The sequence below is a fragment of the Passer domesticus genome, chromosome 2, assembly GCF_036417665.1.
Source record: "Passer domesticus isolate bPasDom1 chromosome 2, bPasDom1.hap1, whole genome shotgun sequence".
In the NCBI taxonomy this organism is placed as follows: Eukaryota; Metazoa; Chordata; class Aves; order Passeriformes; family Passeridae; genus Passer; species Passer domesticus.
Genome location: NC_087475.1, coordinates 1715150 through 1785745, shown reverse-complemented (window position 1 = coordinate 1785745; position 70596 = coordinate 1715150). Strand labels below are relative to the sequence as shown.

Genomic DNA, 70596 nt, shown 5'->3' with positions numbered 1-70596 from the left:
TTTATCTCCTGCAGGGCAGGGCTGCTGTGACCTTAAACCAGGGCCTGGGCTGGGATCCCACCTGCAGAAATGAGGAAACCTTTCCTCCCTCACATTTTCAACCTTGGGCAGGTTTATCCTGGCCATGGATGATCTCCTAACAGCCCACAATTCCATTTTTAACTCTTCCCGTTCTGTTTTGGTTTCTGGGATTTGATATTCTTGCTATCATGCAGTGTTGGAGTCAATCTCCTGCCATTATTTTATTTCAGGTTTCATGATTTGTGTGCTCAATAAAATTCTCAGCTGGAAATTGCCCTTTGAATGCTCTGGCCACGTCCAGGATTTAAAAAAGTTGGATATTTATGGGATATTTTTAACACATTATTTATATTATGGGATTTTTTAAACATTTTATTTATGGGATATTTATGGCATTTAAATTATTTATGTTACGTGATATATATTACTTATTTATGGGATATTATTTATGTTATGGGATATTTTTAACATTATTTATGTTATGGGATATTTTTAACATATTTATTTATTTATGGGATATTTATGACTTTAAGTTATTTATGTTATGGGATGTTTATTACTTATTTATGGGATATTATTTATGTTATGGGATATTTTTAACATTATTTATGTTATGGGATATTTTTAACATATTTATTTATTTATGGGATATTTATGACTTTAAGTTATTTATGTTATGGGATGTTTATTATTTATTTATGGGATATTATTTATGTTACGGGATATTTCTGACACATTATTTTTAGCATATTATTGATGTTGGATTTTTATGGGCTCTCTCCCTCAGCCCTTTTTTTAGGTACTGAGCAGTGCTCACAGTTCCAGGGGGTGACATCCACCTGGAAATTCTAATTCTCTCTAGACAACAGAGAGGACAGTGAGGCTGAAGCTTTAATTTCATAGAATTATGGAATGGTTTGGGTTGGAAAGGACCCTAAAACTCACCCAGTGCCACCCTGCCATGGCAGGGACACCTCCCACTGTGCCAGGCTGCTCCAGCCCAGTGCCCAGCCTGGCCTTGGGCACTGCCAGGGATCCAGGGGCAGCCCCAGATTTTTGGGAATTCCATCCCAGCCCTGCCCACCCTGCCAGGGCAGGATTTTCCCTCTGGATCCAGCTCCCTCTCCCCTGTGTGCCTCAGGACAGAGAAAGGCTCTTTTCTCCTCTCCCTGATTTATTTGCTGCCCATGGGCTGCTGGGAAAGTAATTACTGCAGAAATTAACTGAATTACTCTGTAAGTCATTACATGATTTTGATGCAGAGGGAGAAATTCTCCTTCACTAAGAAGCAACTTTATGGCACTAAACTTTTTACCTGTGGCCAGTTGCTTTATAAATAATGAGAAACAAAAGGTCCAAACTCAGTCCTGCTACTTAAATCAAATGCCCATTTCAATTGGATTTTGATGTTAAAACCTGCCCATTATTTCTACACCCTTCCAGTTCTGATAAAGGTGATAAATAAATGAACTATTAAATGAGAATTCTGCAAAGTGAGCAAAAACCGAGGGAGTGCAGGTGAAAATTAAAATGTGAGATGTCTTTTATTGCATTATTAGAGGCTGTGGTTTACTAATATTCACCTTATTTACAATTAAGAAATTAAAGATTAAGTTTATGTGTGAAGGCACTCTTTACAAAAGAGGAAAATGAACAAATTCTGTGATTTTACCCAGAATTTGATTTTTTTCTGGTGTTGCCTTGGGCCAGGCCCCTCATGGTGTCACAGGAATTTCCAGCCACAGCCATGGCTCTCTACAGGTCTTTAAAAAAAAAAATCCCTAAAATCCAATGAAATTACAAAGGCAAAATGCAAATTGCAGCTTTCTTTTCTCAGATGTGTCTCCCTACACCAGATCTGCATTTAAAAACACTACAATAGCTACAGGATTTAGCAGAGCATGGGAAAATTAAATGGGAAATTAAATTGTGGACTGAAAGTCTGAAAAACTTGAGCTGCACTTCAGCAGAGTTGGAATTAATCTTGCCCAGTTTGGGAGCATCCTTCTCCTACAGGAGTAATTGCCATTTTGCAATTTTGGTTTGCATTTTGAGTTGTCCTTGGTTTGTGTCTCGCTCAGACCAGATTGGAGTCACCACCATTTGGGTTTTTTTTTATTATCAGCAGATGATGATCATTAATTTTTGTCTTCTTTTAGGAGGGAATTCCTCCCTGTGAGGGTGGGGAGGCTGCCCCATCCCTGGGAGCATCCACAGCCTGCTCTGATCACTCCCTTCAATCCTTCCCCAGCCTAATTTCAATTTTCAAGTTTATTTTCCATCCTTTGCAGCAGTGGAAGAAAACCCAGAACCCTTTAAGCAAAGCCAGGCGCAATCAGTTCCAGCTCAGTGGTTTGGATCTGCCAGCAGCAATTCCCAACTCCCTGTGCTGGGAATTCTGCAGGGCCCTCTTTGTGGCCAGGTGTTTGTTCTCCAAACCATGGAATAAAACCAGAAAAAAAATTCCAGGTGATCCCTTCCTGACAAAAAACAACATTCCCAGGTCACAAGCACAGCCCAAAGGCTCTTAACCCTTTATCCTGCCCCAGAATTCGGGCTCACCCCTCCCTGCTGCTCCTAATCCCAGCTCAGCCTGGGGACAAAAGCACCTCACATCCCTGGGGAATTCTGGCAGGGAATTACTGCAACAAAAGGGGTTTGTGTTCCTGATCGTGGCGCTGGGGAAAAGGGATTACAGGGGATTTCTGTGGGACATCCTGCTCTGCGCTGCATTTACACCGACCCCGCAGCGCAGACATACAAAAACTGCGTTAAAAATTATATAAAAACTACCTGTATAAGTCTAAATTAATAAAAACGATAAATTATATTTATAAATTGATATGCATATCAATTTCATATGTGTATAAATTATGTGTAAAAAATTATATGTAATAAATTCGGTAAAAACTGAAGTTATAAATTATATGTAAAATAATATATAAATAGTATATATATAAACTATAAATTATGTAATTATATATGCATGTATATATAAAAGAAAAATTATATTTCTAAATTGATATTCATATCAATTTTATGTGTAAAAGTTATATGTAATAAATTCAGTAAAAAATGAAATTATAAAATATGTGTAATATAATAATACATATAAATAGCATGTATATAAACTATAAATTACATATAATTATATATACTATATATAATTATATAAACTATAAATTATATTTATAAATTTATATGCATATCGATTTCCTATGTGTATAAATCATGTGTAAGAAATTATATGTAATAAATTCAGTAAAAATTGTAATGATAAATTCTATGTAATATAATAATTAATACATATAAATAGTATGTATATAAACTATAAATTATATTTCTAAATTGATATGCATATCAATTTTATGTGTATAAATTATGGGTAAGAAATTATATGTAATAAATTTGATAAAAACTGAAATTATAAATTCTATGTAATATAATAATATATATAAATAGTATGTTTATAAAATATAAATTATGTAATTATATATGTATAAAATGAAAATTATATTTCTACATTGATATGCATATCAATTTTATATATATCTATATAAACTCTATGTAAGAAATTATATGTAATAAATTCAGTAAAAACTGAAATTATAAATTCTATGTAAAATAACAATATCTAGTATGTATATAAACTCTAAATTATGTAATTATATGTGTATGTATATGTAAAATAAAAATTATATTTCTAAATTGATATGCATCTTAATTTTATATGTGTATAAATTATGTGTAAGAAATTATATGTAATAAATTCAGTAAAAAATGACATTATAAATTCTATGTAAAATAATAATTTATATAAATAGTATGTATATATACTATAAATTATATGTCTGAATTGATATGCATATCAATTTTATATATATATGTATAAATTCAATGCAAGAATCTATATGTAATAAATTCAGTCAAAGCTGAAACTATAAATTCTATGTAATATAATAATTAATACATATAAATAGTATGTATGTAAACTATATATGTGTATGTATATATAAACTATAATTTATATTTCTAAATTTATATGCATATCAATTGTATATGTGTATAAATTCTATGTAATAGATTCAGTCAAAGCTGAAATTATAAATTATGTAATATAATAATTAATACATATAAATAGTATCTGTATTCTAACAAATTACTGAAATAACTAATTTTTAATATTAAATTATTTATAAATTATATGTAATGTAAATTAATACATATAAATGGTATACAATACATACAAAACAATATATATAAATTATATGTATAAAATTGTGTGATTTGTACTGGAAACCAATAAGTAAATAAATAAGGAATAGTAAGAATACTTAAAGAATACTAAGAAATACTGAACATAAAGAAGCCCTTTTGTGCATCTTTGGGTAGAAAATACTTGGCCAAAGATATTCCTAATTTAAATCAAGATGTAAAAGTGAAATATTGAAAGGGTTGGGGAGCTTTTTCACCACAAATAAAATGTGATGTTTTGGTCCACAGAGAAAGAATAAAATAGAAATAATAGAAATAGAATAGAATGTGATGTTTTGGTCCACACAGAAAGAATAAATGAAATGTAATAGAAATAGAATAGAATGTGATGTTTTGGTCCACACAGAGAGAATAAAGTATAATAGAAATAGAAAAATTTGTGATGTTTTGCTCCACATAGAAAGAATGAAATAGAAGGAATAGAAATAGAATAAAATGTGATGTTTTGATCCACGTAGAAAGAATGAAATAAACCCTGTCAGCTGCAGTGGGAAGGTGTCCTCCAAGAACATTTAAAAATGGAATAAAAGTGAATTTCCATTCCCAGTGGAAGTTCCAATTCCTGTTCTCCATCCTGCTCTTCCCAGCACCTCAGTTCTGTGGGAAATGAGGAGAAACACAGCTCTGCTAATTAAAACAGGGGTTTTAATGATACTCTGCAGGAATGAAATGTAAGCCCCACTGATCTCCCTCGACACCAGGAGCGATCCCAGATCCTGGGGAATCCCTTGGAGCTCCTGGCAGAGGGAGCTGGGGTTCTGCTCAGGGCTTGGTGGGCTGTTTTGGGGTTTTTGGGGGGTTTTTTGTTTTGTTTTTTGTGTTTTTTTTGGTTTGGTTTTTTTTGTTTGTTTTTTTGGGTTTTTTTGGTTTGGTTTGGTTTGGTTTGGTTTTTTTTACCACGGGTTTGAAATTGTTGAAGAATTTTGGGTATATTTGGAGCTTGTTTTGAGTTTCATCTGCCCCATTATGAAAAAAACTTTTTTTTTTTGTATTTATAAAATGCTCCTCTTCTCTAAGAGCTTTTAAAACTCATTTCTAAAACAGCCACCAGGGCAATGTCAATGATTCACCAAAACACAAATGGGAATTGTTCTGAAATCTCAGTCAATATTTAACTCGTTTGTAGCTCAGGGAATGCTTCACTTTCACTGCTCCCATTCTGCTTTTTGGCTCTGGTCTCTGACAACTCCACTTATGAATATTTGCAATATTCTTACCTGTGCTCAAATGTCAGCATATGGAGAGAAATGAAACAAAAAGGGAAATTCCACCTTTGTCCTTGTGCCTGCACCAGCAGTGCCAGGCTGTGGAGCTGTTTTCTTGGAGAACTCAGTATTTTTAGGAAGGAATTAAAACTCTCAGTACTGAGACAGTGCTGTCATTGAGAGCAATGGAACAGAGTCACTTGAACTGAGTTTTTATCTGGAAATGGAAATGCACACAGAGCCTTATCACAGGGGACGTTTTATCATCTCAGCAAGGAGGTTTGGGTCACCTTCCCAGGGTGTTCACTTGGGCAGGCTCAGGGGGACAAGCAATTAATTTTCAAATAATCAGGGAATTTCCTGAGCTGAAGGGACCCCCAGGGATCTCCCAGTGCCACCCCTGCCCTGCCCAGAGCCCCCAAATCCCACCCTGGGCATCCCTGGCAGCGCTGGCCAAAGGTTCCTGGCCAGTGCCCCAAAACCCTCAGGGGAAGAAAATTAAGCTGTAGGACCTCTCCAGGGAAAAAACAGGGAACAAACTCAGTGATGGCACAGGTGGGAGTCTCCACGCTTCGCTTCTCCTTCCAGAAACTCTAGTTTTTCCTTTCTCTGCCTGATTCCCTTTCCCAGCTCTGAAGGAGAGGGGTTATTTGTTGGATTATGGTTTTTTCTGACCCAGAGATGGAGTCAGAAAATTTTTTTTAAAATAACAAGTTTAAAAATAAAAGTTTAAAAATTTTCTACAAATCAGTTTCCCACAGTCTCTCTCTGGTTAAAAACCATAAAACTGCAATTCCAGGTGGCATCACCAGGAATAAGATCCTGAAAAATCCTGGGTATACTGAGAACTTCCATTATCACTTCTGCTTGACAGAATTTAAACCAAGAAAGAGTCATAAAGATGGATTTGCATGGAAAGGTCTCACATTGGTATTTCCATAAAAATTGCACTGTTGGAACCAGAGAATGGTTTGGGTTGGAAGGATCTTAAAGATCACCTCACCCATGGGCAGGGACACCTTCTACTACACATTTTTATTTAAAGCATTCCCTTCCCAAAGCTTCACCTGATGTTTTTAATAATTTAATTTCACTATAGTTGTATTTTCGAAGTAATTGGTCAAATCACTTTCCAGAAAATCACTCCCCACTCTCTGATGTTTTATATTTGTGAATGCCAGGAGTTCTCTAGACTGGTTTGTTACTCCTCTACAGAAAACATCAATAAGGCCTCAAAAAAATTGAATATTTTTTGGCAGAGTGAGAACTCCCTGGCAGAGCTGCAGGATGATTCCCTGATCCCAAAATGGTGACATTTGGAAGAACCCTTCCAGCTCCCCCAGTCCCACCATGACCACCTCTGAACCATGTCCCACACCCAGAGGAACACTCCCAGGGAGGCTCCTGAGCAAGGCTGAGGCTCTCCCACAGGATTTAGGGGCTGAAGTAACTGGAATTACTTGAAAATGACTTGACAATTACTGGGAAAACTTGGCTGGGATTTCAGCCCAGCAGGGGCTGAGGGCAGAGAGCAGCCAAGGAGAACTTGCATCCTCGGCCTCTCCGTGCTGCTCACAGGCCAGAACAACTCGTACAAAGAGAAAATCCAGGAGCAGAGGCCCCAGGGGTGGAATTTGGGCAGCTGGCTGATCTCCTCAGGAGACTCTGCTGGTTCCAGCCAGCACAAAATCCAGGCTGTGCCCTGGGCCTGGATCAGGAAGGGGCTCCCTGGTTAATGAGGGGCTTACACAGCACGTGACTCTAAGCTTGTGCTTAAAGCAGAACACATGGTGTGGAGCTTTACTGCAGCAGTCAGCTGGGAGGAAGTAAAAATAGGAATAGGGCCAGGAACCTTTGAAGACCTTGACTTTCCTTCTTTTTTTTTTCTTTTTGCCTAAAACCAACCTTAAAACCACAGAGATGGGCCCTAGGGATGAGCAGGGGCCTGAGGCCTGAACAGTCCTGGGGGCACACAGATTATTTAACACTTCCAAAGAACAGGCAAAGGATGATTCCAGGAAATATTTACCCAAAGAAGTTGTGGTTCCCTTATCCCTGTAAGTGTCCAGGGCCAGGTTGGACAGGGCTTGGAGCAGCCTGGTACAGTGGAAGGCGTCCCTGCCATGGCAGGGGTGGCACTGGATGGGCTGTGAGGCCCTTTCCAACCCAAACCAGTCTGGGATTCTGACTAAAACATACAAAAATACTTTAGATGCAACTTCATATTTCTGATCACTCATTTCTATCTGTGGTTTATGTCAGTCTGGAAAAGGATGTTGGTCTGTCAGTTGTCCAAATCCCAGAATCATCAAAGTGGGAAGAGCCCTTCAGGATCACCCAGTGCCACCCCAGCCCCACCAGCATCACCCCAAACCCTGTCCCCAAGGCCACATCCAGACTCCTCTGGGACAATCCCAGTGACTCCAAACCTCCCTGGGCAGCTCATCCCAAGGCCTGACCACTTCCAGAGGGAAAAATCTTGTTCTAATCTCCAATGTGAGCCTCCCCTGGTGCAATTTAGGGCCATTTCCTCTTGGGACATGGCAGCAGAGCCCGACCCCACCTCACTGCCTCCTGTCAGGGAATTGTAGAAGGTCCTCCTGAGCCTCCTTTTCTCCACGCTGAGCCCCTTCCCAGCTCCCTCAGCCATTCCTGGAATCACAGAACCACAGAAAGGTTTGGGCTGGGAGGGACCTTGCAGCCCATCTCATTCCCAGCCCCAGAGAAGCTGCTGCTCATGTAGCCCTCAGCACATCCAGCAACAACCCGGCGAGTTATGTACGGAATTTGTAATGCCAGATCCTCTAAGCTGCTTTAGGGAACCTGCAATTCCCATGTTCCAGCTGAAAAAAAACATTCAAAGGGAGCTGTGAGAGGGCAAATACCCATGGGAAGGGAGCCAGCTTCCTGCTCTGGCTTGGGGGAAACGCTGCTCTGGTGCTTTTTGTGCAGCCCAAGAGCCCAGAGCAGCGCAGCCAGCCCTGCAGCAGCAGCTCTGGGGCTCTGCTGCTCCTGCTGGGCAGCCCCACAGGGCTCAGGGCTCAGCAGCCCTGCCTGGAGCCGCTCTGGCCACCTCCGGCCTCACGCCTGCTCCTGGCCTGATCCAGGATTTGGTTTTCTTTCTTCTGGGATAACTCTCACAGAATCCCAACATCCCTAGGCTGGAAAATGTGGGATTCACATTCTCTGGAAAAATCCCTTCGCCCAGGATTTTTTCTCCTGGGAAGCTGAGAAGCCCCTGAGAAAAAGGAAAACAATTTTATCTGATTTGCTTCTCCTGTGTTTTACTCCTTTGGAATGTGTTTGGAGATTGTTTACCCACAGGTGATTGTTTCATTGGGTTCTGTTGTAAATTATTTTGACTCACTGGCCAACCAGTGCAAGCTGTGCCAGGACTCTGGAGAGAGTCACAAGTTTTCATTATTATCTTTTTAGCATTCTGTAAGTATCCTTTTTGTATTCTTTACTTTAGTATTCTTTAATATAATATAGTATCATAAATAATAAATTAGCCTTCTGAGAACATGGAGTCAGATTCATCATTCCTCCCTTCATCTGCGGGAAACCCAAATACAACAGGAAAAGCCCTCCCAGCCCATGGAGTCCCAGCTGTGCCCCATGCCCACCTTGTCCCCAGCCCAACGCTTTCATAACTCCTCATTAAAAAAGCAAAAGTCTCACTTAAAAATACAAATTAAAATATCCAAAGGAATAGTGGAGGGAAGCAACTTAAAAAAAAAAAAAAAAAAACCAAGATTTTAAATGGCAGGATTTTTTAAAGCTAAGAATTAACTTTTTTTCAAGTGGCAGTGATGTGGCACCTGAGACAAGCTCCAAGGAGTGGAGCTCAGGAAGGATAAAAAGAGGGAGTGAGGAGAAGGCAGCAGAAGGCAGTGTGTGGAGCTGGTGGAACAAATGGGAACAGAGCCCCCATTGCCATTCCAGCTGGGCACACTGACCCTGCAGGCAGGGATGCAGTTGTTCCCATTTCTCTATTCCCAGCAAAGCTTCTCCTTTCTCATTTTCCAGCCCTTTCTGTAACTCTGCACAAGGTACAGAAGTGTAAAGTCACTCAAGGGTATCTCAGGAGCGGGGCAGGGAAACTCTGCTGCAGACAAGGGTTCTGCACACAGAAATCTTTCATTTCCCTTATTGAGATCACTGAAATACTGAGCTCCTGCGGTGAATCTGCACTAAGAAGGGCCCTAAAGAGCTGCCCACCTGGATTTGGACACAGCACAACAATTACTGGCTGTGAACCACGCTCACCTCAGCCAGTTACACCCTGACTGAGGAGGAAAAATCAAGATTTTCAGCACCAGCACCTCCTCAGTGGTGACAATTCCAATGTTTACTCCAAGCACCAGGTGCAGCCCAGACTCCACTGAAAAGGCATCCAGGTGTTCAGGGAGCTGAGCTCCTGCTGCCCACGGATTCCTTACCTACAGCACCCAAAATTCAGTTGCTACTTCATAATCTCAGTTCTATTTAAGGCCCAGGTTCATCACATGAGAGAAAATAATTTTTTTTTGTAGGAAACCCCCATTTCCATTCCAGCTGGGCACACTGACCCTGCAGGCAGGGATGCAGTTGTTCCCATTCCTGTACTCCCAGCAAAGCTTCTCCTTTCTCATTTTCCAGCCCTTCCTGTAACTCTGCCCTGCTCTGTGCAAAGTCACTCAAGTGTATCTCAGGGAAATTCTGCTGCAGCCAAATAAGCTCTGTCTCTGATGGGAATGAAATCATCCTCTGAATGGAGAGAAAAGATTTAGAGACCAAGAATGTCACCAAAGTGGATAAATCCCCCTGCTTTTCCTTGGATAAAATCTATTGCCTTGTGCTCATGGCCAGCTTTGACTAAAATCCATTTAACCCTGAAACTGAGGGAGATGAGCAAGGCCTTGTGCTCCAGCTGGGTTGTTTGGCCAAGTGTTTGTGGTACAGAGAAATCCTTAGGAATCTTTGGAATTCAGAACTCTGCAGCTGTGATTCTGTTGAGTTTTCCGTCTATAAATAATTAGACAGCAATTTCAATTTAGAAATAAGCTCTTAAGTCTTCAATAAATGTTCTATTGCTTAAAAATCAATGGAGTGAATTTTAGTGGGAGTTCAAGTATATTTAAATGGTAAAAAAAAATCTGACATTTACAGAAGTTTTCTGATCAATAAAGAGCTTTTGCTACAGAAGGAAAAAGCCTTTAAAGAGCAGAGAGCACAAGGTACCAGGGACACTGAATTCCCAAGGAAAGGATATCTGGGTGACCTTGGGGAACATTTGCCTTTGGAACACCTGGGATAAAGGGAATTGTTATCTAAAGGAAATAAATTACATTGTTCCATGGGCAAATGGAAATCAGGGAGCACCCAGTGAAAGGCTCCTGGGAATTCTGGTGTTCTGTTCTTCCAGGGGGTTTTCCTGAGGCTGATGTTTCTCAGAACATTTTCACTGCCACAGGATTTTAATGTGGGCCTGGCCTGGGATAATCTGCCCTAGCAGGGGAACTGCCAGGATTATTCCAGCTCTGTTCCTGGGCTGTTTTCTTGTGCATTTTCTCCCATTTTGGGATTTATTTTTACATTTCTCTGTATTTCTATTGTGCTATCAAACCATGGCATGGCCATTTTGGTGCCTGAACTCTCCAGTTGGATTTTTTTCTCCTTTTCCTGGAGAAACTCATGCCAACCTCTGACTAAAACTAATCCAACCCCAACTACAAAAATCCAGTTCCAGGTGAGGTAAAACATTCAAGCTTTGTAACACAGAAATAATTAGAAAAGCAGCTGGATTGTTTTCTAGGCATTCTTAAATTACCAACATTAAGCCCATCACAAAATTCTCCTCCCTTCTCCTTCTGCCTTTATGAATTCACAAAGATTTTCAAAGCCCAACTTTAATCCTAATATTTGGGGACCACAGAGTCACAACAAATGCTCTTGTTCTCTAGGCTGCTCTCTCATTTTGGCCATGTTTTCCTCCCATAAGGTGGAAGGCAATAAGTTTTAATTTTAATTTTAATTTTAATTTTAATTTTAATTTTAATTTTAATTTTAATGTGTTTTAGTGTGAATTCTGACTGGCTGAAGCAGCCTCAGCCAGCTCAGGAGGTACAGGATGGGATGGTTTGTGGAGGAGAAGGTCCCAAATGCCTTCTGCTTCCCCAGGTTTATTTCTTTATCTTTATGTTTATCCCACCCTGCTCTGCATTTTAGTCCAGAGGGGTCAGAGAAGAGGGAAGAAATCACCTCCAGATGCTTCCTACACACCAAAAATCCCCATCTCTAAAGACTCCATGGATGGCTGCTGTTCCCGTGCCAAATCCCAGGGATTTTGGTGGGATTCCAGGCACAGGATAGAAAGGTCTAAAGCTCTACTCAATAAAATATCAGAAATTGGTTTTAGTTTTTCCCTCTTTTTTCTTTTTTTTTTTTTTTTCCAATTTCCCTGTAACCCAAACCTTCCCTTCAAACAAACACGAACTGGACAATTCCAAGGGATGCTCTTTACCGACTGTGAATTCAGCCTTGCCAAAATTTGGGACAATTCTCTAAACACCACCCATAACTGGTGTTAGAAAAATCCCACATCACATTGAAATGACATTTCCCAGGTTCTTCCCTCTCAGCCCCTATGATGAGAACCCCTCTCCCTGCACTCTGGAGATCTGAAAACCCACTGAGAGCTCCTCACGCCAGCGATTCCTGGGCGTTAATAACTAAAACCACCTTGGCCAGGCTGGCCCTTCATCTGCCACGTTTAAATTCCTCCCCACAGGGTCCTGGAAGGGGAAATTCCCAGCGGAGATTCCCCGCAGCCCCTCACCCCTACCTTAACGAAGAGGGAGATGTCGTGGTCCTGCTTCTCCTCCTCCTCCTCCGGGGCGCCCGGCGAGCCCGTCCCGTCCTCCCGGTGCCGCTCCCGGTGCCGCTCCCCGTTCAGGCTCCGATCCCAGCCGCTCTCGGGCCCCGGGGCTGCTGTCCCCGCCGGGGCTGGCGGTCCCCGCTCCGCCTCCGCCTCGCCACCGGGGCCGCCCGGGGACCGGGGACCGCCAGCCGGGAGCCCCTGGGAGGGCAAGGGCACCTGAGCTGCTCCGCGGAGCTCGGCAGGCTCCGCAGGGACTGTCCCTGCCGGGGGGACTGTCACACCATCCGGGGCTGCCTCCTGCATCCCATCCTTGGGGATTGTCACATCACCCGGGGCTGCCTCCTGCATCCCATCCTTGGGGATTGTCACACCATCCGGGGCTGTCTTCTGTACCTCGTCTTCGGGAATTGTCACATCATCCGGGGCTGCTTTCTGCACCGCATCCTTGGGGATTGTCACATCACCCGGGGCTGTCTTCTGTACCGCATCCTCGGGGATTGTCACATCACCCGGGGCTGCCTCCTGCATCCCATCCTTGGAGATTGTCACATCACCCGGGGCTGCCTCCTGCATCCCATCCTCTGGGATTGTCACATCACCCGGGGCTGCCTCCTGCACCGCATCCTCGGGGATTGTCCCAGCCGGGGTCGCATCCTCAGGGACTGTCCCCAGCACCTCCTCGGGGACTGTCCCTGCTGGAGCTCCCTCCTGCGCCGCATCCTCGGGGATTGTCACATCACCCGGGGCTGCCTTCTGCACCTCATCCTCTGGGATTGTCACATCATCCGGGGCTGTCTCCTGCATCGCATCCTTGGGAATTGTCCCCAGCACCTCCTCGGTGACTGTCCCTGCCGGGGCTGCCTCCTGCACCTCATCCTTAGGGACGGTCCCTGCTGGAGCTCCCTCCTGCACCGCATCCTTGGGGACTGTCCCCAGCGGGGCCGCCCCCTCCTCGGGAACTGTCCCAGCCGGAACTGCTTCCTGCAGCTCATCCTTAGGGACTGTCCCCAACGCCTCTTCGGGGACTGTCACAGCAACCGGGGCTGGCTCCTGCACCTCATCCTCGGGGTCTGTCCCCACCGGGGCCACCCTCTCCTCAGGGACTGCCACATCAGCCGGGGCTGGCTCCTGCACTGCATCCTCGGGGGCTGTCCCCGCTGGAGCTGTCACTGCGGCCCCCTCGGGCTCTGTCCCCGTCGGGGCTGCCTCTTGCACGGCATCTTCAGGGACTGTCCCCGGCGGGGCTTCCTCCCTCAGAGCTTCCTCGGGATCTGTCCCGATCGGGGCTGTCGCGACAGCCTCCTCGGGCTCTGCTCCCTCTGTCCCCGCCTGTCCTAGCGCCACTCCGGGCTCTGTCCTCGATGGTGCTGTCCCCTCTGCTTCCCCGGGCTCTGTCCCCACCGGGATTGTCGCCTGTTCTTCTCCGGGCTCTGTCCTCGATGGTGCTGTCCTCTCTGCTTCTCCGAGCTCTGTCCCCACCGGGATTGTCGCCTCTGCTTCCCCGGGCTCTGTCCCCGCCGGGGCTGTCGCCTGTTCTTCCCCGGGCTCTGTCCCCACCGGGATTGTCGCCTGTTCTTCCCCGGGCTCTGTCACCACCTGGATTGTCGCTTGTGCTTCCCCGGGCTCTGTCCCCGCCGGGATTGTCGCCTCTGCTTCCCCGGGCTCTGTCCCCGCCGGGATTGTCGCCTCTGCTTCCCCGGGCTCTGTCCCCACCGGGGTTGTCGCCTGTGCTTCTCCGGGCTCTGTCCCGCCTGGGATTGTCGCCTGTGCTTCCCCGGGCTCTGTCCCCGCCGGGGCAGTCGCCGCAGCCTCCTCAGGCTCTGCTTCTGCCGGGACAGTCGTGGCCGGCTCCTGGGGCTCTCTCTCCCTCACCGCCTCTCTCACCTGGGGCTCCGTCCCCGCCGGTGCCACCGCCTCTCCCTCAGGCTCCGTCCCGGCCGGAGCTGCTTTTTCGGGCTCCGTCCCCGCCGGTGCCACCGCCTCTCCCTCGGGCTCCGTCCCGGCCGGTGCTGCTTTTTCTGGCTCCGTCCCCGTCGGAGCAGCCCCTGCGCCCTCGGGCTCCGTCCCTGCCGGGGCCGCGGCGCCATCCTCGGGCTCTGTGGCTGCCGGAGCTGCCTCTTCCTGCGCCATCCCCGTCGGAACCGCGGCCGTGTCCCCGGGCTCCCTCCCCGCCGGGCTCTCAGCCGTGTCCCGGGGCTCCATCCCCGCCGGGCTCTCAGCCGTGTCCCCGGGCTCCCTCCCCGCCGGGCTCTCAGCCGTGTCCCGGGGCTCCATCCCCGCCGGGCTCTCAGCCGTGTCCCCGGGCTCCCTCCCCGCCGGGCTCTCAGCCGTGTCCCCGGGCTCCATCCCCGCCGGGCTCTCAGCCGTGTCCCCGGGCTCCATCGCCCCCGGGGCTGCCCCTTCAGGCTCCGTCCCCGCCTCTCCCTCAGGCTCGGCCCTGGCCACCGCGGAGCCCTCGGGCCCGTCCATCACCCCCGGCTGCCCCTGGTGCCCCGGGCTGTCCCCGGGCTCCCGCTGCTCCTCGCTCGGTGTCCCCGGGCTCTCGGGGGAGCCGCTGTCCCCGGGCGGCTCCGGCGCCGCCTCCGCGCTCCGCCGCGGCCGCTCCGCGGGCCCGTCCGGGGGCTCGGCCGCGCCCTCGGGGCACAGCCCGGCCCGAGCCCCGGCCGCCGCCGAGCCCTCGCCTCCCTGCCGCGGGACACCGCTGCTCTCCGGGGGCCGCCCCGGGCTCTCCGCCATGCCGGGACCGCCGGGACGCGAGGGACGAGCCGGAGCAGCGGAGCCGGAGCACGGCCGGGGAACGGGGGCGGTGCCTGCGCGGGGCTCGGGGCGGCGGGGCCGGGGCTGCGCTCCTCCCTCCGCCTGCCCCTGCCCGGGCACTGCCCCTGCCCGTCCCACCGCTCCTGCCCGGGCACAGCCGCTGTCCTGCTCCGGGCACTGCCCCTACCTCGCTTCAGGAACAGCCCCTACCCTGCTCCGGGCACTGCCCCTGCCCTGCTCCGGACACTGCCCCTGCTCTGCTCCGGGCACTGCCCCTGCTCTGCTCCGGGCACTGCCCCTGCCCCATCCCACAGCCCCTGCCCCATCCCATCACTCCGGGCACAGCTCCTGCCCAGCCCCGCTGTGCAGCGGGACCACAGCTCACCGAGCGCTGCCCCCGGCCATCCCCTCCCCGCAAACACCGGAGCCTTTGCAGAGTGGCCAAAAATCTCCTTTATTTGTGTGTGTGTCCCCTCCCGCCCGGGGCTCCCCTCGCACCCCGAGCCCCCTTCGTGCCCTGCTTTGCCACTCGGCGGCCGCTCCCAGCCCCGCCGCGGTGTCCCTGGCACTGCTGTCCCCAGCCGGGCACACAGCTGCGGCTGAGGCTCTGCCGGCCCCATTTCCCAAATCAGGTGTAGGAAGGCATCCTCTGAGCATCCACTGCTGATGCACCGACCTGGCACGGCCCCCGTGGTCCCCGCACGGTTTGTTAAAAACACGGGTGAACCGCTTCGGGCTGCTCCAAAGGCTGTTAAGAAGGGAAATGTGTCCTTGTCAGCTCGCGAATGTTGTAAAAGGGAACAACACAACACTCTGTGTAAATAAATAAACACCTGGATTTGCATGCTTTTAAGTGGTTTTTATTCGCGTGCGAGGATCCTCGGAGAGTTTGCATTTAAATTAGGTGAGAAACGCCGTGTCCTGGGCAGAGCCGGCAGCTGCTGCCAAAGTCATAACTTTTCCTTCGGATAAGGAAAATAAACCTGATTTTCTAGGTGCAGACCGAACAGTGGAGGCAGAGTTGGCTGACGGAGTGAGACATCATAATTTAAAAACCCCAACAGTTAAACAGTTTAATATTTGTGTATATAAACCCACTTTTTGTATTGGGAGCAGGGATAGAACGCAGGGGTTTGGAGTGGGTGTGAAGGGGGAAGATGCAGCAGAAAGGAGCGGGAAAATCCTACAGAATAAATCACTGCAGCAGGTGAAACACTCTGCCCCGATAAAACACGAGCAGCCAAATCAATGAACGATCCTGCAGCTCTTTGATGCTCGCCCGGAGATGCATCACGAGTGGGACAGAAGAATGGAGGCAGCTGTGCCATGAAGGAACGTTCCTGGAAGATTTAGGAACAGAGGCTCATGAGGATTTAGGAGCAGGAACTCAGCACCTGCCAATGGATTCTTGCAGGCGGAACCATCCTGAGGCAATTATTTCCCCTATCTCTTATGGGGTTTGATGACACAACTCGGTAACCTCTGGAGAGAGGTTATTCTGGTTTATTCATCCTCGCCTTTGCTGAAGGCTTCTTAACCCTGGCCTGAAGGTTGGACATGTCAGAGAATTCCAGAAGGATTTGGGTCAGAGGGGGCATTACAGATCATCCCCTGCCATGGCAGGGACACCTCCCACTGTGCCAGGCTGCTCCAGCCCCAGTGTCCAGCCTGACCTTGGGCACTGCCAGGGATCCAGGGGCAGTGGAAGCCATCCCAGCCCCTGCCCACCCTGCCAGGGAACAATTCCTCATTCCCAGGATCCCATCCAGCCCTGCCCTCTGGCACTGGCAGCCATTCCCTGGGTGCTGTCCCTGCATCCCCTGGAAATTGTCTCTCTCCAGCTTTCCTGGGGCTCCTGCAGGCCCTGCAAGGCCACCCTGAGCTCAGCCCAAAGCTTCTCCTGTGCAGGTGAACAATGCCAGCTGTGCCAGCCTTTGCTGCCAGCAGAGCTGCTCCATCCCTCTGCTCATCCTGGAGCCTCCTCTGGGCTCTCTGCAGCAGCTCCAGCTCCTCGCTGTGTCCCCAGGTGTCACACAAGCCCCAGCTCAGGACACTCTCAGCTGTGAGAGCCCAGCCCAAAGCTCTGCCTGTCTCCATGGGCAGGGCCCTGCTGGGAGGACACGGCTCACCCTGGATTGTGCTCTGGGAATGAACAGCAAAGCAAAGTTCAGGGCAGTGGTGGGAATTGTGTGGAACTGGCTGTGGGTGAAGGACACAACACCTGAAGGCAGGTGGTGACGTTCATGGACATTGCTCCCAGGCACGGGGGGACTGCTGGGGTGTCTGTGCAGGGCAGGAGCTGCACTGTGACCCTGTGGGTCCCTTCCAACTCAGATATTCCACAATTCCATGAATCCCATGTTTGGCTGCACCCTTGAGAAGCCCTTGAGGGCCGTTGAGCTCAGCTTGGCTCTGGATGTGCTGGGACAGGAGGGTCCCTCTGAACTCCCTGTGGCAGAGCCTGCTCAGGCCCCCTGCAGCTTAAACAGCTCCTCTGGGTGATGAAATGTTCAGGGTTCTTACACAAATCCTTTGGGCAATTAAATATTTGGGGTCTTACACAGCTCCTTTGGGTGATGAATGTTTGGGGTTCTTGCAGAACTCCTTTGAGTGATTGAATATTTTGGATTCTCACACAGCTCCTTTGGGTGACTGATTTAATATTTTGGGTTCTTGCACAGCTCCTTTGAGTGATTGAATATTTTGGGTTCTTGCACAGATCCTTTGGGTTTGTCAATGTTTTGGGTTCTTACACAGCTCCTTTGGGTGATGAATATTTTGGTTCTTGCACACCTCCTTTGGGTGATTAAATGTTTGGGGTTCTTACACAGCTCCTTTGGATCCATCAATATTTTGGGTTCTCACACAGCTCCTTTGGGTGATTGATTGAATATTTTGGATTCTCACACAGCTCCTTTGGAGGACTGATTTAATATTTTGGGTTCTTGCACAGCTCCTTTGAGTGTTTGAATATTTTGGGTTCTTGCACAGATCCTTTGGGTCCATCAATATCTGGGTTCTCACACAGCTCCTTTGGGTACATGTCAGATTTCACTCAGGTTCCCAGTTTGACCCGGGATTTGTGTCCTGCCGATGTGGACAGCTGCCTGCCTGTCCCCCATTCCCTGCACAGCTTATCATTAACACCACCATCCTCGTTTCCTTTATTTACCTGTTCCTGCTTTCAGTTCTCACAAGGTGAGGATCTCAAGGCCAACAAAACCCAAACCCTTTCAGTGATAACCACACCAAAAGCCAACAAAAATCCCTTTCAGTGCTAAGCCGTGCCTGCCGGCGGACATCGGCGCAGGGTGTAAGCCTGACAAAAGATTAACTCGTTAAATATTCACGGGAGCCTTACAAAGACAGAGCCAAGGTCTAACAGCTCCCCCAGCCCCCCGTTAATTCTCTTTGTAGGACACAAACTTCAGGCGGAGTGTTTGATACAAACACAGCAGGAATCATTTCTCTGTGCTCTCCCCGGAGCCCAGGAACAGATTTTTGTCATTCTGCTGGAACTGAGCCGTGCGAGGACACCGGGACAGGAACAGAGCCAGGGACAGGTGACATGTCAAGGTCCCTTGTCACTCCTGGGTTTCCCGAAGGAGTTTTGGGAATGCAGCAATGTTAAACTCATCCCCGTGGCATCCCGCAGCTTTGGATTTCTTGCTCCCCGCACTCAATTACTTAACAATTAATTAATTAAGTCACTCAATTACTTAACAATTAATTAATCTCCCGCTCTCCACGCTGCCCCTGTTCCGTCAAGCTCTTTACACCCCATCTGTTTCTAAACCAGCCCTTGGCTAATAAATTTGATTTTCGGAGCTCGGCTTCGGGAAGGATTAGCGCACACCTTCTTTATTAAAGGATGAGTGCAGGTATTAATTAATTAATTAATTAATGCTCACAGATGTCAGACTGTAGCCACAACCGAAGATCCCCTCGCAGTCTGGTGGGAACAACTTTTATCCCCGGGGGTTTTTAATTAGGCTGGACTCGCTCGGATTATTGTAAATCCTTTTCCTTCCCGACTGCAGATCAAAGTTGTATTTTTTTTTCAGCAAAATTCCTTTTGCTCCCGATTTTTTGCGCTGGGAATTAGAGGGAAGTTGAGGCTCCAGAAAAGGGGGGGAATTTAACTGGGTGTCTCCAGCATGGGATGGAGAGGGGGATTTGTCAGGATAAACACAGACAGTACAAACTGCCTGGCTGGAGAGAAAAATTACTTGTGGGATAAAACTTCCAATCACTTGTGATATAAAAATTATCTATATAAGAATATGAATACAGTATTGTCAACATTTATACATTAATACCTTTTGAGACAGAAAAATAACCCCAGACACCTTTATTTGTATATAAACCTGTTCTATATCCTACTTAAAATATTATTTTAACTGTGGGAAAGACAAAGTTGCCAGTGAAAGAATTCTATTGGAGGACTAGAATTTTTTCCTGCTTTCAGAATACACGGATGTTTGTTACGTTTGCCCCTGATTCCTTAATTTTCCTGGAGTGAAATTCCATCGTCTCGTGGCTGGGAGGGTGTTCAGAGGAAAGGAGGAGGAGGGAGGGATGTCCTGGTGGAAATCCCGGCGGGTTGCGGGGCTGCCATCTGTGCTGAGCCGATCAGGGGCAATCCCGGCCCTCCGCAGCTGCTTCGGGAGCTTGGGAAAAAAATCAGGAATGTCAGGGCACGGGGCAATTCCGGGTGCTGCACTTGGCAACACAGAAACCCCAAAAAAACCCCCCAAAAATGGGACTCAACAAGCAGAGAGAAGGAGGAGATGCTCCTTCATGCCGAATCCCACTCTTCCTTCTGTTTTTTTTTACTCAATTCCTGAATTCCCGGCCGGAGCAGCCCGGAGTTAAATTTTGAAAAAAAATTACAGAGTTTGTTGAAAAACAGCAACAGCGCTGGCAAAGAAATTAAACGCTGTCATTTTCACTATGTTTAAGTACTTTAAACCTGCTCATTGTCCAAAAGAATCTTTGATTGTCCTTTTATTTTCGTTAAGCAGCACTGGTATAATGAAGCAATAGAATAATGAAGGCAAGGTAAAAAAAACCAGACATTATATATTGGTTTTTTAGTCTAATTCAATCAAATCGTGGTTTGGAATTAAATTTGGAATTTTAGAAGCAGCAAAGTCCTGGAACCTCGAGCTGGCTCCTTTTGGACAACTCCAGGCTTTTGATTCTGCTCGGGGAATCCCTGTCGAGCTCCCTGCGCGGAATTCCCTCCTCCCCATCGCTTCCAGAGGCTTTTCCAATGAAAAGCCATTTTCAGAGCCTTTCCCAAGCATTCCTGAATTCCTCCTCCTGCCTGAGGGATTCCCCAATTCCAAATCCCTCCTTGCTCGGGTGTTTAAAGCTGAGAGCCTTTGCCAGGCTCATCGAGGAGCTGTGATTTCATTATTGCCTCCTCTTCATCCTCCTCTTCCTCCTCCCTCCTTCCCTGCTCCTGGAATTCGGAGTGTGGAAAACGACTCCGACCTCAGCTGGATTTCACCAGCTCCAGGCAAATGAAAAGGAGCCCTTAAAATAAAACTGCAAATAAAACTGCCCGGTGTCCGGGAGTTCACACTCGGAATTAATTAAATCACTTCCAGTTTTCTGGGTTATAAACGCTGCTTTTCTTGCACTGCTCCACAAAATTCGTTAGCGAATTAATTAATTAATTGATTAGATCCACCGGAGCATTTTACTGGCAGCCTGGAAACAACTCCAAGCTTCTGGAAGCTCCCAGAGATTTTCTTCACTTTAAATAAAGTGTCCAGATTGTCTTGAACTCTTATTTTAACTCCTACTACATCAAATTTTTATTTCAAATGTTTCCTGGTTTATTGTGCCTGTTTCTCAGAATATAACCCCTAATCACAGTTCATTTGATTTTTTGTAATACTCTTGATTTAAATTTCATTTCACCTTTCACAGCTTTTAATTTCACCCCCATTCTGCACCACTGCCACTTGACCTTGGCTTTTATTCCAGTTTTTCTTTCAAAACTCATGGAACTTTTAAGTTTAATATATATTTTAAAGAAATTATTGGGATGCTGGGGTGATAGCAGGGCTGGATCCTCCTGAAGGGCTCTTCCCACCTCAGGGAATTTGTGATAATTATGGATTTTGGCATAAAACCTGGAATATTTTAAAGCAGTAATAGAAATATTCGAGTTGCTGATGTAGAAGTACATGACATGCAATCAAGAGGTACAATGAGAATTTGTTTTATTCATAATGACCATTTTATTTTATTTTTATGCAGGTTATGCATAAAAAGGAAACAATCCTTTCCTTTTTAGTTCTTCCTTTCCTTTTTTCTTTTTTCTTTTTTCCTTTTTCCTTTTTCTTTTTTCCTTTTAAATGTTCTTTTTCTGTTTCTTTTTGGTCTCTCTTTTTTCTTTATTTTTGTTTCTTTCTTCTTTCTCTTTTTCTTTTCTTCTGTTTCTCCTTCTTTTTGTCCTTCTCTTTTTCTTTTCCTTTCCCTTCCTTTCTCTTTTTCTTGGGCTTTTTGTCTTTCCTTTCCTTTCCTTTCCTTTCCTTTCCTTTCCTTTCCTTTCCTTTCCTTTCCTTTCCTTTCCTTTCCTTTCCTTTCCTTTCCTTTCCTTTCCTTTCCTTTCCTTTCCTTTCCTTTCCTTTCCTTTCCTTTCCTTTCCTTTCCTTTCCTTTCCTTTCCTTTCCCTTCCTTTCCCTTCCCTTCCTTCTTTTCTTTTTCTCTTGCTCCTCTCTCTTTCTCTCTCCCTCTCCTTCCTTCTCTTTCTTTTTCTTTTCCTTTATTTTTATTTTTCCTCTTTTTCTTTTAAATATTTATTTTCTTCCCTTTTCTTCTTTTACTTTTCCATTTCCCCTCCTTTTCTTGCCTTTACCTTCCTTTTCAATGACTTTTCCTTTCCTAGGATCAGGACCCCAGCCCTCCCCTTTCTCCAACAGCTCTGACAGAGGTTTTGTTAAAATGTCGTGACATTTATTTGATTATTTCCTCTCAGCAGCTCTGCCTGACAAACCCGTTTGTCCCGCAGCTCGTGACCGAGCCCTGCTGTAAATCAGTAACCGGGGCTGTTACTGATTGCTCTGAAATAAACAAAAAACTAAAACAAAAAACCCAAAGCAGCTTTTACCACTCTGATGTTTTATTTCCTGCCTTATTTAGGAGCCGATTTACCGGGGCAGAGCTGGGAGGGAGGAGAGATTGTGCTGATAGCAAAGGGACAGCGCCCGGCAGGGCACCGGGACAGGAGCTCCGTGCCCCCGGCAGCCCCAGCGCCTTCCCAGCCTCCCGAGCAGGAAAAACGGAACTGCACTCTGCTGCTTTCCTGAAACGGCCTTTTACTGACATCTTGCATTAGAGGTTCTCCATTTATAGCCAATATTTTATTTTATTTTATTTTATTTTATTTTATTTTATTTTATTTTATTTTAATTTATTTTACTTTATTTTATTTTAATTTAATTTAATTTATTTTACTCTATTTTATTTTATTTTAATTTATTTTAATTTATTTTATTTTAAATTTATTTTAATTTAATTTATTTTAATTTAATGTTTATTATTTTATTGTATTTTACTTTATTTTATTGTTTAACTATTTTATTTTATTTTTAATATTTTATTTTATTTGTAATATTTTATTTTATTTTTTAATTTTTAATTTTTAATTTATTATTTTATTTCATATTTTATTTAATTTCATTTTATTTCAGACAGCTACGTTGCAAATTGTGGATTTTTTGAGGCAGATCCATGTCATAAAACTCTGAACTCCACTGTGCTGAATTTGTTAAACAGCATTTCATTTCCATCTTTCACTAGAAGTTCTCCAGTTATTTATAACCAATATTTTACTTCATTAATTTAATTTGATTTAATTTCAATATTTTATTTTATTTTATTTTATTTTATTTTATTTTATTTTATTTTATTTTATTTTATTTTATTTTATTTTATTTTATTTTATTTCAGCCAGCTACATTTCCCTTGCGAAACATGAATTTTTTGAGGCAGATCCATGCCACAAGACTCTGCACTCCACTGTGCTGAATTCGTTAAACAGCATTTCATCTCCATCTTTCACTAAAAGTTCTCTATTTATTTATAACCAATATTTTATTTTATTTTATTTTATTTTATTTTATTTTATTTTATTTTATTTTATTTTATTTTATTTTATTTTAATATTTTATTTTATTTTAGCCAGCTACATTTTCCTTGCAAAACACAGATTTTTTTAAGGCAGATCCCTGCCATGAAACTCTGAACTCTGCTGTGCTGGTTTTGTTAAACAGCATTTTATTTCCACCTTTCATTAGAAGTTCTCCGTTTATAACCAATTTTTATTTTATTTTATTTTATTTTATTTTATTTTATTTTATTTTATTTTATTTTATTTTATTTTATTTTATTTTAATATATTTTATATTATTTAATTTAATTTAATTTTAATATTTTATTTTATTTTATTTCAGCCAGCTACATTTCCTTTGCAATACACAGATTTTTTGAGGCAGATCTCTGCCATAAAACTCTGAACTCCGCTGTGCTGATTTTCTGTCATGGAGTTTTAATTCCATCTTTCATTAGAAAGGAGCTCAGGGAGTCCCACAAGTCCCAGCACCAGGGGCTGCTCCTGCTTTGGGACAATCCCAGACAGGAGCAGGGACTGGGAGCAGCTCTGGGGGTTCTGATCTCCAACCCTGCCCTGGGAGCAGCAGGGAAGGGACTGGGATTGGGATTGGGGTTGGGATTGGGGTTGGGATTGGGTTTGGGATTAGGACTGGGACTGGGATAGGAATTGGGGTTGGAGTTGGGTTTGGGATGGGTTGGGGTTGAGATTGGGACTGGGGTTGGGGCTGGGGTTGGTTTTGGGGCTGGGGTTGGGGTTGGGGTTGGGATTGTGCCCCACAGGTGAGAGCCCACCTGAGAGCTGCCCCAGCCCTGTCCCAGCCCAGGAGGAGCTGGAGCTGCTGCAGAGAGCCCAGAGGAGGCTCCAGGATGAGCAGAGGGATGGAGCAGCTCTGCTGGCAGCAAAGGCTGGCACAGCTGGCATTGTTCACCTGCACAGGAGAAGCTTTGGGCTGAGCTCAGGGTGGCCTTGCAGGGCCTGCAGGAGCCCCAGGAAAGCTGGAGAGAGACAATTTCCAGGGGATGCAGGGACAGCACCCAGGGAATGGCTTAAAATTGAAAAATTACAGGTTTAGATCAGATATTAGGAACAATTTCCTCCCTGTGAGGGTGGGCAGGGGCTGGGATGGAATTGCCAGAGCAGCTGGGGCTGCCCCTGGATCCCTGGCAGTGCCCAAGGCCAGGCTGGAGCAGTCTGGGACAGTGGGAGGTGTCCCTGCCATGGATCTGGATGAGTTTTAGGGTCCTTTCCAACCCAAACCATTCCGTGATCTGCTTTTCCAATCCAACTCCTGCTTTTCCCAATGCAGTTTGACCTTTCCAGTCAGTGGCTCCTTCACAGGTTGCCCAGAGGGCTTTGCCTCCTCTTTGCTGCAGCCTCCTGATAGCCTCAGGTGCTGGGATATTTCACCAAAAATTCTGTTCACAAAGTCTCCCATTTACCTTTTTGAGGAGCTTTTCCTGTGCCAAGCAGCCCCTCTGGGCTGATTTCTCTCAGCTTGATCCCCCCCTAAGTCTCCCACACACAGGTCTGAGCCTCTCCAACACAATCCAGACACTTGAAGGGAGTTTACAAAGTACCCAAAATCCCAATACTTTAATTTAACCTCATTTGAGCAAAGCAGGTGCCCTCCAAAACAAAACAGCCATAAAGGAAATCCCCAGCCTCGTTTAACAGTTTATTCAGATGCTAAATGTTGTTAAAGCTATGTTTTATTTCTTGATTAAATCTGCTTAATCACTGGGGCCATTTGTTCTTGTTCTGTGACCAAAACTCTCCAGAGCTCCACGTTTAGCTGGAGCCTCTCCTCACTATTCTTTCTGCTCAGCTAAGCAGATCCAGCCCTGAAAACATCTCAGGAGTGGCTTGGTTTTTTTTTTGTTCTCTTAAAGCTGCTAAAAGTGGCTTCACACTTGGTCCAAACCTCTCCTCAAGGAAAATGTTCATCTTAAAACAACACAGGTTTTTTTTTTGTTGTTTTCTTTTATTTTTTAGTAGACAATTTTATAATTTTTTTACTAGATCACTATTTTAATATTTGCTGGTGTTTTTATCAACAGCATTCAAGGAATTCACCATTTACATTCACTCTTTCCAGCTGCATTGGCTGAAAATTTCTCATAAATTTTCAAAGCAAAATGTCTGTAGTGAGGCTCAGGTTGGATTTTAGAAAAAAATTCCATGGAAAGAGTGGTCAGGCATTGGAATGAGCTGCACAGGGAGGTTTGGAGCCCCTGGCACTGGCCCTGGAAGTGCCCCAGAGGTGTCGGGATGTGGCCCTTGGGGACAGGGTTTGGTGCTGCTGGGGGATCTTAAAGGTCTCTTCCCACCTTGAGAATTCTGGGATTCTGTGATGTTTGTTCTTTCTCCATTGAATGATAACCAATTATTTTATTTTATTTTATTTTATTTTATTTTATTTTATTTTATTTTATTTTATTTATTTTTTTTTTTTTATATCTTAAAAGTCTCTTCCCAACTTGATAATTTTGGGATTCTGTGATACTTATTCTTTCTCCATTGAATGATAACCAATTATTTTATTTGATATTTAATTTCATTTTATATTTTTTATTTAATTTCATTTTATATTTTTATTTAATTTAAATTTTAAAATTTTATTTCATTTTATAGTTTATATTTTATTTTATTTCATTTTATATTTTATATTGTATTTTATTTCATTTTATTTTATTTACTTTCATTTTATATTTTTTATTTTATTTCATTTCATTTTGTATTTTTTATTTTATTTCATTTCATTTTGTATTTTTATTTTATTTACTTTCATTTTATATTTTTATTTTATTTACTTTCATTTTATATTTTTTATTTTATTTCATTTCATTTTGTATTTTTATTTTATTTACTTTCATTTTATATTTTTTATTTTATTTAATTTCATTTTGTATTTTTATTTTATTTACTTTCATTTTATATTTTTATTTTATTTACTTTCATTTTATATTTTTTATTTTATTTCATTTCATTTTGTATTTTTATTTTATTTACTTTCATTTTATATTTTTATTTTATTTACTTTCATTTTGTATTTTTATTTTATTTCATTTCATTTTGTATTTTTATTTTATTTACTTTCATTTTATATTTTTATTTTATTTACTTTCATTTTATATTTTTTATTTTATTTCATTTAATTTTGTATTTTTTATTTTATTTTATGTATTTTCATTTTATTTTTTCTATTTTATTTCATTATATATTTTATTTTATTTCATTTTATATTTTTTGTTTTATTTAATTTCATTTTATATGTTGTATTTTATATTTTTATTTCATTTAATTTCATTTTATATTTTATTTTATATCTCATTTTATTTAATTTCATTTCATATTTTATATTTTATTTTATTTCACTTTATTCTAATTAATTTTATTTTATTTCATTCTCTTTCATTTCATTTCATTTCATTCTCTTTCATTTCATTTCATTTCATTTCATTTCATTTCATTTCATTTCATTTCATTTCATTTCATTCTATCTCAGCCAGCACATTTCCCTCGCCAAGGCGGATTTTGGGGGCAGATCCCCGCAGGAGAATCTGCAATCCCCGAGGTTTCACACCGCTAGATGGTGGTGGCAGTGCTGGGAACGCTTCCCTGGCTCTGCTCCAGGCAGCAATTCCGCTTTTCCCGCGGGTAAATCATTAGCGTTAATCACCCTCACTTACACTCAAATTGGCCCCAAACATTGCGGGGAAAATCCTTTTTTTTCCTCTTTTTTTTCCCACCTCTTCCAGTCAAAAGCGGCTGTCGCGTTCCCGTCCTATGAAAAAATAAAGGATGAACAATTAAATCTGCAGGTTAGGGAGATTCAGGTTTATTTATTTATAATTTTTTTCTGATATCTGTGGCTGAATTAATGCTTAAAACTTTGAAGCTCTTAGGGCAGAGAGGTCCTGGAGCCCTGCAGGGCACGATCTCAGCTCACCTTTAGCCTCAATTAATTACATAAAACACAATTAATAAGGGTTTTTTCCCCCTTCAATTCTGCCGCCTGGACTGCAATGGGCACCTTGTGGATATTTCCCGGTGGTTTTCCTGCCAGGGAGATGCCAGGCTGCAGGGACAGGGGTTTGGAATTGTAGATTTGGAATTGTGGATTTGGAATTCTGCATTTGGAATTGTGGATTTGGAATTCTGCATTTGGAATTTGGAATTCTGGATTTGGAATTCTGCGGAACAGCAGATTTCAGGTGGAAAATGTTCACTGGATTTCTGGTGGAAATTTCTCAGGTGGAATTTCTCCAGGAATTTGGAGCTGCAGAGAATCCAGAGGTTTGCTCCTCAGTCACCAGCCCTGTCAGGAAGCAGCTCTGGCATCAAAGAATTTGGTTAAAAATGGCTTTATTTTGGCTGGATTTAGCATGAAACACCTGGGCTTGCTCAGAAAACTTACTTTTCTTTTAAGACACTATTTGCCTGCATCTGAAAAGATGAAAATTTTAGCACAAGTGATCACAAAACCATTTTGTATTTAGTTTATCCCTCAGAAAAAAAGACTTAAATGGTTCCAAACCCATTAGAGAGGCTGAAGAAATTGGGGTGGGATGTCTGGAGATGCATGAATCTCACAATGACTTCAGAAAAAATAACTTCATAAAATAAATGCATTAAAAACTGAATTAAAAATTTCAATAACAATACAATAACTTAATAAAAAACTTAATAAAATAACTTAATAAAAAAGAATAACTTCATAAAACCCAATAACTTCATTAAAAAACTCTGTGACCTTCAAAGCTCATTCTTGGGCCTTCCCCTGGAAAGTGGTGCTAAAGTATATATAAAAATAAATAGAAGCATAATATTATAGAAAATATTTTATATGGATACAGACACATTATATTAAAAATATAATAAATACATAATAAAAATATTTGTCTGTGTCTCTTAGGTCAGACTAACCAGCCAAGCACACCAAGGGAGGGTCAGCTTGTCCCTAAGGCAGATAACAGAATTACAACACACACAGCAGCAATTTTCAGCTGAATTCTAAGTCTCAGAGCAAGGAATTTTCATATTCATGTGGCATTTTTATGTAAATATTTAATATTTATGTTATAGGCCATCCATCCTGGCCTTGAACACTCCCAGGGATGGGACATGGAGCTCATGTTTTTCTCTCCCTAGCAATAATATAGCATTATATATAGTAATTTATATATAAATATATATATAGATACAGTATATTATTATATGCAGCATATTTTATATGTATTATATGTACTGCATGTTATTTATATTCGCACATATACACAAAAAGTATATTGTTACATAAAGCACCTTTTACATACTATATACTGTATATTAGACATATACCACATAGACATACAGCGTAGTATACATAGAATATTTTTATATATTATATTACATATAATATACAAAAAATACTATAAATACAGTACACACACTACAGGGTGTATCTATATTATGTGGTATATATATGGTATGTTATATGGTAAATTTTCATCTATAACATTATATATAGTGTGTACGTGTATCACATACGCAATATATACCACATACACAGCATAGACGGTAAATATGGTATATTTTATACAGATACAGTTTATTTTGTGGGTGGGAGCGCTGCCTCTCCCTCACGGCGCCGCCCTCACCCAACATGGCGGACGCCGCCTCACGCGCCACCTGTTGCCGCGGCGGCGGCGGCTTCCGATTGGCTGACACGGCTCGCGGGGGCCGCGGCGGCGGCTTCCGATTGGCTGCTGCGGGGCGGGGGCGAAGGAAACAAGATGGCGGGCGGGGGGTGGGAGAAGCCGCCTCAGCGACGTCGCCGCGGCCGCCTCCGCTCGGCTCCGGCCATGGAGGAGCCGCCGCTCCGGCAGCCGCTGCCGCCCGGGGAAGACGAGGAGGAAGGGGAGGAGGAGGAGGAAGAGGAGGCGGACGCGGAGTGGAGCTTCGTGGACCGCGGGATGGAGGCGGTGGCGCTGCGCGACCTGCCCACCGCCACCATCGCCTGCAACCTGGACCCGCGCGTCTTCCAGGACGGCCCGTGCCGGGTGAGGCGGGAGCCGTGAGGGGAGCGCGGTGTGCGGGGCCGGGGGAGAGAGGGGGAAAACCCTCGGGCGTGGGGATGAGGGGGCGAGGCTGTGGCTGCGCGTCCCCGCCCGCCCCCTCGGTGCTGCCGGAGCCGCGTCCCGAGGCGGGGATGAGCCGAGCCCGCTGCGAGGGTGGAGCCGGGCTCCGCTCCAGGGAACAGGGACAGGAGCAGAGGGAATGGCCTCAGGCTGGGCCAGGGCAGGCTCAGCTGGGCCAGCAGCAGGAATTTGCCCATGGAAAGGGTGCTCAGGCCTTGGCAGGGGCTGCCCAGGGAGCTTGGCAGTGCCCATCCCTGCAGGTGTCCCCTGCAGGTGGCACTGAGTGCTCTGGGCTGGGGACAAGGTGGCCATGGGGCACAGCTGGCACTGCCTGGTTCCCAGACCTCGGTGATTCCATGATTGTGGGGCTTTCAGTACCTACAGCTCTTTTCCCTTCATTCCTTTGGTTCCTGAACCTGTTGCCCAGGGTGAAGCTGTGCGTGAAACAGAAATGAAATGAACTAAAATATCCCTGGACCGTCCTAGCCTGAGCTTTGTGCTTAAGGTCTTGTTTGGTGCACCCAATGTTCTGGTTTTTATTTCTTGTTTTTTTGCTGTCAAACCCTTTCATGCTGAAGGAGATGCTTAGTTTTTAAACAGATTTGAATTAAATAGAATGGACTTGAAAGGTTAAGCAATAATAACAAATGAATTTGAGTTTCATCATCTCCTCATAGCTGTGTTGTCTTCACCGTGGATGACAACATGTACAGAGCCTGCATAAATTACATGGTGAAAAATGGGAGAACTGTCTTGAACTTGAATAAATATCTGTGTCCAGGAGGGAAGAAAAGTCTCAAAGTTTTATAAATAACACAAAACTTTAAAAAAAAAAGGCAGGTGGAGGCCCTTAGAAGGTAGGTGCACACAGACTTTTAATACATGACAAATGAATTTAGCTGTGTGGTCACTGAATTTCAGCACTGAAATGCATAATTCAGCTTCATTTAATAAAGTGACAGAGCTGGCAAGAGCTGGTAACTCTTTAAAGCTGGAAATAAATGACATTTTTAGGAGCACACATGGACTGGCCACGTTTTTAATTTGTTTTTTTGGCCAAATGTCAGGAAGGTGCAGAGAGGGGAAGTGGAACGAGGCCCTAAGGCTGTATCCCAGATTTTGGAGGTGTGAAAGGTGCCCTCAGCACTTGGATGATTTAAGAAAAACAAAGTTCTATTAAAAATGAGGAAAGTACTGCATTGTTCCATGGTATATCCAGTTTTCCAGAGCATTTGCTGTTCTGGTGTCCAAGGGAAAGCAGGAATTTTGTCACTCAGGTGTGTGAGGTGACGTGGGCACACTGAAATGTCACTGTCTGAGAAATACTCCAAGGTAAATTTAAAAGTCTGCCCTCGGTTAGGGAGTGAACTTTAAGAAAATTCCCTTGATTTGGTGTAGAATGTGCCCAGAAAATTCCAATTTATGCAGCAGAGGGGTGGAATTTGGTGCTGATGAAGGGATCCCCCCCCTCAGTGTTTGTAAATACTCTGAATTTTGCTGTGTCTGAACACTCTGCTTGTCCCAGCAGATGTAACACTCCTAAAATACCTTTTCTCTCCAGTTAAATGGGATTTTTTTTCCCTCAATAATCCTGGATTGCCCTATTTGAGGAGGGTTGATCCAATCAAAGGTGAGACAAGACAGCCACTGATAATTATTTCTGTTCTGTGCCTCCCAGATCATGATTTGTGCTGCTTGAATTTTCCTCTTCTTCCTCCTTTTCAGTTTTTCATGTTTTTTGTTGGGATGTTGATAATCCCAGTGGAGAAATCAGAAGTTTTCAGTGGTTTGTGATCAGTCTGTTAAAACCAGACCTTCCTGTCAATTCTGCTAAATGACAATTTATTCTCAGAAGAAATAAAAATTCTTCATGACCAGTTTCTTAACAGCAGTCCCAAAATCTTTCAGAGTAAAAAAAACCCCATAAATTTACCTAAACACTCACTCTCAAATTGTCTAAAGCACACTTCAGGAATTCCTTTAAATTCTGTATTTTTCCTTTTTATTGAAGTACAGGAAATTACCACAGACAAAAAACCCTTTTTCTGATCTTCAAGTTGTAAATTTCCTTGGAAAAATTTGGATTTTCTGATCTTTTACATTGGATCTGCAGCTTTTGGTAGCTTCAGTGTTGATTGTGTGCTTGAAGAATTGTAATTCTTTCTTCACCCAACACCCAGATGGATTTTATTTATAAAACTGTGTTCCTGTGTACTCATTTATTTAAGATGCATCAGTAGCTAATTTCCAATTAGGTTTTTGTGCTTTTCCATCCTCTTTGTGTGATGTTCCATTTTTAAGAGCTGTTTTCTGTCTGTGGAGGACACTCAGGGGTTTTTGGTGGAATTTGTGCTGGCACATCCAAGCAGGTAAAACAATTCCCTGGCTCCTGTCATCCCCAGGGATGTTCCTCACTTCCCTGGGAATTTCACAATTCTGGCACAGGAAGGCTGAAAAATGAAATAATTTCATTTCTGCCTTGTTGGAACCCTGAGAATTTCAGCCTTTCTGTGCTGACAGGCACTGAGCACCAAGAGAGCTCTGCATTTAATCTAAAACTGTGAAGAAAATTAAATAATAGAACTAAAATTACAAGTGTGCAGTTTAAATAGAAGTGTGCAGTATCACATAGTAGAAAACTTAAAGTTTTAAAATAATAATAATATATATAAAACAAGATAAAAGTTTTAAAATAGAAACTAATCCTTCTTCATAAGTAATATTGTGTAATTAAATAAAATTTCACATTACAAACTACAAGTAGTTAGTTATTAAGTTAAAAGTAAAAATAATTTAAATATAATTTCTTAATGAAGCAATTTATCCTTAAAACCCTTATAAAATAAAGCTCTATTTTTAATTAATTAAAATAAAATACTATAAAACTCACAGTTTGTTAAACTTTAATATAAACAAAAAATCCCATTTTACACATTTAATCCCAACCTTAAAAAATCCCCAAAGCCAGTTCCCATTTCCCCTTCACTGTGGGCACCCCTCAGCTGGGCAAAGAGGAGCACAAAGAATTCCTACAAATAATTTAATTCCTCAGGAAATCATTGGGGTTTAGGGCTAGGAGAGATTTTTGATGGAGACAATTTCCCCTTAATTTTAAAATATTTAAAATATTTCTGAGGTTTTGATCTGGTGGAGTCTCTGTCTCTGGGAGTGTTCCAGAGGTGTTTGGATGTGGCACTTGGGGACATTTTAGGTGTTTCAAAACCATATTTTAAACTTATTTCCATATTTTAGACCATATTTTGTTCTATTTCCATGATGGTTCTGCTGGGAAAGTCACTTCCACCATTAATAATTCTGTGATAATTACCTTAATCTGCTAATTTTTGGAAATTAATGAACATAGCAGCAAGTTTTCCACAATTAACAACAACTTATATTCACAGAGAAACTGAAAGCAGGCAGTTCTGTCATGGGAACAGCTTTTCTCTGGGAAAACTTCAGTGGAAAAGTGAATTATTCAAGAAATTCATCTTGCTGGAAGTGCACTTGGAGCTGGGTCTGTGTCCTCACATAACCCCCAGGCCTGGCTGGAAACACTGCAATTATTTATTAAAAATCAATTAAATCTGTTTGTGCTTGAAGATAAAGGCCAGGTGAGTTGTGCAGCAGAATCCTGGGAATTCCAGCTCCCAAATTCTGCTTTTTGCTCCAGCTTGGGGGGTTTCAGTGCAGAGAAGCTTTTTGTGAGCTCAGCTGGCAATAAAGCAGCTCAAGGAGCCTTGCTTTGGGCATTCTGAATTGCCTGGAATAATCAGGAGGTGGATTTGGGGGTTTTTTAAGTATTTAAAGAATTCCTTGTGCTCTGCAGGAAGTTGAGCAGATTTCTCAGGAGTATTTATAAAACTTTCTTTACAAATAATCTCCATTTTCTGGTAATCTCTTCCTGCCTCAGCCACATGCCTCATAATCCTTTTACTTCACGTTTTTTAAGCCTCTTAAATAACATTAAAAAAATTTAAAAGTAGATTACCCAAAAAAAAAGTGGTTTTACATTTATAGATTTTTTTGACCACAGCTCTGCTTTTGGCAAAATACTCCCTAATGGGAATGTAAAACTTAAATATTGGCACCTGCATATATTTTGAAGGTTTTCATTCTTTCCCTGCCAAAAAAATCTTTTTTTTTTTTTTTTTTTTTGTGACAGTGTTTATAGTTTGTAATGCTTCTGGTTTCCAAATAAAGGTCAGGGTTAAGAGTGTGGTTCAAAATCACATCTCAATAACCTGGATTTACTTTGAACACTAAAACCATTACAAGGCAATGGGAAACCTTCCATTGTGAAAAGGTTTTCAATACAACTGCTGGAGGTATTTAGTAAAGTATTTTGAGCAGCTTCAGGTTTATATCACACTTGGACCTTCTGTAGGGCTCCAAAAGAATTATTTCTGTTAAAATAATTCAAATAATATTTATTTTATTTATTTATTTTATAATATTATTTTAATATTTAAAATATTAAAATAATAAAAATCCACCTCAAAGTGGGCTGATAATGCTTCAAGCAAACAATACAAATAATTTTATATGTAGAAATAAAATGGAAATATATCTTTATTTAAATATTCAAATAAGTCTCACTGCACAAGATGATTGTTGGGTGCCTTAAAAATACCTAAACCCAGACAAGCAGAGCTGTAAAATTGTCATGAGAAGCCTCAGTGCTGGAATTCTTACCAAAAATTGCTTCCCTAGGATCCAGTGCTCCAATCCTGAGCTCAGAGTCTGGAAGGAAGATCCCACACGAGGTCAGAGCTGTGCCAGGATTAACAACTTTGTTTTCTTGGAGAAAAGGGAAATTTAGGAAAACGTTGGTGAAATCCCTTGGGAAGGCTGACCTAGAACAGAGGCTGGACAGAGTTAGAGAATAAAGTAGGGATTTATTAAAAGAATAAAGACTAAATAAATAATCATTTGGTAATAAATTATTGTGATGTTATTGAATGCATTATATATTACAATGTAATATTCTATGAAATTTAATAGTAAAATATAATAATTTATTAAAATAAATTTTAATAAAATTTTTAAATATTTATTCAAAGGATCCCCTCCATGGATCCACCCTGGGCAGCACCAGAGCCCAGCCAGGGCTGCACCCAGGATGAACCCAAATGGTCCCAAAATGAGCCCAAATGGTCCCAAAATGCACCCAAGATGAACCCAAATGGCCCCAAAATGCACCCAGGATGAACCCAAATGGTCCCAAAATGAACCCAAGATGAACCCAAATGGTCCCAAAATGAACCCAAGATGAACCCAAATGGTCCCAAAATGCACCCAGGATGAACCCAAATGGCCCCAAAATGCACCCAGGATGAACCCAAATGGCCCCAAAATGCACCCAGGATGAACCCAAATGGTCCCAAAATGCACGAGCGCTGCCGGGGTCTCTCCCTGGGCTCAGCTCTGCTCCATGTGCACATTGCAGTTCAGTGTCCAACCCCAGCTGCAGCCCCTGCAGTCCCATCCTGCTTGTTTTTCTCTCTGCAGCCCACGGGGTTTGTGCTCCGGGGCTGAGATTGGGATCATTTGTCCTTGGTGCCCAGCTGGAGCAGGAATTGTTTTGTCTCCCTGCTCTGTGCACGGAGCTCACCATCCCATAATGTGAACCCAGACCCCACACTAAAGCAGCACAGAATGTGAAAAATAGAAAATCTCAACCTGAGGCATCCCTGGGATCACCATTTCCTTGGGTTCTGCCTTTTGTAGCAGCAAGTGGAGCTTTGTTCCCAGCATTATTGTCCCATTCATTAATTAAAAATATGGAAATAAGTGTCGTGGTTTAGAGGTGAGACTGGCTTGAAACTCAGCCCAAACACCCCTCAATAACATCATAATAATAATTATGAAATAATTATTAATATCAGGAGTGACTGAACTGTCCCATGCAGAGCAGGCTTAAATTATAGCAGCAAAGTTTTGATTCTCTGACAGTTTGTTGCTGAAGTAGTTAATTCAGGAGTTTTAATAAGCAGTGTTTATAAATTTGTAAATAATATTGATCATTAATAAGTAACATTACTTGGTGTTGTAACTGAAGATCAGGAGAACTGAAAAGTAGGAAAATAATTATAAAACAATGATGCAAATTCATATATTGATGTTAACCAGAAATTCCAGTGAAGCCTGGGGGTTGTTCCTGTGTGAAAACAGAAAATCCTGGGATGGGTTGGGTTGGAAGGGACCCCAAGGATGATCCAGCTCCAGCCCTGGGCAGGGACCCCTGGGCTGGCTGGGTTTGGTTGAGTTCTGGGATTTATTGCTGGTCTTTGAGCACTTTCCTCAGTGGCCATTTGGGGTAGTTTGTATTGGGATTTTATCTCTTATTCTGGCCAGATGATCTTTTTTTCCTCATAAAATATGGAAACATGGCTGAAACATGGGCTGTGTTCAGTGAACCTGAAGTTGGGACAGAGCTCTAAAATACAATTTTTAAATTTTTTTTGTGGGTGTGATGCGTAATTAAACTATGGAAGTCATTGTCCTAAAATGTTTGGGAGTGCTGATATTACAAACAAGGTGGTGGCTGCCAAGCACAGGGATTTAGGATGTGACAATGTCCTAAATGGAGTCTGTGAGCTTCTGCCAGCTTTAGATGGGAGCAGAATCATCCAGCAGTACCTGCTTTAAACCTTTGCTCTCTTCCTCTCAGCATTTTTTACTGCCAGAGATAACCAGAATTAATTTAATTAATTATGGCAGTCAGTGGTTGATCACTCACAAAAGCAGAGCTGTCAATTCTCAGTGAATTTCATTTATTAAAATCTAACTTCCCCCTTCCCTGGGCAGATTTTCAGAGGCTCACAAGTGAAGAGCTGGGTGTGATTTTGCTTTTTGAGGTTTTATTTGGAGTTATTTTGGTGCTGGCAAACAACTCTTGGTTCCTGAGCTCTCAGGGGTTGGATTTGAGTTCCTTTGTGTTGCTGAAATGAAAAAGGCAGCAGGAAAATTGAGAGAGCACCTCTGGTACAGCAGTGCAGGGCTTTTTTATAAATTGATTTATTGAAAATGTCTGTATCCCACAGCTTGGCAAAAATAACCCTAAAAAAACCATAAATTGAAGTTTTTTTTACTTTTAGATGCAGCCAAGTAACCCAAAATCACTTTAATTTCTTGCATGGACTGAAAACCATTCTGGAAACTTCCTGAAGGTTTGGTCCTGATTTCAAAACAAGTGGCTGTTTGTGTGGAGGCCTCTTAAAATTCAGGCTGTTTTCCAAGAAGAACTGGCTGAAAGGCAGGAGAATGGTTCCTTTTTTTCCTGAAGGTAGGAAGCTGAGCTGGTGAAGTGCCAGAAGAGCCAGGCTGTATTGTTATAATAAATTGATTTTTTTCCTGTTTGTATTTTTTCCCTATTCATAATCCTTATAGTCAAACAAACACTTCTGTGGGTTTGTAGTTAAAATATCCTCCACCTTTCTGATAACCCAACAACTGAGATAATATTATTAAATTCACTAAGAACAACTCCCATCTCTGATTATTTTAGTATAGAATTGTTGATAATTCCTGAAAGCTGCAGTGGGAATATGTCCATTACTGTGGAAATAGAAGACAAAATAAGAACTGAAATGTCCATTACTGTGGAAAAAGAAAATAAGAACTAAAGTGTCCATTACTGTGGAAAAAGAAGATGAAATAAGAATTCAAATGTCCATTACTATGGGAATAGAAAATAAGAATTAAAATGTCTGTTACTGTTGGAAAAGATGATGAAATAAGAACTGAAATGTCCATTACTATGGAAAAAGATGGTGAAATAAGAACTCAAATGTCCACTTCTTGCAGGTTAAATAATGTGAGAGTTTCTGGTGGCAACCAGAACTCGTGGAGGGAGAATCAGTGGGAATTGCTGGGGTGTTTGCCCAGTCCTGGGGTGTGTGGCCATTCCTTTGCAGGATTCATTGGCCCTTGGGCCAGTTGCCATCCAGCTGGGAGCCAGCATTGCCTGGCTCATGGAAACTCTGATGAAAGGTTTGAATTTTCCTGAGGCTCCAGGATGAAGCAGCTGCAGGGGCAGGCAGTGGAAAGTATGAACAGCTCCTGCCTGGGGTTGTGCAACACACAGAAAATCAGCTCAGAGCAGGTGAGATCAGCAGACCCCACCAAGCCTCCCACACCAGTGGGGTGTTCTCCCCTTGGGGAAGGCTCAGGATCTATATAAGGTATAAATAAACCTATTTTTGGAAGTTTTTTCAGGTTTTTTCAGCTCCTCACCTTGCCCAGAGCAGCTGAAGTGCAGGAATTCTTCATGGAGAGGTTGTTCCTTAATCTGTGCCTTCCTTCCTGAGCTGCCAGAGTGGGGTGTTCTCCCCTTGGGGAAGGTTTAGGATCTATATAAGGTATAAATAAACCCATTTTTGGAAGTTTTTCAGTTTTTTTCAGCTCCTCACCTTGCCCAGAGCAGCTGAAGTGCAGGAATTCTTCACAGGAGAGGTTGTTCCTTAATCTGTGCCTTCCTTCCTGAGCTGTCAGAGTGGAATTCTGTTCTTACCCACTGCTCTGCAGTGATGTTTTTTATCTCCCCTGCTGGGAAAAAGGCACATCCAGACATTTCTCTAGCAGAAGTTGGAAGGAAATGCAGAACTCTGTTGGCTTTCAGCAAGTGAGAGTTCCTAACCCAAAAACCACTGCCTGGAATATTCAGGCATCTTAAAATCTTTTCAAGAACTAATTTCTAATGCTGACTTTTTTACCCCTTTAATCAAAACAGGTGGATTCTTGCCATATGAATAAATAAATAAATAAAATTTATCCCCAAAGCTCTGTTGTTATATACCTTAACAGCTTTAAATGCCAATGTGCTGCTGATTGTCACTAATTAATGTCTAAGATAATTGCAGTGTGTCAGGCATTAACCTCACCAAAAATGCAGGTGATTTGAGATAAATTCCAGACTCTTCTGTGGCTCCTTTTATTATCTTTTATTATTTTATCAAGGGCTTGGATGGGATATGGAAGGGGGTTGGAATTAGATGATCTTTAAAGTCTCTTCCAACCAAACCATTCCATTAGTGGCTTTAAAATCCTTTTGAAATTTCCAGGTACACTTGATTTGTTCTTTGAAATGCAGAAACTTCTTGTAATTGCTTTGAGTTTTTTCCTACCCTCCCAGAACATTCTTAGAAAATATTTTTGGAGTTTATCTTCCATTCTTCCTTCTGTGAGTGCGGTGGAAAATGTCATTCTTCAAAGATCACAGAAATACCAGCCTGCTCTGACCAGCTCCTGTTGTTTTCAAAGCCTCCTGTGTTAAAGCTGATTTTTTAAATTTCCTTTTGTTTTTCCCTTAGTCACAGAGGATGTGTCAGAGGATGAACACGTAACTTCTGCTTGCCTGGGATGATATCTTTAATATTTGAGTTAAACAAATCCTGCTGTCATGTTAGAAGGAACTAGAAATTCAAACAACCCCAAACACCTGCTGATTTCATCCTTATCTTTGCTCTCCCTCGAGTCATGGTTTTGGCATAATGCAGCTGCATTTTTCATGATAATCAGTTGTTAAGTGCAGAAGTCTTTTTCATCCTACTCCAGTGGGATTGTGGTCATATCTTCACTCAGTGGGACAGTTCTTGTACCTGTCACAGCTGAAAAAACACCATAAAAATTTAGAAAAGTACTTCAGGAACAACTGCCTTACTGCTTAGAATTTCTTTTAACTTTTCAGAAATGGCAGTTAAACAGGAAAATAAAAAAAAAACCCCTAAACCTCTGACCCCACAGATGATACAGTCCTGAAGGTGTGCAGAATATTTTTAATCAGAGTGAATTAATGAACCAATATAAAATAATGAGCAGCTGAATAATTCTTAGGCACTGCTGGGAATCCCTTCCATGGCTCACAGGGGTGATCTGGAAATGCTGGGAATGAGGTTTTTATTCAATGGAGTCAGGATGGTTTGGGATGGAAGGGAGATCCAAGATGGTCTCATTGCCAGCCCTGCCATGGCAGGGACACCTTCCACTGTCCCCAGTGTCCAGCCTGGCCTGGGACACTGCCAGGGATCCAGGGGCAGCCCCAGATTTTTGGGAATTCCATCCCAGCCCTGCCCACCCTGCCAGGGAACAATTCCTCATTCCCAAAATCCCATCCCTCCCTGCCCTCCCTGTGTGCTGTCCCTCCAGCCCTTGTGGAAGATGGACTTGGGTTAAATGAGGATTATTTTAGTGACTGCCTCTGGTAATTGCTGTGGAGTTGTCAGTGCAGGAAGTAAATAAAGAGTGCAATCCAGCCCCATTGTACTTAGGAATTCAGGGGGATGAGGAGGAGCTGGGACCTGGCTTGGTGCTATTTAGGGACCACTTGGGGCTGGGAAACAAATGTTGACAGTGGGGGCTATTTTTGAGAGGTGTTTATTTCTCACTGTTCATCAGCCCCTGGAGTTATTTGTAGTAGATCCATCTTCTCCAGTGCCTTGGTGAGTAATGATGCTTTAAAAGGTAAAAAAAATCTAAAAAACTCTTGAAGAAATAAATGTAAAAAATCCTTGGTTCTAGGAGGAGCAGATGGAATGACAGGAATGAGGTGTTGATCACTCAGTGATTGTAAATGGGAAAGCAGTTACTTAAATCTTCCTTCTGTGTCACCCTGTCCAGACTAAGCCTGGTTTAAACTGCCCCAGTTCAGTGTTTGGTGCTGGTGGTTTGATCATCATTAGAGGAGAGCAGTCCCCCATCATTTTATCCTTAAAAACTGCCCAAGGATAAACCCTCAGCCCAAGGGAAAGGATCCTGTGAGAGCTGAGTGAGGGGAAAACAAAATCCAGCTGCAACATGACAGGCCATGAGGATTTGGGGAAAAGAGCCGCATCAATAAATCTAAACACAAACAATCACCATGAGCAAAGAAATGCTGAAAGGTTTTAATGTGCCAACCCAATCAGGTCAGCCTGAAAGTGAAGAATCTTTATTTTTTAAAATAGATTGGATGTGGGACACCAAATTCACTAATGAGCAGAGAGCTCTGAGTGTATTTATTTCATGTATTTGCAAATTATTGTTTCATCTCTCTCCCCCCAGTTATTTGAGTCTCCCTTTGTTGCTGCCTGTCCTGATTAGGGCTTTGCCTTGCAAATTCTCTGATTTGAAGACTCTTTAATTTGGCATTTCAGCCCCTGCTGTAACGTGGAGGTTGCAGAAGGTGGAACTGGAAATGCTGTTTAAGCTCTTTCCTTGCTCTGCTGGGCAGGTTGGAAATGTCAGCTGTGATTTTCTGAGCTGCCTTGGGACACTATCAAGGTAGAGGCTGTTGGATCCTGTCACTTTGAGAAGTGACTGGTTTGTGGTGCTTAAAAATACAAAATAGAGTGTGTGAAACTGCCTGCTAAAAGGGGCTCTGAATCATGGCCAGGCTGTTTTTATGGAGAGCACTTGAGCACATTTGTGTTCTTTCCTCACATTTCAGTCCAATGAAACACTCCAGGCTTTTTAGAGGAGTACTTCAATCAGAACCCAGTTCATCTGGAAAAAATGCTGAGGCTCAGCTGCTCACACGGGCACAGCCCTGCTGTCAGTGTTTGCTGAAGGACTGAGCACACAGCACAAGTTTTCCCTTTCACTGGGACATGTTTTTGCAGGAGCTTAATGAGGTTCCTCAGAAATACCTTGGAGAGTGGCACCAACTGCAAACACACCAGGAATAGCTCAGGGCAGAGCCCTCCTGGGAGCTTTGGGCCCTTCCTGCCTCCGTGGGGAAAGGAGTGGGGGCATTCTCCAAAACAGGGCTTGGGGGCTGAAAAAAAAGCAGGAAACAGAAATTCTGAAACATTCTGTGGGCCCAGCACAGGGAGGAGCTGGAGCTGCTGCAGAGAGCCCAGAGGAGGCTCCAGGATGAGCAGAGGGATGGAGCAGCTCTGCTGGCAGCAAAGGCTGGCACAGCTGGCATTGTTCACCTGCACAGGAGAAGCTTTGGGCTGAGCTCAGGGTGGCCTTGCAGGGCCTGCAGGAGCTGAAAAGAAAGATGAAAACAAGGCTTCAAACTAACAGAGAGTAGTATTAGATGGGATCTTGGGAATGAGGAATTGTTCCCTGTGAGGGTGGGCAGGGGCTGGGATGGAATTGCCAGAGCAGCTGGGGCTGCCCCTGGATCCCTGGCAGTGCCCAAGGCCAGGCTGGACACTGGGGCTGGAGCAGCCTGGCACAGGGGAAGGTGTCCCTGCCATGGCAGGGCTGGCACTGGGTGGGATTTGAGGCCCCTCCCAACCCAAACCAGTCTGGAAGTCTTTGAAACCTTATGAATTCCCTCCAAGTGTGTTATCACCCTCAGATTTATTATTTGACCTTCACTTGGAGCATTTTACAACGCTGGAAATCTGGTTTGGTCTTAGAATGAATCACAGAATCATGGAGTGGTTTGGGATGGAAGGGACCTCAAAGCCCACCCAGTGCCACCCTGCCATGGCAGGGACACCTCCCACTGTGCCAGGCTGCTCCAGCCCCAGTGTCCAGCCTGGCCTTGGGCACTGCCAGGGATCCAGGGGCAGCCCCAGCTGCTCGGGGCAGTGAGAGCAGAATTTGTTTCCTGTGGAATTGCACAGAGGCAGCAGCCCAGGTATAAATAGTGTGGAAAATGTCCCAAGGAGCTTTGGTATACCCACAACTGATCTGCATGGGAATCAAAGTTGCCTTAAATTTCTTATGGAAAATGGGAGGAGATGAGGGGCATGGGAACTGCTTTGAAGATTTATTTAAGCCTCAGGTCCAGCCTCCAGACTCAGCTGGATCCAAGGCTGAGCAGGACCTTGAGCCGGTCTGAGTTGGTCTCACTGCTGTGTCTTGGGTTTAAGTGACACCTGAGGGATTTTAGCAGCCAGTCAGCCATGGAGTCTCAGGGAACTTGTAATTATTTCACAGTCCCTCCACATAAAACAACTCTTTGTAGTGTTGTGACTTCTAAGAAAAGAACAAAATTTAGCAGGTGACACAAGTGTTCAGGGAGGCTCTTTCTGAATTTCCTTTAAATAAAAGTAAAATAACAGAAAAAGGCACCTTTTTTTAGGCTTCTAAGGCTAGAATTCTAAGAAATCAGGATATGCAGGCAATAGGGTGAAAGATTTGTTTAAGTTTTGTTTTATTCTGAGATTTAGGGGGAAAATAATTAAATCAGAGTTTATAGAATTAAGTTATTAAAAACTTTTGTTTGTGTCTAAAGAGAGGCACAAAGATTCCCAGCTAGAAGCCAGCCCAGGAGAATATCCTGCTTTCCATACCTTGCAGACTTTGAGAAATGTTTTCCAGGAAAGCTGAGTACAGCCGTGAATCACTTATGGAAAAGCCAGTGGAAGGAATTAGTCAAAGAAATGCTGCAGTGACCACCCTTGGCCTGTCAGGAAATGGGGCAGCTTTCCATGATTCTGTGCACATCACAGGACACCCATTTTCAAAAGCTCTCATGAAAAGAGCAAGTGAAAAATTGCTGCTCATTGACTTTCTAAAAATGCTTATTTTGAAATAAATATGACATTTAATACCAGCCAGAAGGGCTTTTCTCTCTCAATTTCCCTTTTCTCCCTGGATTTTCCTGCTGGCATAATCAGGGAGTTGGGGAGGAACTGGCAGTGAATGTTGTCCTCACACGCAGTAAATTGGCCAAATATTTCTTTGCTGGTTGATGATGAATTAATTATTTCATGTTATCAGTGTAATTATCTCCAGTCTCTGCTTTGCCCCTGCAAATTCCTGGCAGTGTGGGAACTTCCATGGTTTTCCCACTCCTTCCCATGGTTTTAACATGATGTGTGTTCATTATTCTGCTGTTACAGGGCTAAAAGAAACCAGAAATGACACCAAAAAAGTGGGGAGGGTGAGGGATGGCAGCTTTCAGTGTTCTTGGAGTGAATCCTGGGGGAATTTTTGGGAATGGGATGTGGATCCAAATGTCTGGGGCAGCTCCTGGGCTTTGGGAAGAGCTGCTTTGGGAAGAGCTGCTTCTGTCCTGTCAGAGATGAGAAGCTGAATATTGAATGCCTGACAAATCCCATTTTCTGCAGCTCCCACATCTTTGCCAAGAGCTGTCTCTGCCAAAGGTGATGCATCCAGGATTTTGAGGGAGCTGCAGAGGAAGTTGGGTTGTGTTTGGGTTTTTTTGGTTTGTTGGGTTTGGTGGTGGTGGTTTCTTTTCCTGTGGGAACAGCTCCTGCTTGGAGATATTCTGGATTTAACCAGCCAGGCCAGGGGGATACGTTGAATTTTTGTTATTAATAAATGAAAGTTGCTGCCTGTGTTTTGTGTTCAGCTGTTCTGAACTGCCCTGCTCACCTCCTGGGCTGCTTTGGGAGGAGGGCAAAGGAAAGGAATGGTGCTTAAACACCTTGAATTTCATGGGAAAGTGGATGATGCCTCATTTCCAGTTAAATCCACCTGAAGACATTTTAAAAGTTCAGCCATCCAAGATCCCTCAGAACCAAGCTTGACTCTCTCACAGCACCCCTGCATCCATTGGAATTTTTATTTCTATTTTTATTTTGTGTGGACACACAATTTGTGTCCACTTTACAATGCCTCAGAGAGCCACTTAGAATTCTTCCGGTCACTTTTGGTGTTTGATTCTTAAAACCCAAAGCCTGCATCCTCTGCCAAGTACACTTTTCATTTCTGCCTTGTCCTTTAGCCCCTTTTCCTGGTGGAGATTTTCTAAGAGGCTCCAGACATTTCTTGGGGAACTGTCTCCCAAGATGACTTGGAGAAAGCTTTTGAAGGGACATTTTCCTTCCTTTTCAGTGGATTAAGGATAAATGAGCATCATAATTCCTCAGCTTACATTACTTTGTTCCAAAATACCAATTTTTGAACAAAGCAGATTTCTGGATTTTGCTTAGAGGGTTTTGTTCTTCCCTCAGCAGGTTTGGTTGGAAATCCTGGATGGCACAGGTGCTGGAATATTTTACCAAATGGAATGATTTTTTTTAATGAATAGAAAAATAATTGCCATAAATACTGTCTGAAAATGTTTATTTCCTTTTGAGTACTCAAATGAAGGCAAAATGATCATTAATTTACTCTGGATCATTTGAGTGTATTCCCAGCAGGAGTGGAAACGTGTTGGAAAAAGTCTTTACATTTTGGAATATATTTCCCACATTCAAAAGTTTTCTAAATGAGGCTGGTGGTTACTCAGCTACTCTGTAGTGGAATTTCCAAGTGCCCACTTTTGTGTTCCCACTCAGTGCACAGGAATTCAGTGTTTAATGCTTGGAAATGGAAGTGTAAATCATAGATTTTTCCAAGGATGGAAGAAGCACGCTGCAGGTATTTATTTTTCAGATGGGTGGCTGGAAAACTGTGGCCCATGGAATCTGTAAAAGGCCCTTGTGTGACAGAACACAACTCTGGAAATTTTATTTGAATATATTTGGATCTCCTAATGCAAAAACAACACCAACTCATACATTTGAAGCTATTCAAATGTATCCTGTAAGTCTTCAGGAAAAACAGCTCCTTCTTGGCACTGCACTTGGAATTTGCATTAAAAAACCATCAGGGCTTTATTTGAATCTTTTGTTTTAATCCTCCAGTGGAGTGATTGTGGAGTGGCTGCAGTTTGTGTGGGAATTCAGGAATGGCTTCCCAGGAGCCTCCCCTGCACGGGGCTCCCTCAGCACTGCAGCTTCTGCTGGAAGGACAGACAGCCCCGGGGCACGGCCCTGCAGAGAAACATTTGTGATTGCAGTAGGAATTAATTAGAGGAGGAATTCTGCCCAGGGAATGGGCACGGCCAGAGCTCCAGGAGCCTTTGGCCAGCGCTGCCAGGGATGCACATGGTGGGATGGTTGGAGCTCTGGGCAGGGCCAGGAACTGAATCAATGATCCTGTGGATCCCTTCCACTCAGGATAGTCCAGGATTCTTCTTTATTCTCCTTTTGAAATACTAGCAATAGATGCAGGAAACCTTCTGAAAGAGTTTCTTTCTTCCATCCCAAGAATAGCTGTGGAATTAAGATCCAGAAAAACAGGAAATGAAATGGGAGCAGGCCTGGGTTGGCAATTCACAGCCCTGGAATAGGTGAGAATTTAAAGTGAAGGAGGAAGAAGTAAGATTGGAACTTCCAAGAGGTTTTTGCAGCAGTTTGTGGTGACAAGACAAGAGGTGATGGCTTCAAAGTGATGGAGCGAAAGTTTAGATTGGAATTAGGAAAAAATCCTTCCCAGAGCAGCTGGGGCTGCCCCTGGATCCCTGGCAGTGCCCAAGGCCAGGCTGGGCACTGGGGCTGCAGCAGCCTGGCACAGGGGAAGGTGTCCCTGCCAGGGCAGGGTGGCACTAGGTGGGCTCTGAGGTCCCTCCAAACTCAAACCAGTCTAGGATTAAATGGTAAACAAAATTGTCTCACAGGTTTTGGAGATGCCCTGAGGAAAAACTGCCTGTTCCAAGCTGTTCTGCACAGCTTTGTTCGCTGCACAGTGATCAGACTTGTTCCTTCAGCAAATGTCATCAGGGAGCAGCAAATGTCATCTGGGAGGGCTTGGATCAGCTGGAGCCCAGCTGGGAGGGGGAGCAGCCCATGGAATCACACCTGGGGGTTATCCTGACTCTAAAGCCACACCAAATTCCCAAAAGCCATCTGGGACATCTGGGGAGCAGCCTCAGAGCAGGGACCACCAAGACACTCCTCTGGATAAAGGTGGCATTTGGCTCCTCTCGGGGGAGTAAATACAGGGTTCAGGGCAGTGCTGCCTGTTTTATTTCCATGAGCCTTGAGGAATGAGCAGCTCTGCTGGAGAAACTCCAGCCTGCACAGTTTGAAAGTCTTCCAATGAAAGTCTTCCAATGGGAAAGTGCAGGTGAAACTCAGAAAGGAAAACTCCCCTGGCCCAGCCTGGGGCCGTTCCCTCTCCTCGTGTCCCTGTTCCTGGGAGCAGAGCCTGACCCCCTGGGCTGTGACAGCTCCTGAGAGAGGATGGGGGTGAAAGGGACAGGAACAAAGCTCAGGGAATCCCAGAATCCCAAATCCCTGGTGCTGGCACAGCCCTGCCAGCCCAGGCAGTGCCAGCTGTGCCCCATGGCCACCTTGTCCCCAGCCCAGAGCACTCAGTGCCACCTGCAGGGGACACCTGCAGGGATGGGCACTGCCAAGCTCCCTGGGCAGCCCCTGCCAAGGCCTGAGCACCCTTTCCATGGGCAAATTCCTGCTGCTGGCCCAGCTGAGCCTGCCCTGGCCCAGCCTGAGGCCGTTCCCTCTGCTCCTGTCCCTGTTCCCTGGAGCAGAGCCCGACCCCCCCGGCTGTCCCCTCCTGCCAGGGACTTGTGCAGAGCCACAAGGGCCCCTGAGCCTCCTTTGCTCCAGCCTCAGCCCCTTCCCAGCTCCTCAGCAATTCTCCAGCCCCTTCCCAGCTCCTCAGCAATTCTCCAGCCCCTTCCCAGCTCCATTCCCTGCCCTGGACACGCTCCAGCCCCTTTGACTTTCAGAACATATTTGGAAGCAAAGCCTTGGTTGCTCAAACAAAAAGTAATTTGGTTTCTTTAATTGCTTTACCTGAACCTTTAATAGGCACTGATTGACTCTTGATTGAGATGTTGAGCAGGGAATACAGACAGGCTGACACAGATTCATTCCCTTTGCTTTTTTTTCCTCTGTACTGACCTTTTATCTTTACCTCCTTCATTATCTGGAATGTACAAAGTGAGGTAAGAATATCTTGACTTCTTTGGTCTTCTCAGAAAAGTTTCAGTGAAGATGGAATCATATTGAACTAAAATTTCCACCTGCCTTTTGGTGCTGCTGTGATGATCAGTGTGTGTTACATCAAGCCAGGGAACCAAAGAAATATTTAAAAGACTGGGATGCTGACATCAGGCTCTTATTCTAACAATATACAGTGGATGTGTGTTGTAGTTGAGACAGCCACAATACAAAGCAGCACTCCATTTTCAGAAGGCTTCAAACTGTTTTTATTCTTTGTATACATTCTTACAAAGCTCAGAAGTTTACACTTTACTCATTGGTCAGGAAAGACAAACAAAGTGCTCATTGGAATGGGCAGTTGCAAGTTTCTCTTATTTCTCCTTCTTTCTTTCTTGGTTTCTGTCAATGACCTTGGTGGAAAATTCTTTCAGGGACAAACATGGATCCTCTGATCAAACTTCTCTCTGGCTCACAGGAGTTGCTGTAAAACCTCTTCCACAGATAAATATTTTGAAGACATAATGTGTTATGCATATTGGAATTATGGAATGGTTTGAGTTGGGAGGGACCTCAAATCCCACCCAGTGCCACCCCTGCCATGGCAGGGACACCTTCCCCTGTGCCAGGCTGCTCCAGCCCCAGTGCCCAGCCTGGCCTTGGGCACTGCCAGGGATCCAGGGGCAGCCCCAGCTGCTCTGGGCACCCTGTGCCAGCCCTGCCCACCCTGCCAGGGAACAATTCCTCATTGCCAAGATCCCATCCATTGCTGCCCTCTGGCACTGGCAGCCATTCCCTGGCTCCTGCCTCTCCAACTCTTGGGAATTGTCTCTCTCCATGGTTCTTGTATCTCATTTGGGTTCTGGAATCTGAGCCTGGATCCCAACCTTACACAACCAGCTCAGAACTGAACTGCTGAGAGCTCCTCTCCTGTGGTGTCTTCATCACTGCTCTTACACACGAGATAAAACTGATCTCAGCTGATTGGCACCGGCTTGTTTTAAATAATGATCCATGTTTGGCTTCAGTGTTCTTTATTTCATTTATGTTGTGGCTGCTGCTGGAAGGCAGGAATTGAGGACAGATGTGCTTCCTGTGGGAACATCTGGATCAGGGGGAGCTCTGACCACCCTGGCTTCGACTGGATGGGGTTTGAATAAACCCTGTCAGCTGTGGGGCAGGATTGTGGTACTGTGGATCATTTGTGGGGAATTTTCCCTTCTTCCCATGGAAGAAGAGAATTAGGGAAGTTTTTTAGGGGGCCCTTGTGGCTCTGCACAAGTCCCTGGCAGGAGGGGACAGCCGGGGGGGTCGGGCTCTGCTCCAGGGAACAGGGACAGGAGCAGAGGGAACGGCCTCAGGCTGGGCCAGGGCAGGCTCAGCTGGGCCAGCAGCAGGAATTTGCCCATGGAAAGGGTGCTCAGGCCTTGGCAGGGGCTGCCCAGGGAGCTTGGCAGTGCCCATCCCTGCAGGTGTGCCCTGCAGGTGGCACTGAGTGCTCTGGGCTGGGGACAAGGTGCCCATGGGGCACAGCCCAGGCAGTGGGCTGGGAGGGCTGTGCCACCCCCAGGGATTTGGGGATTCTGGGATTCCCTGAGCTTTGTTCCTGTCCCTTTCACCCCCATATTCCCTGAGCTTTGTTCCTGTCCCTTTCACCCCCATCGTCCCTCCATCCCTCCGTGTTTGCTCAGGGTTGTTCTCCTTGTGGCCCTGTCACCATTTCAGCAGATCTGGGTTAAATTTCTGTGAAATGTGGTCCCTGCTCAGTCCCCAGACGTGGCACTGTGTCCCAGCCCTGGTGGTGTGCAGGGCTCCAGCTGTGCTCACTGCCAGAGCATGCAGGACACGCTCCAGGAATGCAGGAACCCCACTGGGAGCCCGTGCCCTGTTCTGCACCTCTCCCTCTGCTCAGTCTCACTTATAAATAACTTTACAGCTGCTCTCTCTTCATAAAACAGCCACATCTTCCTGCAGAAGGTGCCCCCTCACTCAAGAAATCATGATCCAAAGCCCCTCTTTGCTTCAGCAGTGATGTGTTTGAACATGTCCCTTCTTTCTGACCTGAATTATTTCATCTTGCAGCTCCACAGATCTGGTAATTACTGTCTAGATGGGTTTTTTCCCCTTTGAGTTATTAATTCAAAGAAATAACCTTGAAAAGGTCAGAGTGGAGCTGATTTTTCCTGGTTGCAGTGGTAAGAGTCTCTCATGCTTCCTTTATTTCATTGTTACCCAGTGCTTGGGAGAAACCTCTTTTTTTCTTGGTGGCTGCAGGAGCATTTGTAACAAATCATTTCCTTCAATTCTGCTGTAAATAGTTTTCCTCCAGTATGAAAAATGCCCTATTAACCCATTTTGTTTTCAAAGTCCTTGTCCTTTTATAGTTCCTGACAAATAGATGTGATCTTTGGAGAATTTCCACCTCTTCCCCCATTTTTCACCTCCACTCTGAGGGAAGGATTTATATAGACAGCTATATTTAGAGAAGCCTTCAGCAAGCTGCAGAGGAGTTGTTGGAGGATTTCCTGCCCTTCCCTTTCCAGAGTTAGCTTTTCCTGGGGTGGCCTGTGCAGGGTTCCATGGTGAGCTGGACACTGGACTCTTGTCCCTGTCACCTTCTTTCCTCCTTTCTGCCAGAAATAGAAATAAAAATCAGCACTGCAACTGCAGCTGGCCACGGGGATGTTCTTGGTTACTTTTGTCGTGGTTTCTTGTCATCTTTGGCTTTTTTCTTTTGATTTGGTTGTTTATTTTCTCTCACCCCAACATATCATTAATTAATTATATCATTGCTGGACAGTCCTCCTCAGGAATTTTCATAGACTTTTAAAAAGCATCTTCTTGAAAGCTGTTTTGATGATCTGGGCCCAAATTCTCTCGTTGTGGTGAAGGAAATGTTTCTTGGATTGACTTTGCGAGAACTTTCTCCTTCCCTTTTCTAATCTCCCAACCCAATTACTGCAAAAGGTGTTTCATAATGGGCTTTTTCTACTATAAATACATTATCTGTAGATAATTTTGGAATGAGAGTAAAGCAGTTAATGAGTTTAAACAGAAATAAAGACAGCAGAAATAGGCAGAGTTTTTTTACAAACTCATTGACATTTATCCCTCTGTAACTTCAGGTGTAGAAAAGTGTTTGAGTCTTAAGTTTGCATTTGAGTCTTGTGTCTTAAGGTGCAGAATCCTCATAACTTTTCCACTGGCTTTCCTGTGGGTTTGCCTGATATCTTAGAAAATGGGCACTCATTGCTCTGCTTCTGTTGGGAACAGGAGGAGTTTTTCCTGGAATAGCTGGAAGTCTAAACCAGAGGTGACACTGCACCCCAGACACGTGGTTTTCAAGTTTTATTGTCAGCTGAGTTTATTCTATGCAGTAAATACCTCTGTTACAATTAGCCAGTGTTAATTGTGCTGAATTAATGCTCTGATAGATACTTCTAGCAGTCTTGATTTCTGAAAAGATCTCAGAATTGCTCAGTGCTGGAGTTTTAGAACCATGCACTCCTCCTTTGAGAGGAGCACTCAGCATCACTGGCTGGAGCCCAGGCAGGTTGGGGGAGCACAGTAAAGGTAAGAAAGCTTTGAGGAAGCTGTGAAAGCAACACAGAAACACAAGGAGCAGAAAACTCAGAGCTAACTGCAAGTCTGCAAGTAGAAAAGTTACAACACTACAGCAAGGACATGAAACAGCAGCTGGAGTTTTAGGCTTGGCTGAGACAGACCTTAAGCCTGCAGAAAAACGTGCTTAGCAAGGTGGTAGGAGGTTTTAAACTTAATAATGGAGTATTGTGTGTTGTAAAGAGAAAGAAGACAAGCAGGCATTGTGTGAAGCAGGTGTATGTGTGCTTTTAGAGATTGGTTGGAGCAACTGTCTGTGACCTTTAGCAATGTGCTGTTGGCTAGAAAGATTAAAAATGCTTTGTAACAGAGAAATCTGTGGCTGCTGCTGGCTGTACATGAGCTTTGCCATTTTCCAATTGTCTCAACCATGTAAAGAGGCTGATGCTGCAAATAAAGGAATTTATTTGCAGCAGTGCCAACACACCAGGCCACTGTGCCCATTCCATGCAATCAGATCCTTCAAGTTGCTCAAACCTGCCCAAACATTGGGCTCTGTCTGCCTGGGCACTCAGGGGGTGAAACACCTGCAGGGCTGTGCAGCTCTGAGCCCTTGTGTTTGCTGGGGCACACGTGGGGACAGGAGCTGCTGCTGCCCCTTTTCCAGGGACTCTGGGCATTCCTTGGCTCCTCCAGGGCATGCTGTCACTGGGAAAACTCTTTGTGCCCTTGTGTTGCTGTGCTCTGGTTCTTTACTAACACTCTGTGGCCTTGTGTTGCTGTTCTCTCATTCCTTTACTAACACTTTGTGGCCTTGTGTTGCTGTGCTCTGGTTCTTTACTAACACTGTGGCCTTGTGTTGCTGTTCTCTCATTCCTTTACTAACACTTTGTAGCCTGGTGCTGCTGTGCTCTGGTTCCTTTCCTGTAAATAAGTCTGCACATGCTCCTTGTACAGTTCATTCTGTGATCCCACAGACCTCTGAGCTCGTTAACAAATTGGTTTGTGCAGATGATTTCCCTGCTGGAGGAATGGATTTGTTTCACTTACATCTTTCTGAGGAATGAAGAAAATATAACGTGGAGTAGGTAACTTTACAAAGCAGATTTTTATAACCATAAAGCAGAAGTTGTCACAAAATTACAGAATGGTTTAAGTTGGAAGGGACCTTAAAGACAATTGAGTTTCACCCTCATGCCATGGCAGGGACACCTTCCCCTGTGCCAGGCTGCTCCAGCCCCAGTGTCCAGCCTGGCCTTGGGCACTGCCAGGGATCCAGGGGCAGCCCCAGCTGCTCTGGGAAAGGTGTCTGAAAGGAAAGCTGGGCATGATTTCTTTCTGCAAGTCTGACAGGATTTCTCATGAGGTAAAATTCCCTGGCAGACCAATCCTTTAGAACTTTAGAACACTTCAGAAACTTCGGAACATTTTTCTCCCCAGATTCCTCCAGCAGCCTGAGCCCTGGGAGCCTGGCACAGGCCATGCCTGGCATGACATCACACCCACCCATGCCTCTGACTTAGCCCTGTAAATTTTTCCAATGCCAAGCACACCCAGGTCACAAACACAGGGAGGCAGAATTATCACCCAGTATTAATGTTAAAGAAATTTTAAGAAGAAATTCTTTACTCTGAGGGCAGTGAGGCCCTGGCACAGGGTGCCCAGAGCAGCTGGGGCTGCCCCTGGATCCCTGGCAGTGCCCAAGGCCAGGCTGGACACTGGGGCTGGAGCAGCCTGGCACAGGGGAAGGTGTCCCTGCCATGGCAGGGCTGGCACTGGGTGGGATTTGAGCTCTCTCCCAACCCAAACCAGTCTGGGAATTTATAATTTTTGTGGGGAGCAAGGGAGTGGTTGGGAATGTGAATTCATTTTTAGCCAGTAAAATGAGAGCAAGGCTGTGCCAGGAAAATGAAGCCAATGTGATTTTCATTGCAGATAACTCGAAGATGTTTATCCCTGTCCTGAGGAAGGGCTGAGGCAGGATAATTAACACGGAGCCAGGAATAGAAGCTGTGTGTTGATAGGAAAAGAGCAGCAGGTCTGGAGTGGGAGTGCAGGGATTACACAAAGAGCACCTTCAAGGGCAGCTGTAAAACCTGCCAGGGAGGAGAGAGAATGGACTGGATTGTTCTGCTTTGTGGCTCTTGGGGGTAATTTTATCAGCTTAGAGAATTCCCAACATATTTAACTTCACATTCATTTCCCTGCTCTGGTTGTTCACTTTGCTGTTGGAGTTATTGGCACTTTTGGAGACTCCCCTGATTTCTGATTCTGTGGCCTCACTTCCTTCTCTTCTGTGCCTTGCCTGTTCCACTGCATGTGGAGATGAAATTGGGGAGCTAATTATGGCAATCAGTCATTCTGTGTTGCCACTATTTCAGATATTTATTGGACTCTCTGATTGTCCTTCCAGCCCCCCAAAATGGTCTCTGTCACAATTCTGTCCTTGGCAGTGCTGGAGGATCTCTCAGGTGCTCTTGGTGTTTGGGAGCAGTTTAGGTTTTGATTGAGCACCTTGTTTGCAGTTTTGGAGCTCAACTTCCAGAATGTGAGCCTGGAATCTGCAGCCTCCAAGGGAAAGGTGAGAGCTGAGGAGCTGGAGCTGACCCTGCTCTCCTGCCCCACTGCTCTGAGCCCTTTGCTTTCATTCCCCAAGTGCAGCAGCACCATGGAACCATGGAATTGTCTGGGTGGGAAGGACCTCAAATCCCACCCAGTGCCAGCCCTGCCATGGCAGGGACACCTTCCACTGTGCCAGGCTGCTCCAGCCCCAGTGTCCAACCTGGCCTTGGGCACTGCCAGGGATCCAGGGGCAGCCACAGCTGCTCTGGCAATTCCATCCCAGCCCCTGCCCACCCTCACAGGGTGGAAATTGTTCCTAATATCTGATCTAAGCCTGTAATTTTTCAGTGTGAAGCCATTCCCTGGGTGCTGTCCCTGCATCCCCTGGGAATTGTCTCTCTCCAGCTTTCCTGGGGCTCCTGCAGGCCCTGCAAGGCCACCCTGAGCTCAGCCCAAAGCTTCTCCTGTGCAGGTGAACAATGCCAGCTGTGCCAGCCTTTGCTGCCAGCAGAGCTGCTCCATCCCCCTGCTCATCCTGGAGCCTCCTCTGGGCTCTCTGCAGCAGCTCCAGCTCCTCCTGGGCTGGTGATTTTGCCCTTGTTCTGTCTGTAGCTCACCAGGGAGTCTCAAAGAGAGGACAGGAAGCACCAAACTCTCTGAAGGGAGATAAGGGAGCAGAAAAAGCTGCCCTCTGATAATATCAGAACATCAAATCCAGGACTCCTGAAGTGTTGCAATGTTCCTGTCCCAGCCAAGGTTGTTTGCTCTGGGTACCAAATCTTCCAGGAGGGAACATTGCAACACTCAGGGTTTGGCACTGGGGCTTCTGTAACTTTTCCTCATGGTTTCTACATCATTCAGGGCTCTCCTGCCTCAAACAGCTCTTCATGACCTGCACCAGGGGCAGTGGGAATTGAGGCTTTTTCTTTTGACAGAGTGCTTGAGTTTGGTATTAATAACTCAAAGAGGTTTATTTAATACACTGAGAGACCTGGCCTGAGCTGGAGGAGGGCAGGGCTGGATGGGATTTTGGGAATGAGGAATTGTTCCCTGGCAGGGTGGGCAGGGGCTGGGATGGAATTGCCAGAGCAGCTGGGGCTGCCCTGGATCCCTGGCAGTGCCCAAGTGCCCCAAGGACACTGGGGCTGGAGCAGCCTGGCACAGGGGAAGGTGTCCCTGCCATGGCAGGGCTGGCACTGGGTGGGATTTGAGGTCCCTTCCAGCCCAAACCTTTTTGTGATTCCCTGATTTGGTACACAACCATGTTAAAAATCATGTGATAGTGACAAAGTGCAACATACTACAAGTGATTTCTTTGGGGTTTTAAAATGCCAAGTTAAATACATTATGTATATCAGCAGGACTTAAAGGTTTCTTTTAAATCTGGAGAACAGTGTGAAAAAATTCTTTTGTGAGGTGTTGCATTTCTCAGGTTTGTTCCTAGCCAGGCTCTAGTCCTGGCTTAGCTGACAAAGTTCTGTTGGAGGGGTGGCTGCTGAAGTCATTGTCCCTGGCTCTCAGCAATGTGCAGGTGGCCTTGTGGGTGGCAGTGAGAGATTTTTTTTTTCTGTTTTACTCCTCATGAGCTCCAGGGACAGAAATGTCCCCAGAGGTGCTGCAGTGACCCGAGGCCGTGCCAGCTTGGAGCAGGAACCTGCTCTGCTTTCTTATCAGGAGCTGCAGTTCCCTGGCATGTGGGCAGCCTGTTTGCCTTTGTGCTCAGGTGAGTCACGGCCATTCTTTCCAGGTGAGCATCCTGACCTCTGCTTCATGGAGTCACACCTGCTCCTTCCACATCCCGAGCCTTGAGGGTACCTGGCAGAAATTCCAGGTCAGGGACGGGGTTTGGGATGTGCTCAGTGTGGTTTTCAGGGCTCTGTGAGTCCTGAATTTCTGTGTGTGCCCAGTGCAGATCTCTCATCCCATCCTCACTGATGGAATTCATCCCGTTCTTCCCAGAAAAGGTGCCCAGGCCTTGGCAGGGGCTGCCCTGGGGGTTTGGAGTGCCCATCCCTGCAGGTGTCCAGGGAATGTCTGGATGTGGCACTCAGGGCTGGGGAGAAGGTGGGTGATAATTCAGGCACAGATGGGACTTGAAAGTCCTGAAGTGCTTCTCCAATTTCAGTGCTCCTGGGATTTTTAAGTGGTGCCTTCCAAGAAAAGGTTCTAATAAATTGTATTAAGTATTCTTTTCATGCTGTGGTAACTTTTACACTGAGGTAACCTAAGAACAGCAGAGAGTTTGACTTTAAATGGGGATTTAGCAAGTAGATCCCCTAAAATGGAGAATGGTCTTCATGTGAAAAGTTTTGTGTAGTTAAATATTGATGAAATCAGGTTTTAAACTTAGCACTGTGCATTGTTTGCAGGTATTCCCCCTAAAACTTGGTGCTTCTGTCATAGCCCTGTGTTAAAACAGAATGAACTAAAGGCACTTGAGATTTTGACTGTGTTATAATTTTGGAGCTGCATGTGCATGGGAGAGTTCCAAGTAACTTGTGAAAGCTTCAGGTTAAACTTCATTAATTACTTAAAATGATGATGAGCTTTTTTTAGTGGTTCTTGCTTTAAAAAAAACCAACCCAAACAAACACACAAAGAAAAAAAAGCTTCCACCCCCGCTAAAAAAATCCACAAGAAAGATCACAAAACCCCCACAAAACCCTGTGTTTTGTCCTGCTTTTTGGGAAATGTTTTTGGGATTGAGGTGTCCCAGGAAATGTCAGGAATTCAGGTTCCACAGCTGCTCCCTGCTGCTGTGTCCCAGGTTCTGGTAAAGCCCTGCCAGCAGATTGCTGGTAGGAAAAAGAGGCACAAACCAACTCCTGACAAACCCTCCCTGCTCGATGGGAAAGTTTTTAATAAGGCAAGAACAGTAATTAATCCACAGGGCTGCTTTGAAGAAGTTTCCAAACGAATCCTCCTTGTGATGGCAGGAAAATCATTTCCCCAAATCAATCTCTACATTTCCACCTCTGGCTGTTTGGTGGAACAAGAACCGAGCTGAGGGATTTGTTTCCCATCCCCAGAGAATCAGATTTGGGCATTTTTTTGCTGCCTTCATTCCTGACATTTTCTGGGACACCTCAATTCCAAAGCATTTCCCAAAAAGCAGTACAGAACAGGTTTTTGTGGTCTTTTCTTGTGGATTTTTTTTTTTTGAGGGGGGTGGAAGGTTTTTTGCTTTGTGTGTTTGTTTGTTGTTTTTTTTTTTTAGAGCAAGAACTACTAAAAAAAGCTCATCACCATTTCAAGTAATTAATGAAGTTTAACCTGAAGCTTTCACAAGCTATTTGGAGCTCTCCCACACACATTCAGCTCCAAACTTATAACACAGTCAAAATCTTAAGTGCTTTTAGATCATTCTGTTTTAACACAGGACCGTCATGTTTCCACCTGTGGCTGTTGAGTGGAACAAGAAGCAAGCTGAGGGATTTATTTCCCTTCCCCAGAGAGTCAGAATTGGGCGTTTTCCTGCTGCCTTCTTTTTCTCCTAGCCCATTCCTGGAGTGTTTCCACCTGTGGCTGTTTGGTGGAACAAGAAGCAAGCTGAGGGATTTGTTTCCCATCCCCAGAGAGTCAGAACTGAGCATTTTCCTGCTGCCTTCCTTTTCTCCCCAGCCCCTTCCCGGAGCATTTCCACCTGTGATTATTGAGTGGAACAAGAAGCAAGCTGAGGGATTTATTCCTATCTCCAGAGAGTCAGAACTGAGCATTTTCCTGCTGCCTTCTGTTTTTCCCCAGCCCATTCCTGAAGTGTTTCCACCTGTAGCTCCTGAGTGGAACAAGAAGCAAGCTGAGGGATTTATTTCCCATCCCCAGAGAGTCAGAACTGAGCATTTTCCTGCTGCCTTCTCTTTCTCCCCAGCCCCTTCCTGGAGCGTTCTGCCGAGGCAGGACAGGAACATTTTCCATCCGTGGAATGGAAGCTGCATGGAATTACTGCCAGTGGAAACTATGCTGCAAGAGGCTGAGCTGCTCAGCTCAGCTGCATTTTCCATGCTCCCGGTAATTAGCAGAGGGAAGCTGACTAATTACTGACGTCACCTCTTTCCAGTCCCGCTTACATTTTGTTCCCAAGCATGCGGGACCGCGCTCAGGAATTCGCTGTCACCCACAGGATGCTCTGAGAGCTTTTTGTCACCAGGGGCTGGGCTGGCTCTGCTTTATAAACGCCGGGAGCAGCAGGCAGGGCTCCTGAGCTGCCGGGATCCCGGCCCCAAAATGCATTTCCGTAACTTCCACTACAGCTTCGGCTCGCTCATCGCCTGCCTGCCCGATGGGGAGCTCTTCACCCAGCCAGAAACGAGGGTAGGTTTTGCTTTTGGGGTTATTTCTGCATCCAGAGGTGAGGCTTGGACTTGGAAGGAAATTGCATTTTGCCAGAAAAGTCTTGGGAGCTTGGGAGTCTGCAGCAGGATGCTCTGATGGGAATGATTCCAGCTCTGGGAATTATTCTGTGTGGTCGGGAAAATTATCTCAAGTTTCCCTCCAGACTTCTTGGATTGTGAATTTTCAGCAAATATTTGATCAGTTCTGGCATGGCTGCCCGGGGAGGGCGTGCAGTCCCCATCCCTGGGGTGTCTAACAAAGCCTGGATGTGGCACTGGGGTTTGGTTGAGCTCTTGGGGCTGGGCTGGACTGGGTGGTCTCAAAGGTCTCTCCCACCCTGGTCATTCTGGGATTCTGTAATTCTGATTTTAGAGAAAAAGGCAGGACACAGCTTCGAGCTCCTGCATGTTGGGGTTTCAAACGTCCCATCAAGAATCCTCCTAATTAAATATTCTTAATAATTTACTATGAAATATTTTTATCAGAGATTTTATTTCCCTGCAATGGGTTTTGGAAGCAGAGGTTGTTTTTGCTGGAATAAATAAGTAAATAAATGAATAAATAACACAGCAGCCTCAGTTTGTGTGGGAGTTCAGAGCTGCTCCATGCTGCTGTTCCTTTACTAATTCTGGTAGCAAGATCCACAAATTTGTGATCCATATGATACTTCTCCTGGGATTTTTTTTCCTGGTAAAACTATAAGAAATCCTCTTGGGTCTGTATTAGCTGATTGGCAATAGAAATTAAATAATAATGGAAATATAAAAGAATATAAAATATTTATCAGTCCTGATACAGTGAGCTGTTATTGCCAAGATACCTTAAGGACAAAAATAACTTTTTTTTTTTAGTATCATAGTGATAAAGTGACATTTCTGACCTCTATAATCACACATTTAAATAAATAATAATAATTACAATAAACCAACCCAGATCTCTCTGTCTTTACACACAGAATGAGAACTTGGAAATGCAGTTTTGGGGTGTATTTTCCATGGTTCCATCTCAGCTGTGAGATATTCCAAAGGTGTATTCTGAGGTATCCCAAACACCAGCTCTGTGTGGGGAGGGTCCTGCTCCTGTCTCAGAGCTCATTCTGCAGAAGCTGGAGAAGCAGAGCGGCTCTGATTTTAAAATCTCTTTGAAATAGAATAATTTTATACCCAGCTGTGGTGAGCGTGTGAAGTGGAGCTTCTCAGGGAGGAAAATGAAATTCTGAATTAATTTCTGCCTTCTTATGTAATTTCCCTGCTTTTTTCCCCACTAATTCAAAATATTGTAGTAAAAAAACCCTCAATGGAATAATGTTTATTGTGGCTTTATCCTGAGTTTCTAGGAAGCTTTTAGAAAATATCTGGAAATTCCTCCAGTTTGAATATATTGGAATAAAACACTTGGGAAGGGCCTGGCAGCTCCAGAGCCTCCTCTTGGCCTGGAATCCTGCAGGGAGAGTGGAAGCACTTTCCATAAATTAAATTAAACAGAGCAGGGAAGCAGGAGATGTTCATGACTTCATTCTTTGTGCTGAGCCACTGAAGAAAATCACATTTAGCTTGAAAATCAGGATTTTTTCATGTTTCTCTATTAAAACTTGTGCTGGTTCCATTGGAATTTGCACATTTGGGCAAAGGCTGGGCAGAGTTTTTTGTCAAGGTTTGTGGGTATTAATTTTCTAAGAAACATTTCAATATCTTCTGTAGCTAAATTGGAGTGTTCTGTCTAAGATTAACTTCTGATAATAATATAATGAGTGATAATATCACTTAATAATCTATTTTAATGACACAGAGAAATAAGGGATAAGGTAGAAAGCTTCATTCTAGAAAGAAAAAGGAAAATAAGTGAAGCTTTTGCAATAATGAATATTCAGGAGTGGTAATTTGCTCTTATTAATCACTTCTAATTTTAAATTAATTTCTTTATTAGAGTTCAATGCTGATTTTCTCCTCTGCTCCTTTCTCTCCAGGCCAAGTTTGAATCCCTGTTCCGACCCTACGACAGGGACCTCACCTTTCAGTATTTTAAGAGCTTCAAAAGAGTGAGAATCAACTTCAGCAACCCCTTGTCTGCAGCAGATGCCAGGATCCAGCTGGACAAGACAGAATTCCTTGGAAAAGAGCTCAAGCTCTATTTTGCTCAGGTAAAAAAAGCTGGTTGGGATTATCCTAGGGGGGATTAAAGCTTTCCTTCTTCTGACTCCCATAAATCCTCCAGCTGATGTGGAGGATTTATTTTTCCAAGCTGGTGTTTGGAAAACCCCAATTTTGGGGTTAAATTTTGGGTTTGGGATAAAAGATTATGGGAATTTTGGGAATTTAACCCTTTTTCTTACACTGAGTTTTGTGTATGTTTCTTCCTTCAATTCCTTCTCCTCAAGTAATTTCCTTCTTTTCTAGAGTTTCTCCCAAGTTTCTGGAAATCTGGGGATTTTTCCAAGTATTTATAAAACTCAGCATCCCAGAATTCCTTCATGGTCATTTTTTGTTAGATTAATTAGAGAATCCAAGGTTGTTCCAGAGCTCCACACATTTGGAGGCCGTTGATATTTCCCATTTTTTGGATAACCTTGGATGGGAATGAGAACATTCCAGGAATTTAAAGGGGTGGGGGAGGCTGGGTGGGCTCTGCCAGCATCCAGAGAGTCCCTGGGGGATTGAAAGTGTGGAGCTGCACATTCCAGGCTCTGGAGCTGCACATTCCAGGTTCTCCCTCCCCTTCCCAGTCTTGGGGATCTCTTCCAGAGCAGCTCTGGAGCTCCCTGCTCTCTTCTCCTGCCCAAACTCGGGCTCTGGCAATCAGGCTGCTTTTCCAGCTGCTTTTCCCTCTGAAAATCGAGTGGGAAAACAAATCCAGAAGTGTTGGACACCCCCGATGATCCAGGTTATTTTTATCCCTGCTGGAATTCCCTCCACTCCCACTTTTGGGGATGACTCCCGGCACCATCTGTCACGGGGCCTTAGAACCCTGTCCTGCTGGAGGTTTGGAAGGGCAGGGGTTTGATTTTTAGGGAAGAACATCCCGGTGGAATTTCCCTCGGAGCCGTGTCCTGGCTGGTGCTGCCACCCTGAGTGCCGGGCAGGGCGAGACAGCCCCGGGATGCAGGAATGCAGGGAGGAAAGGATGCAGGAATTGAGGGATTCAGGCATTCAGGGATGAAAGGATGCAGGGTTGCAGTTACTCAGGGATTTTGGGATGTAGGGATTCAGGGGTGCAAGGATTCAGGGATGTAGGAATTGAGGGATGTGGAGATTCAGGAACTGAGGGATGCAGGAGTGCAGGGATGAAGGTATTCAGGGATACAGTGGTGCAGGGATTGAGAGATGCAGGAATTCAGGCATGCAGGAATTGAGGGATGCAGGGGTGCGGGGATTCAGTGGTGCAGGGGTGAAAGGATGCAGGGATTCAGGGATGCAGGCATTCAGGGATGAAAGGATGCAGGGTTGCAGTTATTCAGGGATTCAGGGGTGTAGGGATTCAGGGGTGCAAGGATTCAGGGATGTAGGAATTGGGATGTAGAGATTCAGGAATTGAGGGATGCAGGGGTGCAGGGATTCAATGGTGCAGGGGTGAAAGGATGCAGGAGTGCAGGGATTGAGGGATTCAGGCATTCAGGGATGAAAGGATGCAGGGTTGCAATTATTCAAGGATTCAGGGATGCAGGAATTGAGGGATATAGAGATTCAGGAATTGAGGGATGCAGGGGTGCAGGCAGGCAGGGGTGCAGGGATTCAGTGGTGCAGGGGTGAAAGGATGCAGGGATGCAGGCATTCAGGAATATAGGAATTGAGGGATGCAGGGGTGCAGGGATTCAGGCATTGAGAGATGCAGGAATTCAGGGATGCAGGAATTCAGGGATGCAGGCATTCAGGGGTGCAGGAATTCAGGCATTTAGGGGTGCAGGAATTCAGGGATGCAGGGATTCAGGGGTGCAGGAATTCAGGCATTCAGGGATGCAGGGAGGAAAGGATTCAGGGGTGCAGGCATTCAGGGATTTAAGGATGCAGGAATTCAGGGATTCAGGAGTGCAGGAATTCAGGGATGCAGGGATTCAGGGGTGCAGGAATTCAGGCATTCAGGGATGCAGGGAGGAAAGGATTCAGGGGTGCAGGCATTCAGGGATGCAGGCATTCAGGGAATCAAGGATGCAGGAATTCAGGGATTCAGGAGTGCAGGGATACAGGGATGTAGGGATGCAGGCATTCCAGGATGCAGGCATTCAGGCATTCAGGAGTGCAGGGATACAGGGATGTAGGGATGCAGGCATTCCAGGATGCAGGCATTCAGGGGTGCAGGGAGGAAAGGACTCAGGGGTGCAGGCATTCAGGGATGCAGGCATTCAGGGGTGCAGGGAGGAAAGGATTCAGGGGTGCAGGCATTCAGGGATGCAGGCATTCAGGGGTGCAGGCATTCAGGGGTGCAGGCATTCAGGGGTGCAGGCATTCAGGGACACCTTGGGCCCATCTGGTTTCCCTTGCAGACTCTGCACATCGGGAGCTCCCACCTGGCCCCCCCCAATCCAGACAAGCAGTTCCTGATCTCCCCTCCTGCCTCTCCTCCCGTGGACTGGAAACAAGTGGAGGATGCCACTCCAGTCATCAACTACGACCTCCTCTATGCCATCTCCAAGCTAGGACCAGGTAAGGAGGTGCAAAAACAGAATTTTGGGTCAGGAAAACACTTCAAAACTTCCTGGGTTTCTAAAGGTTTTCCAAGAAATTTTTATTTCCATTTATTTTTATTTCTATTTATTTTTCTTTCTATTTATATGTTTGTTCTATTTATATTTTCTTTCTATTTATGTTTAGTTCTATGTAACTTTATTTCCATTTATATTTTATTTCTATTTATATCTTGGTTTTATTTTTATTTATTCTTATTTAATTTGCTTTCTGTTTATTTTTATTTCTATTTATATGTTAGTTCTATTTATATTTTCTTTCTATTTATATTTTAGTTCTATTTAATTTTATTTCTATTTCTATTTTATTTCTATTTATATTTTGGTTTTATTTATTCTTATTTATATTTTTCTTTCTGTTTATTTTTATTTCTATTTATATTTTAATTCTATTTATATTTTAGTTCTATTTAATTTTATTTCCATTTATATTTTATATCTATTTATATTTTGGTTTTGTTTTTATTTATACTCAGTTTTATTAGCTTTCTGTTTATTTTTATTTCTATTTATATTTTAGTTCTATTTTTTAATTTATATTTTATATCTATTTATTTTTACTCCTTTTTTATTTCTATTTATATTTTCTTTCTATATTTATTTTCTTTCTATTTCTGTGTATTTCTATTTATTTTTATTAATTTCTAATTTATTTCTATTTTCTTCTATTTCTATTTTGGTTTTCTTTATTTTTCTTTATATTTTCTATTTATTTTTATTTATATTTATTTTTATTTCTGTTTTCCTCAGAGGAGGAAACTGCTACTGAGTGTAAGAGGAATTATCAGTATGAACCTAAAATTCCTTGGAATTTAAGAGGGATAAATTCCTGCCACTCCTTTCCCCAGTGATTAATGATCTCATCCTTTGATTTCCTTTTTCTCCCATATTTTATACAACTTATCCATGAAAATTGGTGCCAATTAATCTTCCCTTAAATCCAGCTCAGATTTAACCTTTTTGGGGCTGTATTATTAATTTTAGGGGAGCAAAAAATGTCATATTTAATAACATTAAACAGAATTAAATTATTCTTATTATATGAGAATAATTATTCTCATTAATAAGACCAAAGAGAATGAAAACTGTGTCAGATTCCTTTTACTGGAGGATTTTTTAAAATCCTGTTCACCTCCAAATTTAGGGATTTGTAAATGCTGGAGAAAAGGGCAGGGCACAACTTTGAGCTCCTGCATGTTGGCATTTCAAACTTCCCATCAAGAATCCTCCTAATTAAATATTGTAAACAATTTATTATTAAATATTCTTATCAGAGATTTTATTTCCCTGCAGTGGATTTTGGAGCAGAGGTTGTTTTTGATGGAACACTTGCAATAAATAAGATAAAAAATGAATAAATGAATAAATAACACAGCAGCCTCAGTTTGTGTGGGAGTTCAGAGCTGCTCCGTGCTGCTGTTCCTTTACTCCAAGTTTTCATTCCAAATTTTGGAGAACCAAAAAGAAACTTTAAAACAAATATTTTCGGCTTTCCAAGCATTAAAAATTGGTCTTTTTCCCCTGTTACTGAGCATTTCCTAGGGAATTTTCCCACCTAAAAACTCTATTGAAAATTCACTATGTCACATTTCCTAAAAAACCCCATTAAAAAGTCACCTTGTCCCATTTCCTAAGGAATTTTCTCCCCTGAAAAATCACCATGTCACATTTCCTAAAGAACCCCACTGAAAAGTCACCATGTCACATTACTTTAAAAAAAAAATTAAAAATTCACATTACATTTTCAAAAAAAACCCATAGAAAATTTACCATGTCACATTTCCTAAAGAATTTTCTTCCCTTAAAAATCGCCATGTCCCATTTCCTAAGGAATTTCCCCGCCTAAAAACCCCATAGAAAATTCACTATGTCACATTTTCTAAAAAAAAAAACATTAAAAAGTCACCGTGTTGTATTTCCTAAGGAGTTTTCTTTGCTGAAAAATCACCATGTCATGTTTCCTAAGAAAAAACATTAAAAATTCACCGTGTCCCTTTTCCTCAGGAATTTCCTTGCCTAAAAACCCCACTGAAAATTCACTATGTGACATTTCCTAAAAATCCCACTGCAAATTCACCATGTCCCATTTCCTCAGGAATTTCCTTGCCTAAAAACCCCATTAAAAAATCACCATGTCCCATTTCCTCAGGAGTTCCCCACTTAAAACCCCATTAAGAAACCCCCAGGTGCCCTTTCCTTAGGAATTCTCCTCCTAAAAACCCCCTGGAACAGCTCTCAGGTGCCCTTTCTTCAGGACTTTCCCCCCTAAATCCCTCATGGAAAAGTCCCCAGGTGATCTTTCTTCAGGAATTCCCCAGCTAAAACCCCCATTGAGAAGCCCCCATGTACCCTTTCCTCAGGAATTCCCTCTCTTAATCCCCCATGGAAAAGCCCCCAGGTGAATTTTCCTCAGGACTTCCCCACTTAAAAACCCCATTAAAAAATCACCATGTCCCAATTCCTCAGGAATTCCGCTCCTAAAACCCCCTTGCAAAAACACCCAGGTGCCCTTTCCTCAGGAATTCCCAACTGAAAACACCATTAAAAAATCACCATGTCTCATTTCCTCAGGAGTTCCCCCCCTAAAAACTCCATGGAGAAGCCCCCAGGTGACATTTCCTCAGGAATTCCCCTCCTAAAAACCCCTTGCAAAAACCCCCAGGTGACCTTTCTTCAGGAATTCCCCACCTAAAACCTCCATGGAAAAGCCCCCAGGTGAATTTTCCTCAGGACTTTCCCACCTAAAAACCCCATTAAAAAAATCACCATATCCCATTTCCTCAGGAATTCCCCAACTAAAACCCCCATGGAAAAGCCCCCAGGTGAATTTTCCTCAGGAATTCCCCCTCTAAATCCCCCCTGGGAAAGCCCCCAGGTGCCCTTTCATCAGGAATTCCCCCCCCAACTAAAAACCCCCGGGAAAAGCTCTCAGGTGCCCTTTCCTCAGGAATTCTCCCCCTAAATCCCTCATGGAAAAGTCCCCATGTGACCTTTCCTCAGGAATTCCCCACCTAAAACCTCCATGAAAAAGCCCCCAAGTGACTTTCCCTCAGGAATTCCCCTCCTAAATCCCCCATGGAAAAGCCCTCAGGTGACCTTTCCTGAGGAATTCCCCACCTAAAAGTCCCCTGGAAAAGCCCCCAGGTGAATTTTCCTCAGGACTTCCCCACCTAAAAACCCCATAAAAAAAATCACCATGTCCCATTTCCTCAGTAATTCCCTCCTTAAATCCCCCATTAAAAAGCCCCCATGTGACCTTTCCTCAGGAATTCCCACCGTGGAGAAGCCCCCAGGTGATCTTTTCCTCAGGACTTTCCCACCTAAAAACCCCATAAAAAAAAAATCACCATGTCCCATTTCCTCAGGAGTTCCCTCCCTAAAACCCCCCTGGAACAGCTCTCAGGTGCCCTTTCCTCAGGAATTCCCACCATGGAGAAGCCCCCATGTGTCCTTTCCCTCAGGAATTCCCGTTTTTCCCTCCCCAGGGGACAAGTACGAGCTGCACGCGGCCACGGCCACCACGCCCAGCGTGGTCGTGCACGTGTGCGAGAGCGACCCCGAGGGCGAGGCCGAGGAGGAGCCCAGGAAACCCAAACCCAAAATCATCCAGACCCGCCGGCCCGACTACACCCCCGCCCCGCTGAGCTGAGCCCGGCCCAGCTGCTGCTTCTTCCGGAGGAAATCCACAATTCCAGGGGTTTTCCCAAGGATTTGCGGTGGAAATCAGCCCAGCTGTGGTGGCCCAGCTGCAGCCGCGGGAGGAGAATTCCAGGTTTGGTCCTGGTGAAAGAATTTCCGTGCTCAGTTTGGAGTGTTGGTCCACGTGCTGAGTGAATTCCCAGATGCTGGGAACAAAGGATGGGAGAAGGGGACATTTTGGGACATAACAGGACAAGCTGGGCTTATTCTGGGGGAAAATTCCTTGTTGTGACACCCCTGATGGGTGTTTGGAAAACCTTGGGATGACAGGGTTGGAGAGATGATGGGAATTTTGGGAATTTAACCCTTTTTCTTACACTAGGTTTTGTGCATGTTTCTTCTTGGTCTTCTCAAGTAATTTGCTTTCTTTTCTAGAGTTTCTCCCGAGTTTCTGGAGATCTGGGAATTGTTTCAAAGTATTTATTATCTCAGCATCCCAGAATTCCTCCTGGATGTGTACATACATGATGTATTTATATTTGGTTTTATTGGCACTCGTTTTCCAGCAGGATTCAATTCCTCCAGCACTTTCTTCTGGTGCTCTGGAAGTTGTGCTTTTAAAATTTTAACCTTTGGAATTCCTGCAGAGGGTTTTGGAAAAAAAAGGAATGGAAAAATGTGCAATAGGAGAGTTGTTGGAAAACATGGATTTTAAATTATTTAAGTTCAGGTAATTTATATCTCCAATAGGATTTGTTTGGGAGTTTTGACTCGAGGGGGGGTAAAAAGGACTCAGATAAGGCTGATGGTGCATTCAGAGCAGGGGGATTTTTCCAGTGAAAAAAAAAACCTATGGAGAAACTTGAATCTGCAATTTTGGTGAGTAAAAATTTCATTGGGATTGGAAAATTCCACCCAGGAAGCAGTGAGGAGAACTGGAGTGCCTTTTCCTTGTCCATTCCTACTCCAAGCTGCACACTTGGATCTTTTTCTACTGGCTTTGGATATCCAAAAATCCAAACTTTCTGAGCTTTGCTTCCAAACTCAGCTGGGATGAAATGCTTAATGCCAAGGAATGCTGATTTAAGCACTGGGAATACGTGGGAGAAGCTTTAGGGCTTTTTATGGCAATGTTTAAAGGCTCCTAAATGCAAATTTTAAAGAAGAAAGATGGCAGAAATATTTTAATACTGTTTTTTAAACTGGAGATCCTCACCTTCAAACAGGGTTCAGGATTTTTTTGGAGGAGACAGGAATTACTATCCATAAAAAATACCACTTGGGGTCTTGGAAAAGGGATGTTGGAGCCTCTCATTGTGTTTTTAGGAATCAAACTGTGGCTCTCTCCTGGTTTGCTCTTGCCACAGTTGGTCTGAGAAGAGATTGAAGCAAATGTTGACTGAAATTCCTGATTGACACCTTGATTTTTAAAATAATATTTGTTTTAAAGAGAGTGGAGCCGTTCCAGGTGCAGGGAAACGGGGAAGGCCTGGAATTCCTGACTGGGAGAGAAATGTGGGCCTAGAGACCAGGAATACACTGAATTTCCTGCTCCAGCTTGGATTGTTATTCCGTGGGAACTGGGACAAAGCCTGGCTCTGCTGTCTGAGTGGCCCTGGCTCCATGGGAGCTGCTGGGAAGAGCTGATTCCATGGACTGCTGCAGCTGGACACCAGGAAAATCAGATTATTTTGGGTCACCCTCAGCTGGCTCCACGTGCTGCATTCAACACCCAAAATAAAGGAATTAACAGAGAAAAACCTGTGTGGGTTTGCCACAACTGCCTTGAAGCCTTTCCAGGACTTTTCCATGTTTCTCAAACGACTGCTGGACTTTGTGTCTCACCACATTCAGTTCAAAGCATTGGGAATAATTCCTGTCCTGTCCTTTTTCCATGAAAAATCCAAGCATGACTTTGGCAGTAGAAACCCAGGTGGCTGCTGCTGTGTTCCCTCCAAAAGCAGAGCTGCTTTTCAGTTCAAACCATCAATAAATCTGATTTTTTTTCATTTTAATACCTGACCCCTGCCTGAGGTGGGAACCATGGAAATGTTGGAATGCTCTCAGTGTGTTCCTGGTTGGATCTGCCACCTCCTGTCCCCATGGCTCCAGTGTGCTGCTTGCTTTTTCTGGTTATTTTTGTAATGTTCCAATGGATGCTTAGTTGGTATTTTATATACTTGTATAGCACGGGGCAGATTGAAATTAAAATATTTTATTGTCTTCTTGTAAATGTCCTGGTGTTTTCTGCACAGATCCACTTAAATTTCAGCACCAAAATGGGAATTTTCAGCTTCCAATGGGGCAGAATGTTGTGCCAGGCCCTCATAAATGATGCCTTGAAAAGGTTTCCAGCCTTCAGAGAATTGTATTACCTCCACATGGGAGAATCTGCTTATGAATAAAACCAGTGAGGGATATTCCACTGAAAACCTGATTTTTCTGAGCCTCAAGTTCCTAATAAAGGAATCAGCATCTGCTGCTGCAGAATAATCCCTGTGCATTCATAATACATTAAATATTTCTATTAAAAAATGAATAATTTGGGTTTTTTTCCAGAGAGGCTCTGGATTCCCCATCCCTGGAAGTGTCCATGGTCAGGTTGGACGGGGCTTGGAGCAGCCTGGGATGGTGGAAGATGGAATGAGATGAGCTTTAAGGTCCCTCCATCCCAAACCGTTCCATGATCCCATGGTTTTTGAAGCTCCTGGAACACAAAAATACGTCAATATTAAATGGCTTTACCTGATAACTTTGAGTCCTTTTGTTACAAAAGGAATTGAGGGGAACCATGAAGGTTTTGCCATGGGAAGGAATGGCAGAAAGGAATTTTTGGTGCACAATTAAAGCCCTTCCTCGTTAAAGAGGTGAAGGCAACGACCTCAAAAGGACCAATGTTGTTTTTTAATCAGTTTTGTTTCCCAGAGCAGCCCCAAGTGTGGAAACTTTGCTGTTTCACACTGGATCAGTGCAGCAGGAGATTCTCCTTCAGTCCAGACTTGCCAGAGGTGAGGAAGGAATGAACTCCAGAGCTCTGGAGCCATTTGAACAATTTTTGAGCCATCTCTGAAGAATTCCAGCAGGGATTTTGCCCGTGGCATCATCACCTGCCTGCTCAAGTTCTGCTTCTGGCTCGTCCTGGGGAACACAAGTTCTTCCTGTCTGCTTTTATCCTGCCTTGGCCAGCACACTTCAGAAACATTTTCCAGGGAATTATTCCCTGCTAATACTTTTAATAATTCATCATTGGATCTGGAAAGACAAAACAATGATGAAGACATTCCCCAAGACACTGGTAAAGAACATTTTGATGCTGAGCTTTCAAATAATGCCAAATTTTCAGTGTTACAGGGAGTGAGGGAGAAGCACAGAGGTGACTCCAAGGACAGGGGACAGGATGGAGCTGGCAGGGCTGGATTTATCTTCCCTGACAAAATTTCCATTGATAACAGGGCACTGTCCCATTCCAGACTTTGTCATGTTGAGTGTGTGTGTGTGTGTTTTCCTGCCAGGAATTCCTTTTGTTTGGAGTTCATTTGGAAATGGCTGGAAAACACATCCTGGGAGGAGCAGCTGGGGGGGTTTGGAATGGACAAGAGGAGGCTCAGGGGGGACCCCAAAACTCCCTGAGAGGAGGGACAGGGAAAGGAGGAGAGGAGATGGGCTGGAATTGCACCAGGGGAGGCTCAGGTTGGAGATTGGGAAAGAAAAATTCCCTTCACAGGAATGAGCTCAGGGCACAGGGCTGTGTCCAGGTGGCTCTGGAATATTCCAGGGAGGAGATCCCAGGGCTGGCACTGCCCAGGACAGAAGTTGTGCCTCCTGTGAGGGGAATTCCTGGACATCAGCCCCTGCCCATTGCTTGGCACCACTGGGAAGAGCCTGGTGCATCCTCCTGACACCCTGCTGGATGCCCAGGGCTAGAGATAAAGCTTCCTGACCCCACTGAAGATAAACCAAGTTAATTTTCCTTTGTGGAAGTTTCTGAAAGGAATTTCTTTCTTCATGCCCCTCTTAAATTCCATGGGAAGTTTGGATCTGAGCTGCCCAGGGTAATTTGGGGTCGCTGTGTCTGGCAGTGTCCAGGAGGAGTCTGGATGTCTCCCTGGGGTGATGCTGGGTGGCACTGGGTGCTCCTGAAGGGCTCTTCCCACCTTAAAAATCTGGGATTAAGAGCTTAAAGCAGGACCAAATGGCTGAATCTGAGGAATTTCCAGAGGTACAAGGAGGTGCCCATAGGTGGAGCTAAATATCCAACAATGGCTTTATCCTGAATAAAACCGGCTCCAATAAAACTCAGCCTCCAGCTCTGGCTCCCGTGCCCACAGCAGATGTTGGAAAAGATCTTTGACATCCCTGCCAGCCCTCAGCATTCCACGATTTTATGATCCCACCTTTCCCAGCTGCTGTTCTGCATCTCACTTTGTAAATCTCTTGGCTTTGAAGGAGCACGAGGGGCCACCCACAGAGAAAAGTGGCTGCTTCCAGATGGAAAAGGTAAATTTTGGGTGCCACCTGTGCCTCTGTAGAAGTGATCCTGATCCCCAGGGTGTGTGGGATTTTCATCCAGGTGATTCCCTGGTGGGAGTCACTGTCAGGCTGATGGGAAGAGCCTGGAGGAGACTCCTGGGACAGCTCAGAGCCTAAAAAGGAGCCTGAAAAGGAAGGAGAGGGGATTTTTATATGGGCAGAGATTGCCAGGACACAGGGAACGGTTTTAAATTGACAGAGGGCAGGGCTGGATGGGATTTTGAGCAGGAATTGTTCCCTGGCAGGGTGGGCAGGGGCTGGGATGGAATTGCCAGAGCAGCTGGG

At 44.3% G+C, this 70596-nt stretch overlaps 3 protein-coding genes and 1 long non-coding RNA gene across 11 annotated transcripts in view; 1 reads left to right on the top strand and 3 right to left on the bottom strand.

Annotated features, from left to right (window-relative positions):
- Positions 1-8265, bottom strand: part of CLIC6 (chloride intracellular channel 6) — a 20562-nt gene extending 12297 nt beyond the window's left edge. The window contains exon 1 of one of the 7 annotated variants that reach the window (XM_064405516.1): positions 8065-8265. In XM_064405516.1, the coding sequence (XP_064261586.1) occupies positions 8065-8151 (87 nt within the window). In that variant the 5' untranslated portion in view covers positions 8152-8265. The other 6 variants (XM_064405559.1, XM_064405507.1, XM_064405535.1 and 3 more) reach the window with 6 other exon arrangements.
- A 3990-nt stretch (positions 8266-12255) lies between these two features.
- On the bottom strand, positions 12256-15099 carry LOC135290703 (proteoglycan 4-like). The gene has a single exon (XM_064404628.1). It carries the CDS (start codon positions 15097-15099, stop codon positions 12256-12258), a length of 2844 nt encoding a protein of 947 aa, XP_064260698.1.
- Positions 15100-17598: 2499 nt separating this feature from the next.
- LOC135291370 (uncharacterized) lies at positions 17599-28895 on the bottom strand. Its single transcript, XR_010354177.1, has 3 exons — positions 28005-28895; positions 26941-27035; positions 17599-19790 (listed from the first exon to the last, which is right to left on the bottom strand). It is a non-coding gene; the product is annotated as an uncharacterized LOC135291370 (long non-coding RNA).
- Positions 28896-29020: 125 nt separating this feature from the next.
- Positions 29021-68014, top strand: RCAN1 (regulator of calcineurin 1). 2 transcript variants are annotated; one of them, XM_064405485.1, is made up of 4 exons: positions 29021-29292; positions 59431-59604; positions 61942-62101; positions 65628-68014. In XM_064405485.1, exons 1-4 carry the CDS (start codon positions 29026-29028, stop codon positions 65789-65791), a joined length of 765 nt encoding a protein of 254 aa, XP_064261555.1. In that variant the 5' UTR covers positions 29021-29025; the 3' UTR covers positions 65792-68014. The 2 variants fall into 2 exon arrangements, with proteins under 2 accessions (XP_064261555.1, XP_064261565.1); XM_064405495.1 differs by lacking the exon at positions 29021-29292 and adding an exon at positions 57220-57443.
- Positions 68015-70596: the final 2582 nt, after the last annotated feature.

What these genes read in the sequence shown, in the direction of transcription:
- LOC135290703 (XM_064404628.1), bottom strand. Translation starts at nt 15,099, where the DNA reads ATGGCGGAGAGCCCGGGGCGGCCCCCGGAGAGCAGCGGTGTCCCGCGG.
- RCAN1 (XM_064405485.1), top strand. Translation starts at nt 29,026, where the DNA reads ATGGCGGGCGGGGGGTGGGAGAAGCCGCCTCAGCGACGTCGCCGCGGC. An exon ending in TCCAGGACGGCCCGTGCCGG is followed by an intron (nt 29,293 to 59,430) that starts GTGAGGCGGGAG and finishes CTTTCTCTCCAG; the next exon opens with GCCAAGTTTGAATCCCTGTT. An exon ending in CATCTCCAAGCTAGGACCAG is followed by an intron (nt 62,102 to 65,627) that starts GTAAGGAGGTGC and finishes TTCCCTCCCCAG; the next exon opens with GGGACAAGTACGAGCTGCAC.